The sequence below is a fragment of the Loxodonta africana genome, chromosome 14, assembly GCF_030014295.1.
Source record: "Loxodonta africana isolate mLoxAfr1 chromosome 14, mLoxAfr1.hap2, whole genome shotgun sequence".
Lineage (NCBI taxonomy): Eukaryota > Metazoa > Chordata > Mammalia > Proboscidea > Elephantidae > Loxodonta > Loxodonta africana.
Genome location: NC_087355.1, coordinates 7,089,673 through 7,161,761, shown reverse-complemented (window position 1 = coordinate 7,161,761; position 72,089 = coordinate 7,089,673).

The window sequence follows — 72,089 nt, the reverse complement described above, 5'->3', positions numbered from 1 at the left end:
TTTAAGCCTCGAGTTGCAACAGTGAAGGATTCTATGGGGACAATATTAAATGACACAGGAAGCAGCAAAAGAAGATTGAAGGAATACACCGAGTCATTATACCAAAAAGAATTAGTCGATGTTCAGCCATTTCAAGAGGAAGCATATGATCAGGAACCGATGGTACTGAAGGAAGAAGTCCAAGCTGCTCTGAAGGCATTGGCGAAAAACAAGGCTCCAGGAATTGATGGAATATCAATTGAGATGTTTCAACAAACAGATGCAGCGCTGGAGGTGCTCACTCATCTATGCCAAGAAATATGGAAGACAGCTTCCTGACCAACTGACTGGAAGAGATCTAACCGAATGTGGAAATTATAGAACAATATCATTAATATCACATACAAGCAAAATTTTGCTGAAGATCAAAAATGACTGCAGCAGTATATCAACAGGGAACTGCCAGAAATTCAGGACGGTTTCAGAAGAGGACATGGAACCAGCGATATCATTGCTGATGTCAGATGGATCCTGGCTGAAAGCAGAGAATACCAGAAGGAGGTTTACCTGTGTTTCACTGATTATGCAAATGCATTCAACTGTGTGGATCATAATAAACTATGGATAACACTGCAAAGAGTGGGAATTCCAGAACACTTAATTGTGCTCATGAGGAACCTTTACATAGATCAAGAGGCAGTTGTTCAGACAGAACAAGGGGATACTGACTGGTTTAAAGTCAGGAAAGGTGTGCGCCAGAGTTGTATTCTTTCACCATATCTATTCAATCTGTATGCTGAGCAAATAATTCAAGAAGCTGGACTATACGCAGAAGAACGGGGCATCAGGATTGGAGGAAGACTCATTAACAACCTGCGTTATGCAGATGACACAACCTTGCCTGCTGAAAGTGAAGAGGATTTGAAGCATTTACTTACGAAGATCAAAGACCACAGCCTTCAGTATGGATTGCACCTCAACTTATAAAGAAAACAAAAATCCTCACAAGTGGACCAACGAGTAACATTGTGATAAATGGAGAAAAGATTGAAGTTGTCAAGGATTTCACTTCACTTGGATCCAGAATCAACAGCCATGGAAGCAGCTGTCAAGAAATCAAAAGATGCATTGCATTGGGTAAATCTGCTGCAAAGGACCTCTTTAAAGTGTTGAAGAGCAAAGATGTCACCTTGAAGACTAAGGTGCACCTGACCCAAGCCATGGTATTTCCAATCGCATCATATGCATGTGAAAGCTGGACAATGAATAAGGAAGACCGAAGAAGAACTGATGCCTTTGAACTGTGGTGCTGGTGAAGAGTATTGAATATACCACGGACTGCCAGAAGAACAAACAAACCTGTCTCGGAAGAAGTACAACCAGAATGCTCCTTAGAAGCAAGGTTGGTGAGACTGTGTCTTACATACTTTGGACATGTTGTCATGAGGGATCAGTCCCTGGAGAAGGACATCATGCTTGGCAAAGTACAGGGTCGGTGGAAAAGAGGAAGACCCTCAACGAGGTGTATTGACACAGTGGCTGCAACAATGGGCTCAAGCATAACAACGATTTTGAGGATGGCGCAGGACCGGGCAGTGTTTCATTCTGTTGTGCATACGGTCACTATGAGTTGGAACCGACTTGACGGCACCAAACAACAACAACAACGAAGACAATTCCAAAATTCCTTTTTAGAATGTAATAAATCAGAAGAGACTTCTTCCATTAAAGGTATGTGCTTAACGGGCGAAAATCATCATACCAGTACTGATAGTGCTGAAATTAATAATAGCAATACAAATATAACAGAATTTGTTCCAAATTCTACATCCATTCCTTGCTCTAGTTAAAAAAAAAAAAAAAATTAGTAAAGATCTAGAAAGTGATACTAAGGATATGAAATTATCACATCTGCAGACCCCACAAATAACAGAAGTGCAGATACTGCCTTGTGGAATAACTTTTTTTTCAGTGAAGTAAATTATTGGATCAAAAGATGCCCAAGTGACTGCCAATATCACAATTGTCCATTTGTAAATTTTTGTTGAAAATTTCTGCATGGTAAATAAACAAGGTTCTGTAGCCAGAATATTTTTCTACGCTGCAAAGATAATGGTGAAAATTATAAGAGGGAGTGGCTACTGTAAGCTCCATCAGTCAGCTCTCTATATTGTTTTGTTTGCAAACCAACAACAACAACAAAAAAAAGGCAAACCCATTGCCCTCATTTAATTCTCGAATTGTTAAAGATGAATTTAGCAATTGGTACAAATCAAATAGGATCGATAAACATGAAAATAGTTCAATTCACATAAGTTGTCATATTTAAACCAAAGACATTGTTTTGGGTCAATTCATGAACTGGAATCACAATGTAATGAATATCACCACTGGAAAGCCATTTTGTAACATGTTGTTCTGTCATAAGAATCACTGAATGTAGACTATGTTTTTGAAGAAGAAATGAAGTCTTTGGGTCCCCACAAAATGGAAATTTTTAAAGTTTACTTCTATTTGTTGCTCATTTGATCTATTTTTATCAAGTCACATCTCAAAATATGGTAACACAAGAAAGCTCAATCCATTGTGTAATTATAAAACAATGTGTGAAAAATTTATAATCTTGATAAATGATAAAGTTCAATCAACTACTGTCAGGGAAATGAGCATAGCTTGATATTTCGTTTTGCCTGTGGATTCCACTTCTGATCCTTCTCATACAGGTCAGGTACGTATTGTTTAAAGATCTATACCTCCAACAGTTAGAAAACCTATGTGGTGATTTATCACATTTACTAGCTTAAAAAATCATATTGGGGAAGAAATTGCAAAGCAAGTGTCTCAGTATCTACGTGAAGTTTGCAAAATTTATTTTTCTAAGTGCAGAGACCAATCCTATGACAATGCTGCCAATATGACACTGCATCATAAAGGCATTCAACCGAAAATTCTGGAAGGTAACGAATATGCCATTTTTATACCAAGGTGCTGCACATTCACTTAATTTTCTGGATGTATCACAATAGATTTTTGTCCAAAAGAAGTTGATTTTTTTCTACTACTCTGTTACTTTACAAATTTTTTGCCACCTCTGCTCACTGATGAGCTGTTTTTAAAACATATTTAGACAATGATCGAGCATTAAAATGTCTTTCTAATACACATTGGGAAGCACATGCTTAGCAACAGGTGCAATCCTGGAATCACACACTCAGATTCTAGATCCCATAGAGAATATTGCTGAAGACCAGACACAAAAAGGTGATACTGAAAGAGAAGCTAAAAACATCACCAAAAAAATGCAAACACTAGAACATGTATTTATGTTTAAGTGTGATAATATATTGCACCATTTTAATCAGACTAGGCAAGTTCTCCAAGATTCAGAAGTAAATTTAAAGACATGCACAGATCTCTACCAGTCATTAACAAGGTATTTACATAAGAGAAAATTTTGAAAATTCTGCAAATACTGATTATCAACCAGTTCATTGTTGTGGAAGCATTAAAAGAAACAAGTAAACGACAGAAGTGCTCCAGAAGTACTGAGTGCCAAAGATCAGTTTCACATAACCACATACTACACCATCATTGACATGATGGTGTATGAATCTTGCATGAAATGAAGGGTGAAAGTATATGAAGTTCTCTCCAACATTTTTTCCTTCTTCAAAATGTGAATGTAACCGGTCAAGAATTCACGAAGGTATCCAAGAAATTACTACAGGCTTATCCTTATGACTTAATACAAACCTTTATGGAGAAGTGCTACATCTTCTTTCTTACATGAGAACTAAGTTTAGTGATTCAAGAAAGACAAATTTTACTTATGTAGGTATATAAACCAAAAACCAAACCAATTGCTGTTGAGTTGATTTCAACAAATAGGAACACTACAGGACAGAGTATAATTGCCCCTGTAGGGTTTCCAAGAAGTAGCTAGTGTATTCGAACTGCTGACCTTTCGGTTAGCAGCTAAGCTCTTAACCACTGAACCACCGGTGCTCCATACATACTCTGGCCCAGTAGTTCAAATTCAATAGCTGCTCCTTGAAAGTCTTATGGAGCAGTTCTACTCTGACCTATAGGGTCATTATACGTCAGAAGCGACTCAAAGCCAATGGGTTTGTTCTGCCTACTGCCTCATCCCTATTTCATTTGCTCAGAGATAAGGCTCTGTGATAGTGCCAGATTCAGGAATGAGATGAAAATATATCTTGTGGGGGGTGAACCAAGATGGTAGTGTAGTCAGATGTTTCCTGCAGCCCCTCTTACAACAAAGACCCGAACAAACAAGTAAATCAATTATATATGACAGTCTAGGAACCCTGATCATCAAAGGCAAAGTTGCGGAATTGGACTTTTAGTGGTGGGGGAGGGAGAGATGGTTCAGAAGCAGTGAGACTTTGCCAGATCTGACCCAGCGGGAACCAGCACCCTGCAGGTTGGATTGAATGGCATGTGTGGTGAGGCAAACCTTGGCACTTGGGACATGTTTTCCATATCAGGAGACATCAACTGGTGGAGAGTCTACTCAAGCCTCCAGAACCAGTGAAAAGAAGTGCTATATTGGAAAAGATAAGGACATCCACCTAAAATACCACACGGATCAAAAATCACCCCCTTTGGGAAGAACATCTCTGGCATTTACCTCCCTCCTCCTTCTCTGCTTTGAGTCCTGGACCAGCTTCAGCTATTGCCGAGTCCCCTGGGGCACAAGTAGGACCCACACATGCCCTAAGCCATCTTCCCTGCATTGGAGCAGGAACAAATGAACAAACAGGAAAAAATAATCTGACAGCTCCCCTAAACCAGGAACTCAGAGCAGGCACAGCCCCGTTGCCTAGTCACAGACATAAGGGGTCCATGGACTTGGAATGTCTTTCACCCCTGCATAGACCTGTGTGGGCCCATTTCAACAGCGTAGGCCCTCATTAGCACACTACAACAGGGTATATACCTGAAGCCTATTTTTAACTGTATCAGCTCTAAAGTGGAGTGGCAGATTCGTGATATTTGACACCACTCTGCCAATTAAGCAGGGTCATTACCTACCCACATCGGGGACCCGAGGATTGGTGGCTCCACACATGCCACCTAGCCACCCAATACAGGGGTCCAGTAATAAGTGATGCCTCCCAGTCCTTACAGACAACAGCACTGGGTGCCCATAAACTCAAAAACCATAGTACAGCTGAAAAACCCACCCACCTACACGCTCTAGGGAACAGGGACATGCTTCCCTCACAGACACTCAGGGGCAGCCATCAGCCTCCTGCCTTGCTCAGCGCATGACCCCCTAGTGCAGCCAGTTACCTGTGCCTACACCAATCACCTCTGCCTGTCTAGGACTGTAGCTGAGAGCCTGCAACCCACACTTGGTATCTGATTACCTAGACACATGAGCTGAATCCATACAAGAAAAGTAAATGGACTCCCGGGCTCACACACCTAGTAACAGCCCTAACCACCTGGTTATAGGACATGAGAGTTTCAAAGGTGCCAATAATCAAGATAGCTCACCGAAGCAGACTATTTGGGCATATCAAAACAAAATAAAACAAGGAGCTAGGACACAGTAAGCAAACAATAAATAAGTAAATATAATAACTTATTGATGGCTCAGAGCCAAATGTTAACATCAAATCACATAAAGAGGCAGACCACGATGGCTTCAGCAAGCTCCTGAAACAAAAAATCAAGAAATCTTTCTGATGAAGATAACTTTCTGGAATTACCAGAGGTAGAATTTAAAAGGTTATTATACAGAGCTCTTCAAGAGATCCAGTAGGAAATTAGGCAAAACTCAGAACAAGCCAAGGAACACACATATAAAGCAATAGAGGAATTAAGAAGGTTATACAACAGCATAATGACAAATTTAACAGACTGCAAGAATCCGTAGAAAGACAGCAAATCCAAAAGAGTGACAATAAAATTTCATAATTATACAACGCAATAGAAAGTCAGAGGAGCAGAACTGAGGCAATGTAAGTCAGAATTAGTGAGACTGAAGATAAAGCACTTGACACCAACTTATCTGAGGAAAAATCAGAGAAAAGAATTTTTAAAAAATTGAAGAAGCTTTAAGAATTATGTGGACTCTATTAAGAGTGGTTGGAGTACCAGATGGAGGGGATAACAGAAAGTACAGAGAGAATTGTTGAAGATTTGTTGGCAGAAAACTTCCCTGATATCATGAAAGATGAGAAGATATCTATCCAAAATGCTCCTTGAACCCCACACAAGGCAGATCCAAAAAGAAAATCACCGGGATGTATTATAATCTTACTTGCCAAAACCAAATATAAAGACAGAATTTTAAGAGCAGCTAGGGATAAACAAAAAGTCATCTACAAAGGAGGGTCAATAAGACAAGCTTCATCTACTCTGCAGAAACCATGCAGGCAAGAAGGCAATGGGATGACATATATAAAGCCTTGAAGGAAAAAAAGAATGCCAGCCAAGAATTATATATCCAGCAAAACTGTCTTTCAAATATGATGGTGAAATTAGGACATTTCCAGATAATCAGAATTTTAGGGAGTTTGGAAAAACCTAACCAAAATGACAAGAAATACTAAAGGGAGTCCTCCAGTTAGAAAACCAATGGCATCAGATAACAACCCAAGACTAGAACACAGGGCAGAACAACCAGATATGAACCCAGACAGGGACGTCACAAATAGATCAATGTTATAACACTGAAAATAGGGAAACAGAGATGTCAGTATGTAAAAGATGACAACATTTAAACTAAAAAGAGGGAATAAATAAAGTATTCATAGATCTTTCATATGGAGAGGAAGTCAAGACTATATAAAGAAATAAAAGATTGGTTTAAACTTAGAAAAATAGAGGTAAATTCTAAGGTAAACACAAAGGAAACTAACAATCCTACACATCAAAATAAAAATAAAAAACCTGAAAAAAAGAACCTCGTAAATACAAAGGCAACAAAAATGAAGAGGATGGAAAGAAAATGCATAAAGAAAAACGACTCAGCAGAGAAAATTAAATGGAACAAGGAAACTGTCAACAACACGCACACGCACACACAAAAAGGCATCAAAATGATAGCACTAAACTCATACCTATAGATAATTAGGCTGAATGTAAATGGATTAATTGCACCAATAAAGAGACAGAGAGTAGTAAAATGGATTAAAAAAAACACACCATAGACTCAAAGACATAAACAAACTAAAACTCAAAGAATGGAAAAAATATATATATCAAGCAAACAACAATCAAAAAAGAGCAGGAGTGGCAATACTAATCTTTGATAAAATAGACTTTAAGGTAAAATCCATCACAAAGGATAAGGGAAGACACTACATAATGATTAAAGTGTCAATACACCAGGAGGACATAAGCATAATATTTATGTACCCAATGACAGGGCTCCAAAATACATAAAAGAAACTCTAACAACACTGAAAGGAGAAATAGCTCCACAATAATAATAGGGAACTTCAACACACCACTTCTGTTGATGGACAGAAGAATTTCCAGAAAGATGCTCAATAAAGACACAGAAGATCTAAATACTACAATCAACCAACTTGATATCATAGACTTATACAGAACACTCCACCCAACAATAGCCAACTATACTTTCTTTTCCAACGCACATGGAACATTCTCTAAAGTAGACCACATATTAGGCCATAAAGTAAGCCTTAACAGAATCCAAAACATCAAAATATTACACAGTGTCTTTTCTGACCATAAGGTCATAAATCAAAATCAGTAGCAGAAAAAGCAAGGAAAAAAAATCAAATGCCTGGAAACTGAACAACACCTTGCTCAAAAACTATTGGGTTATAGAAGAAATTAAGGACCGAATAAAGAAATTTACAGAATCAAATGAGAATGAAAACACATCCTGCCAGAACCTTTGGGGCAAAGCAAAAGCAGTGTTTAGAGATCAATTTATAGCAATAAATGCACACATCCAAAAAGAAGGGCCAAAAGCAAAGCATTAACCCTACAACTTGAACAAATAGAAAGAGAACAGCAAAAGCAGACCTCGGGCACCAGAAGAAAGCAAATAATAAAAGTTAGAGCAGAATTAAATGAAATAGAGAATGGAAAAACAATTGAAAGAGTTAACAAGACCAAAGGCTGGTTCTTTGAAAAGATTAACAAAAGCAATAAACCACTGGCCAGACCGACCAAAAAAAAAACAGGAGATGAAGTAAATAACCCAAATAACAAACGAGATGGGCAATATCAATCAGATCTAACTGACATCAAAAGAATCATAACAGAATACTATGAAAAATTGTACTGTAACAAATTTGGAAACCAAGAGGATATGGACAAATTTCTAGAAACATACTACCTACCTAAACTAACACAGAAGTAGTAAAACTAAATAAACCTATGACAAAAGAAGATATTCAAAAGGTGATTTAAAAACTCCCAACAAAAAAAAAAAAGCCGCAGCCCAGACAGCTTTACTGGAGAATTCTACCAAACTTTCAGAGAAGAGTTAACACCACTACTACTAAAGGTATTTCAGAGCATAGAAAAGGATGGTATATTCCCAAACTCATTCTACGAAGCCAGCATAACCCTGATGCCAAACCAGGTGAAGACACCAAAAAAAAAAGAAAATTACAGACCAATATCCCTCATGAACTTAGATGCAAAAATCCTCAACAAATTTCTAGCCAGTAGAATTCAACCATATAACAAAAAAAATTCACCATGACCAAGTGGGATTCATGCCAGTTATGCAAGGGCTGTTCAGCATTAGACAATGAACATAATCCACCACATAAAACAAAAGACAAGAACCACAAGATCTTATCAATTGATGCAGAAGAGGCATTTGACAAAGTCTAATTTCCATTCATGACAAAAACTCTCAGCAAAATAGAAATAGAAGGGAAATTCCTCAAAATAATAAAGGCCATTTATACAAAGCCAACAGCCAACATCATCTTAAATGGGGAGAGTCTGAATGCATTCCTCATGAAAACGGGAACCAGATAAGGATACCCTTTATCACCACTCTTATTCAATATTCTGCTGGAAGTCTTAGCCAGAGCAATTAAGCTAGAAAAATAAATAAAGGGCATCCAAATTGATAAGAAGTAAAAGTATCTCTATTTGCAGATGATATGAGCTTATACACAGAAAACCCTAAAGAATCCAGAAGAAAACTACTGGAACTAATAGAAGAGTTCAGCAAAATATCAGGATACAAGATAAATATTCAAAAATCAGTTGGATTCCTCTGCACCAACAAAGAGAACATCGAAGAGGAAATCACCAAATGAATACTATTAACAATAGCCCCCAAGAAGATAAAATACTTAGGAATAAATCTAACCAGAGACCTAAAAGACTTATACAAGGAAAAGTACAAGATACTACTGCAAGAAATTAAAAGAGACCTACATAAGTGGAAAAACATACCTTGCTCCTAGATAGGAAGTATCAATATTGTGTAAATGTCTTTTCTACCCAAAGCAATCTACAGATACAATGCCATCCTGATCCATATTCCAGTGGCATTTTTTAACGAGATAGAGAAACAAATCCTCAACTTCATATGAAAAGGGAAGAGGCCCAGATAAGTAAAGCATTACTGAAAAAGAAGAACAAAGTGGGAGGCCTCACACTACCAGATTTTAGAGCTTATTATAATGCCACAGTAGTCAAAACAGCCTGGTACTGGTACAACAACAGATACATAGACCAATGGAAGAAAACGGAGAATCCACATGTAGACAAGAATTATTTTAGGGGAAGGGAAGGACAACACACAATACAGGGGAAGTCAAACAAGTGGACTAAACCAAAAGCTAAGAAGCTTCCAGAATACAACCCAACACTTTGAGGGTCAGAGTAGCAGGGGTGGGGGTGTGCGGACCATGGCTTCAGGAGACATCTAGGTCAACTGGCATAACAAAGCTTATTAAGAAAACTTTCTGCATACCACTTTGGTGAGTGGCATCTAGGGTCCTAAAAGCTAGTAAGCGACCATCTAAGATGCATCAATTGGTCCCAACCCACCTGGAGCAAAGGAGAATGAAGAACACCAGAGACATAAGGAAAATATTAGCCCAAGAGGACATGGCCCCCAGAATCTTTGTTAGCCCCGAATTAAAACCATTCCCAAAGTCAACTCTTCAAAGATTAAAAAAAATAATAAAAAAAAAAAAGATTAAACTGGACGATAAAACATAAAGGATAAGGGAGAGGAATGTGTTCTTATCTCAAGTAGATACATGAGACTAAGTGGGCAGCTCCTGTCTGGAGGCGAGATGAGAAGGCAGAGGGGGACAGGAGCTGGTTGAATGGACATGGGAAATACAGGGCGAAGAGGAGGAATGTGCTGTCACATTATAGGCAGAGCAACTAGGATCACATAACAATGTGTGTGTAAGATTTTGTATGAGAAGCTGATGTGAATTGTCAACTTTCCCTTAAAGCACAATAAAAAAGAAAAAAATATAAACAAAATTCGACCGTTCAAATCCACTCCTTGGAAACCCCAAGGGGCAGTTCTATTCTATAGTGTAGGGTAGCTATGAGTTGGAATTGACTCAATGGCAAAAAGTTTTGTTTGTTTTCGCAACATAAAAAAAGAAAAGAAAACTTTATGGAGCACGGTTCTACTCTGATATACATGGAATCACCACAAATCAAAATCAACTCAACAGCTTCTGGTATTGATAAACCACTATGTGCAACTATTTATAAACTATAAATATATATGTGGCTATGTTTGAGGTGATGCAACCAGCACTGAACCCTGTAAGAAAGTAAGAGAAAACTTTTTTCTATTTCGGAGAATCTCTGCTGCACTTGAACTTCTACAAAGTTGAACACAGTGACAAGAAATTTAACGTGCTGAGAGACACAGTTATTTTGGAAAAATACATGGATTTTTATTTTAATGCATGGGCATAAAGTCATATGTATATATTACATTACATAGTGCATCATGGTGAAAACGTAATTTCTGAGTAAAATTACCTGCTGGGAAAAAAAGAGGTTTGAGCATTTTAGCTTTGATTTATTTTTGTGATGTCCCTATCTGGGTTGATATCTGGTTGCTCTGTCCTGTGTTCTAGCCTTGGGTTGTTATCTGATGTTATTAATTTCTAACTGGAGGACTCCCTTTAGTATTTTTTGCCATTTTGGTTTGGTTTTTGAAAATTCCCTAAACTTCCATTTATCTGGAAATGGCCTAATTTTGCCTTTATATTTGAGAGACAGTTTTGCTGGATATGTTATTCTCCGCTGGCAACTTTCTTCCTTCAAGGATCTATATGTGTCATCCCATTGCCTTCTTGCCTGCATGGTTTCTGCTGAGTAGTCCAACTTTAGTCTTACTGACTTTCCTTTGTAGGTGACTTTTTGTTCATCGCTAGCTGCTCTTAAATTTCTCTCTTCATCTTTGGTTTTAGAAACATTGATTATAATATGTCTTGGTGACTTTCTTTTGGGATCTACCTTGTGTGGGGTTTGATGAGCATTTTGGATAGATATCTGCTCATCTTTCACAGTATCAGGGAAGTTTTCTGCCAACAATCTTCAACAATTCTCTCTACAATTCTCTCTACATTTTCTGTTATCCCCCCTGTTCTGGAACTTCAGTCACACATTGATTACTCCTCTTTATAGAGTCCCACATCATTCTTAGGGTTTTTCTATTTTTTTTAATTTTTTTATCTGATTTCTCCTCATATATGTTGGTGTCACATGCTTTACCTTCATTCCAACTAATTCTGACTTCCATTGCCTCAATTCTATTCCTCTGACTTTCTATTGAGTTGTACAATTCTGTAATTTTATTGTTAATCTTCTGGATTTATGTTTACTGTCTCTCTAAGGATTCTTCCAGCATATTAAATTTGTCATTATGCTCTTCTCTAATATTCTTAAATTCCTCTGTTGCTTTGTCTGTGTGCTACTTGGCTTGTTCTGCATTTTGCCTGATCTCTTTCCTGGTGTATTGAAGAGTTCTATATATTAATCTTTTGTATTCTACCTCTGGTAATTCCAGGAAGTTATCTTCATCCAGAAAATTTCTTGATTCTTTATTTTGGGAGCTTGCTGAAGCCATCATGGTCTGCCTCTTTACGTGATTTGATATTGACTGTTGTCTCCAAGCCATCAATAAGTTATTGTATTTATTTATTTTATGTTTGCCTACTATGTCCTAGCTTCTTGTTTTGTTTTGTTTTGATATGCCCAAACTGGCAACTTAGGGGAGATATTTTGATTACTGGCACTTTCAAGTTCTCATTTCCTGTCACCAAGTGGTTACAGCTGTTACTAGGTATGCAAGCGCAGGACTCCATTCACTTTTCTTGTATGGATTCAGCTCAGAGGTGCAGGTAGTTGGTCACCAAGCGTGTGGTACAGGCTCTCACCTACACTCCTAGAGGAGCAAGGGTGATCATTGCAGGCACAGGTATCTGGCTGCAGTAGGGGGCACTGCTGAGTAAGGCAGGGGTTTGACAACCACCTCCGAGTGTCTGTGAGGAAAGCATGACCCTTTTCCTTAGAGCACGCAGGTGGGTGGGTTTCGCAGCTGGACTATGGGGACCCAATGCTGTTGGCTATAAAGACTGGGAGGCACCACTTATTCTTGTACCCCTGTCTTGGGTGGCTAGGTGGCATGGATGGAGCCACCAGACCTCAGGCCCCTGATGTGGGTAGGTGAGGATCCTGCTTAATAGGCAGAGTGGTGTCAAATGTCACGAACTTCCACAGCTGTTGAAATGGGCCCACAAAAGTCTCTAAAGGGGTGAAAGCATTCAAAGTCTGTGGACCCCTTATGCCTGTGCCTAAGCAAAGGAAATGTGCCTTAGGGGAGCCAGCAGATTATTCTTCCCTGTTTGTTAATTTGTTCTCTCTCCAAGGCCAGAAGAATGGTTCAGGGAGCTTTGTAGGTCCTACTTTCAGCCCAGGGGATGAAACAATCTCTGAAGCCAGCGCAGACTCACTGCAGAGAAGGAAACGGGCAGGTAAATGGGAGAGATGTTTTTTCCAAAGGGGTATTTTTTTTATCTGCGTGGTACGTTAGACACATATACTTATCTTTTGCTGATTGTGGGCCACTTCACACTGGTTCTGGAGGGTTGAGCAGACTCTCCTCCCCTCGGTCTCTCCCATTGTGGAAAACATGTCCTGAACACCACTGCTTCCTTCACCATGCTCGCACCAGCTGAACCAGCCTGCAGAGTGTCGGTTCCCACCATGTCAGATCTGGCAACTCCAGACTGCTTCTGAACTGTCTCTCCCTTCCCCTGCTGCTCAGTTCAATTCCTCAACTTCTCCTTTGATATTTCAGGCTACTAGATTGTCATATAATATTGATTCATTTTTGGGGGGGTCTTTTTTAAAAAGGGACCACAAGAAGCATCTGGCTAGTCGGCCATCTTGGCCCTGCTGCCTCTATCACCACTCTTATTCAACATTGTGCTGGAGGTCCTAGCAAGAAGAATTAGTCTGGAAAAAAGAAGTAAAGGGAATCCAAACTGGTAAGGAAGAAGTAAAAGTATCTCTATTTGCAGATGAAGTGATCTTATACACAGAAAACCCCAAAGAATCTACAAGAAAATTATTGGTACTAATAGAAGATTTCAGCAAAGTATCAGATACAAGGAAGACATACAAAAATCAGTTGGATTCCTCTACACCAATAAAGAGAACATTGAAGAAGAAATCACCAAAAAAATACCATTTACAACAGCCCCCAAGAAGATAAAATACACAGTAATAAATCTAACCACAGACCTAAAAGACCTGTACAAAGAAAACTGCAAGAAACTAAAAGAGACCTACATAAGGGGAAAAGCATACCTTGTTCATGGAGAGGAAGACTCAACATTGTGAAAATGCCAGTTTTACCCAAAGCAATCTACAGATACAATGCAATTCAGATCCAAATTCCAATGGTATTTTTTTAAGGAGATGGACAAAAAAATCACCAACTTCATATAGAAAGGGAAGAGGCCCCGGATAAGTAAAGCATTACTGAAAAAGAAGAACAAAGTGGGAGGTCTCACATTACCTGATTTTACAGACTATTTTACCACCATGTAGTCAAAACAGCCTGGTACTGGTACATAGACCATAGGAACAGAATTGAGAATCCAGATGTAAATTCATCCATCTATGAGAAGCTGATATTTGACAAAGGCTCAAAGTGTGTTAAATGAGGAAAAGACAGTCTCTTTAAGCAATAGTGCTAGGATAACTGGATATTCATCCGCAAAAAATTGAAACAAAACATATACCTCACACCATGCACAAAAACTAACTCAAAATGGACCACACACCCAAATATAAAATCTAAAACAATAAAGATGAGGGAAGAAAAACAGGGACAATGCCAGGAGCCCTAATACATGGCATAAACAGAATACAAAACATTATTAATAATGCACAAACACCAGAAAAGAAACTAGATAACTGGAAGCTCCCAAATATCAAACACTTATGCTCATCAAAAGAGTAAAAAGACAACCTATAGACTGGGGGGGGGGGGGGGAATGGTTATGACATATCTGATCAGGGTTTAATCTCTAAAATCTACAAGATACTGTAAAACCTCAACAACAAAAGGGCCAATAACCCAGTGAAAGGTGGGCAGAGGATATGAACAGGCACTTCACCAAAGAAGACATTCAAGAAGCTAACAGATAACATGATGAAATGCTCACGATCATTAGCCATTAGAGAAATGCAAATTGAAACTACAGTGAGATATCATGTCTTTCCAATAAGGCTATAATTAACCCAAAAAACACAAAATAATAAATGATGGAGAGGTTGTGGAGAGATTGGAACACATATACACTGCTGGTGGGAATGCAAAATGGTACAACCATTTGGAAATCCATTTGGCACTTCCTTAAAAAGTTAGAAATAGAACTACTATATGATCCAGCAATCCCAGTCCTTGAAACATATCCTAGAGAAATAAGAGCCATAACATGAATAGATATACACTAACCCACGTTCACAGTAGCAACATTCACAATAGCAAAATGATGGAAACAACCTAGGTGCCCATCAACTGACGAATGAATCAACAAATTATGGTATACATGGAATACCACACAACGATAAAGAACAATGATGAATCCATGAAACATCTCATAACATGGACGAATCTGCAAGGCATTATGCTGAGAGAAATTAGTCAGTCACAAAGGACAAATATTGTATGAGAGAACTATTATAAGAACTTAAGAAACAGTTTAAACACAGAAGAAAACATACTTTGATGGCTATGAGGGTGGAAAAGGAAAGAGAGGGGTATTCACCAACTAGATGGTAGACAAGAATTATCTCAGGTAAAGGAAGAACAACATACAATACAGTAGGTGTCAGCACAACTGGACTAAACCAAAAGCTAAGAAGTTTCCTGAATTCAAACAAACACTTCAAGGGACAGAATAGCAGGGGCAGCGGTCTGGGGACCATGGTCTCAGGGGACATCTAGGTCAATCAGCATAACAAAGTTTATTAAGGAAACGTTCTGCTTCCCACTTTGGTGAGTGGCGTCTGGGGTCTTAAAAGCTAGCGAGCACCCATCTAAGATGCATCAACTGGTTCCAACCCACCTGGAACAAAGGAGAACGAAGAACACCAGAGACACAAGGAAAATATTAGCCCAAGAGCCAGAAAGGGCCACATAAACCAGAGACGCCATTAGCCTGAGGCCAGAAGAACTAAATGGCGTCCAGCTACCACCAACGGCCACCCTGACAGGGAACACATCAGAGAGTCCCTGATAAGTAAAGCATTACTGAAAAATGCGGGCTGCAGAGCTCAAAATCTAGTAAAAAGACCAGGCTTAACGGTCCAACTGAAATGGGAGGAACCCCCGAAGACATGGCCCCCGGACTCTGCTAACCCAGAACTAAAACTGTTCCCGAAGCCAGCTCTTCAGACAAAGATCAGACTGGACTATAGGACATAAAATAATACTTGTGAAGAGTGTGCTTCTTAGTTCAAGTAGATACGTGAGACTAAATGGGCAGCTCCTGTCTGGAGGTGAGATGAGAAGGCAGAAAGGGACAGGAGCTGGTTGAATGAACATAGGAAATGTGGGGTGGAAAGGAAGAGTGTGCTGTCACATTATAGAGAGAGAAGCTAGTGTCACATAAAAATGTGTTTATAAATTTTTATATAAGAAACTAACCTGAGCTGCAAACTTTCACTTAAAGCACAGTAAAAGTCTCTTGTGTGCATCATTTTATTATTTTTAATAGTTTATATGCATGTGTATGTGTCTGTATGTGTGTACATGTGTTACCTGTGAGCACTTGTGCAAATGGGTATGCATGTGTACTGGTATGTGTGTCCGTGTCTGTGAACCTGAGTGTGTGCCCAGCTCTTCCTGCTGAGACAGCCTAGACACAATGACAGGTCAGTAGCAGTGAGCACATCTAGCATGTGTATTTTTTTTTTTTCTAAATACCATTATCACCAAAGGCAACAGGGATCCTTGGAAAACGCCCAATTACAGGTCAGGGACAGAGAAAGTACAAGATGAGCCTGGAACGTCCTATGTCAGAAAGTAAATAAGGGCTCAAATAAGGTTGGAACTTGTGAAGAAGACAAGGAATCAGTTTTAAGTGACTCTGGCCAATAGGAGGCAATTGAACATCAAAATAAACAATGACAGTAATAAAAATAGGAACCTACAAGTAAATACTAATATAAATAAGTTAATAAATCAATAATGAGAGAAATGGAAAATATGTCCTTATAGTGAATGCCAATTAATAAATGTAGAAGGAATGATGGAGTTAGAGCCCTGTTTTGTGTCATAAAAACATGTAAGTCAGGTAACAGTGATCGATGGATTAATCTGATAAGTGATAGGATATGTACTTACTTTTGAGACACCTTCTCACAAAGTTGCTTATTATTTATTTACAAGTAGAAAAAGTAAATATACAGGGGAGACACCTATTGAACACCACCTTAACCAAATGAACAAAATTAATATCCCCACAAATGTGACAAACTAACTAAATCATGTGATCCTGACCAGGTGCACTGAGAAGGATATAACTTTACTTTTATAGTATTTCTCTCAAAACTTATTAATATGAATCTAATCATGTGGAAACATCAGATTAACCAAAATTAAAAATAATTGTTCACTTAAGAAGCCATGGTGGCGCAGTGATTAACACTGGGCTGTTAACAAAAAGGTCAGCTGCTGGAACTCACCAGCTGCTTCACAGGAGAAAGATGCGGAATTCTGTTTCCATAAAGATTATAGCCTTGGAAACCCTACGGGGAAGTTCTGTTCTGTCCTACAGGGTAGCTATGAGTCGGAATAGGCTCGATGGTAATGGGTTTGGTTTTTGTTTTTATTATTCAAAAGGGTTAAGGCTATTACAGACAAAGACAGACTGAGAAGTGTTTCCAGATTCTAGGATATGCCAACTAAATGCAATGAGTGTTCCTAGATCAGATCCTCAAACTAGGAAAACATCATTCTGAAGGACATTATTGGAAAAATTGACAAAATTTGAATATGGACTGTGGTTTGGCTAATTTATCAATGTTAAATTTCCAGGGTTTTATCACTGTAATGTAGTTATGTAGGAGATGTCCTTGTTCTTAAATATTTAAGGATAATGGGGCATAGTGTCTGTAACTTATTTTCAAATTGTTTAGAAAAAGCATATAAATATACATATATAAAGAGAGACAGAAAGACAAAGAAAGTAAATGGGGCAAAGTGTTAAAACTGGTGACTCTGATAAAGGATACATGGAAGATCTTTGCACTGTTCTTACAGATTTTCTGTTAGTTTTTAATTACAACAAAATTGTTGTTAGTTTTCACTGAGTTGGCTGTGACTCATGGCAACCTTATGAAACATTACCCAGTTTTGCACTATCATTGGTACATTTGAACCCAGTGTTATAGCCACTATGTCAATCTATCTCATGGATAGTGCCCCTGATTTTTACTACCTCTCAACTTTACCAAACATGATGTCCTTTTCTAGCAACTGGTCTTTCCTTTCTTTTCACCCTTGCTTCTAAGGAACATTCTGGCTGTATTTCCTCCAAAACTGATAGAAATGTCTCTACAAAACAAACAGAAAAAAAAAAAAAATCTTTTAACAATTCCTCCTTATCCAAAAAATATATATAGCTGAAAGCTCACTATGAAAGTTGATCATTTTAATATTTTGAACAATCAGGTACCAAAATGGCTGTTTTAAATGTTGTCACCAAAATGCTACTTACCAATTCTTCCCATCTTACAATCTAGGGTAGAATTTCCACCTTTCCACAAAGCCCCGTTATTATAGGCTGGTATTCATCAGCCCTGCCCAGTGGAGTCTTTACATTTAACTGTCACTTGGGCCAAACCTAGCCTTGGAACCCTGGAGCAGGAATCTTCCAGTCTCCGCAGAGCAGTTGGCCTAACATCAACAGCTCCTTTTGACTGCTGGAGTACTAGGAAATATACTTGCAGTTCTCTCTCCTCTGCCAAGACTTTTATACACTCCTCCAGGAGGCAAAACCCCTGGAGTGTTCATGTCACCATGAGCAAAAAGAGAGTTTCCTTATTTTGTAGGTTGAACTATTATTAAGCCCTGCAGAATACCTCAGGAAGGTATGTAAAACTCAAGTTCTCAGTTCTTTACCTATTCATTGACCAATAACAGCTCAGGGGCGAGTTTTCTTAAATAAATCAATAATGTCTATAATTACAACTGGTTTTCAGGGCTTCTGTATTCAAATGAATATTTCTTTTTATTAGATAAATTTTTATACTCCTTTAAAAATTATAGAAGGAAACAGAGCTTTGAAATACAGATAGCACTATGTTTAAAACTCATCATAGTTTTTTTTTAAATCATGAAATTAACTGAGTTTATAATTTGTAAACATTCTTCCATTCACATTCCTGATATATCCACTCTAAGGCTTTGACTATGACTTAAAACTATGAAGCTTTCTGTAACTAACTCTTTTTGCTGTGATTTTAATAATACATAACAAAAGGACTCTTTTTCTGTGTCCACAATATATCAGACAACAGATGCATTTTATATATATGTGTGTGTGTGTGTTTATGTGTGTTTGCATATAAAGAAACGTACATACATATATAGGTATATATATATTTTGGCTCCTTCTAACTAATCTGCCAAGAAAATATGTGTGAATAGACTCATGTCATACTTTTAGTTAAGAAATGTTTTTTTTCACATGTCTAGGCTCACATGGAGCCCCTGGGTCACAGTGGTTAAGACCTCAGCTGCTATCCAAAAGGTAGGCAGTTTGAATCCACCACCTGCTGCTTGGAAACCCTATGGGGCAGATCTACTCTGTCCTGTAGGGTGGTCATGAGTCAGAATTCACTCAGCGGCAACGAGTTTGGTTTGGTTTGGTTAGACTCACACTTCTCCTAGGAGTTAAACACGACTCAGTTCCCAAGACTGTTGTTGTTGTTAGATGCCATCAAGTCAGTTCTCATTCAAAGCTACCCTATGTACAACAAAACAAAACACTGACCAGTCCTGCACCATCCTCGTAATCATTGCTATGTGTGAGCCCATCACTGCAGCCACTGCGTCAATCCATCTCTTGAGGATTTTCCTCTTCTTCACTGAATCTGTATTTATCAAGCATGATGTCCTTCTCCAGGGACAGCTCTGTCCTGAAAACATGTCCAAAGAACTTAATATGAAGTCTCACCATCCTCACTTCTAAGGAGCATTCTGGGTGTACCTCTTCCAAGACAAATTTGTTCTTTTTTTTTGTATGTGCAATCTTCTTCACCAACACCTTAAATAAAAGGCATCTACTCTTCTTTGCTCTTAATTATTCATTGTCCAGCTTTTGCATGCATATAAACCCAAAAACCCATTGCCGTCGAGTCGATTCCGACTCTTAGCGGCCCTATAGGACAGAGTAAAGTAGGGTACTGCAAATGCTGTGGCTTGACTCAGGCACACCTTAGTCCTCAAAGTGACATCTTTGCTTTTTAAGACCATAAAAAGGTCTTTTGCAGAACATTTGCCCAATGCAATGCTTCCTTTGATTTCTTGACTACTGTCTCCATGGGCATTGATTGTGGATCCAACTAAAATGAAATCCTTGACAACTTCAATCTTTTATCAGTTGTGAGAATTTTTGTTTTCTTTACATTGAGGTATGATCCTGGAGTTGTCTTTGATTTTCATCAGGAGGTGCTTCACTTTCATCAAGCAAGGCTGTGTCATCCACATGTGGTAGGTTGTTAATGAGTCTTCCTCCAATCCTGATGCAGCATTCCCCTTTACATAGTCCAGCTTCTTGGATTATTTGCTCAGCATACAGATTGAATAAGTATGGTTAAATGATGCAACCTTGATGCACATCTTTCCTGATTTGAAACCATGCAGTATGTCCCTGTTGTGTTTGAGCAACTGCCACTTGGCCTAGGTACAAGTGCCACATGAGCACAACCAAGTGTTGTGGCATTCTTATTCTTTGTAATATTATCCACAATTTGTTATGATCCACACAGTCAAATGCCTTTGCACAGTCAATAAAATACAGGTAAAAATCTTTCTGGTATTCTCTGCTTTCAGCCAAGATCCATCTGACATCAGCAATGATATCCCCCATTCCTTGTCCTCTTCTGAATCCTGACTGAATTTCTGGCAGTTCCCTGTCAGTGTACTACTGCAATCATTTTGGAAGTTATCTTCAGGAAATTTTTACTTGCATGTAATACTTATGCCATTGTTTGATAATTTCCACATTCTTTTGGATCACTTTTCCTTGGAATGGACACAAATACAGATCTCTTTCAGTTGGTTGGCCAGATTGCTATCTTCCAAATTTCTTGGCAGAGATGTGTGTTTCCAGTGTTGCATCCCTTTGTTGAAGCACCTTAATTGGTATTTTGCCAATTCCTGGAGCCTTCTTTTTTGCCAGTGACTTCAGTGCAGCCAGGTCTTCTTCCTTCAGTACCATCGGTTCTTGATCATATGTTATCTTCTGAGATGGCTGAATGTTGACCAGTTCTTCTTGGTACAGTGACTCTGCGTACTCCCTCCATCTTCTTTTGATGCTTCCTGCATTGTTCAGTATTTTCCCTGTAGAATCCTTCAATATTGCAACTTGAGAATTTAATTTTTTCTTCAGTTCTTTTAGCTAGAGAAATGTCAAGCATGTTCTTCCCTTTTGGTTTTCTAATTCAAGGTCTTTGCACATTTCATTATAATACTTTACTTTGTCTTCATGAACTGCCCTTCTGTAACCTTCTGTACAGCCCTTTTACTTCATTTCTTTCCTTTCCTTTAGCTACTCTACATTCAAGGGCAAGTTTCAGAGTATCTTCTGACATCCATTTTGATCTTTTATTTATTTCTTGTCTTTTTAAAGACCCTTTGCTTTTTTCATGTATGATGTCCTTGACGTCATCCCACAACTTCTCTGGTCTTCAGTCATTAGTGTTGAGTGCATCATGTCTATTCTTAAGGGGGTCTTTAAATTCAGGTGGGATATATTCAAGGTCATACTTCGGGTCTCTGGGGACTTGTTTTAATTTTCTTCAGCTTCAACTTGAACTTGCATAGGAGCAATTGATGATCTGTTCCCCAGTCAGCCCCTAGGCTTCTTTTGACTGACGATATTGAGTTTCTCCATCATCCCTTTCCATAGATGTAGTCAGTTTGATTACTGCCTGTTCCATTGGCGAAGTCCATGTGTATATCTGCCATTTATGTTGCTGAGAAAAGGTATTTGCCATGAAAAAGTTGTTTCCAACTTTAGAATTCCAATCACCAGTAATTATCAATGCATCTTGGTTCCATGTTTGATCAATTTCAGACTACAGAAGTTAGTAGAAATCTTCAATTTCTTCAACTTTACCATTAGTGGTTGGTGCATAAATTTGAATACTTTTTTTAACAGGTCTTTCTTATATGAATATTATCCTATCACTGACAGCATGGTACTTCAGCATAGATCTTGAAATGTTCTTTTTGACAATGAATATTACTCCACTCCTCTTCAAGTTGTCATTCCTGGCATAGTAGACCACATGACTGTCCAATTCAAAATGGCCAATGCCAGTCCATTTCAACTAACTAGTGCCTAAGATAGTGACGCTTATGTGTTCCATTTTATTTTTGACAACTTCCAATTTTCCTAGATTCATCCTTCATACATTCAACACTCCGATTATTAATAGATATTTGTGGCTGTTTCTTCTCGTTTGGAGTCATGCTGCATTAGCAAATGAAGGTCCCAAAAGCTTAACTCCATCCACATCATTAAGCGACTCTACTTTGAGGAGGCAGCTTTTCCCCAGTCTTATTTTGAGTGCATTCCAACCCGAGGGGCTCATCTTCCGGCACTATACAAGACAGTATTCTGCTGCTATTCCTAATGTTTTCACTGGCCAATTCTTTTAGAAGTAGATCTCCAGGTCCCTCTTCCTAGTCTTAGTCTGGAAGCTCCACTAAAACTGTCCACTATGGGTGATTCTGCTGATATCTGAAATACTGGAATAGCTTCCAGCATCACAGCAACAAGCAAGCCACAACAGTAGGACAAACTAACAGATAAGTGGTGATCCCAGGACTAAATGATCTCAATGCCTGTACTATTTTTGCTCTGCTGTGGTTATACGTCGGAATTGGCTTGACAGCAATGGGATTGATGGTTCTTTTCCACACATATCTTCGTTTCTATTTGTCTTGTCTAAGCACTTTTGTTATTTGATTGTGGTACAAAGATACATGTATATTGTAATTAATGTTACTGAATGGTACATATATAATAACGATATATATATAACAATATATTTGTACATATATAATAATGATATATATGTACATATATATTTGCAATGTAATATTTTTCACATGAACAATTCAGTAATATTAACTAGGTTCATCATATTTTAAAACCATCAGTTATTTCCTTTTGAATCCCCTAAGGATTTTTTCAAAGCATTGGAACCTGCTTTGCTTCTTTGATCATTAACATACTGAAAATTCCATACTAGAAAGTATTTTTTCTCCTAAAAGCCTGTCATATCATGTATCACATATATTTGGGAATGTAGCCTTAGTTTCAACAAGTTCCACAATAATTATATGTATATAATTTTATGTAATATAAAACCACCATAATTCAGCCCAGAAAAATCTCAATAGATCAAACTCAAAGAAATGTATTTTCCAAGTACATAAAGTTCAGTTATACAACAATCTCTCCGCTCTTTCCTCCTGTGCTAAAGACACAGATGCTATAAGTTTTCATTTTGGCAATAAAAATTTTCTAAATTGTGTATTCAATCTCTATTTAGCAGATCTTTTCTAAGGTGAGGAAGAAGCTTGCTTATTTCCTAGCAGAAGTTGATTTTCATATAGAAGAGTTGCTCAGTATTACTACCATCACAAAGATCACATGGTTGTTGGAGTTGAGTGTTCTCATTGCCTTCTACCTGCATTTAATCAAGAGCTCTGATAGCTCTACCCAAGTCATAATGTCGCTATTATCTGGGATTTTTGTTCAAGATTGTTAGGATTTATTGACAATATTTTACACTTAACCATGTTATTAGTTATGTTGTCACTTTTCCATGTCTCACACATTTCCTTCTTTCTTTAATTCAGTTGTTGCCTTGTCCTAGAAAGCATCCTGAAGGAATTCTTTCAGAAAGGTCTGTGTGCAGTAAATTTTCTATTTCTTTGCATGTTCACAAGTGTCTTTAATTTGCTTTTTCATCTGAATTCTCATTTTTTGGCCTCAGAACTTGCTACGAAGTGATGGGATTAACCATCACAGTGACTACAGGATCCTTCTAGGAGTGGGGGCTTAGTGCTGTTACACTGACAAAGGGTGTACATTCTACATAATGCTTACAAGTGAGTAATTTCAAACATGGGCATATTGTAGAATTTCAATGCCTACTTCAATATTTAAATTAATTTATAATTGAAAATGAAAGTTTTGAACAGTGACTTTTCTTAGTCAAGTCGATAAAACTTCCTTTGTCCTTTAAAGAAGCAATGATTTCTCTAACTATATGTCCCAAATTTAGGAATTTGCCTACTCTGGCCCAACGTGTCTTAAATCTAGCCAGGTGCTTCACATTTTCTAAGACCTTTGTGAAAATCCAGGTCTGTACACTATGATGAGTAACTGGGTGGTACAAATGGTTAACACTCTTGGCTGCTAATCAAAAAGTTAGAGGTTTCAGTCCACTCAGAGGCACCTGGGAAGAAAGACCTGGTGATCTCCTTCTGAAAACTCAGCCATTAAAAACCCTATGGAGCACAGTCCTACTCTGATACAGATAGGGTCTTCGTGAGTAAGAGTTGACCCAATGGCAACTTTTTTCTTTTTAAATACATTTGTAAGTATCTCCAGGTTTTACTCTTCTGTTGGTGGCAAATTACTTACTTTCTATGACTCCTTAAATAGTCTTATGTTAAGATTTACTACAATGAACCATTTGTACATCCTTATTTAGGTTTTTTTTCCTATGTTTGTGTTTTGTATCTGTTTTTTACTTTCTGTATTCTAGCATCAGAGAACAAAACAATGCTGAAAGCTTGATGTCTTAGTTATCTCATGCTGCTATAGCATAAATACCACAAGTGGACAACTTTAGCAAAGAGAAATTTATTTTCTCACAGTAAAGTAGGCTAAAAGTCCAAATTCAGGGCGTCAACTCCAGCGAAGGGCATTCTCTCTCTCTCAGCTCTGGAAGAAGATTCCTTGTCATCAATTTTCCCCAGGTCGAGGACTTTCTCAGGCACAGGGACCCCAGGTCCAAAGGATGCGCTCTGCTCCTAGTGCTGCTGTCTTGGTAGTATGAGGTTCCCAACTCTCTGCTTGCTTCCCTTTTCTTTTTATCTCTTGAGAGATAAAAGGTGGTGCCGGCCACATGCCAGGGAAGCTCCCTTTACATTGGATCAGGAATGTGACCTGGGTAAGGGTGTTATAATCTCATTCTAATCCTCTTCAACATAAAATTACAATCACAAAATGGAGGTCAACCACACAATACTGGAAATCACAGCCCAGCCAAATTGAAACACACATTTTTGGGGGGACATAATTTAATCCATGACACATGACATCAGAAATACCCGAAGAAATGGGATCTTTAAGAAATTCCAACTTGGTTACAGGTGCAAGAGTGAATGTTGTCATTGGATGTAGAATGGAAAAAAGAGCTGAAAACTATAATGAAGTTGCCTTATTATGTCACTTTATGAGCCCTGGTGGCACAGTGGTTAAAAGCTCAGGCTGCCAACCAAAAGCTCAGGCTGCCAACCAAAAGGTTGGCAGTTTGAACCCACTAGCTGGTCTAGGGGGAAAGACGTGGCAGTCTACTTCTGTAAAGATTTACAGCACTGGAAACCCAACAGGGCAGTTCTATTCTGTCCTATACCCAGTAACCGCTATTAAGTCGGAATGGACTTGAGAGCAACCATTGATTTATTTATTTTGATCACAGCCGTAAGTATAAAAATGAGGCTTCTCATATGAAAGAGTCTTTAATATGGTCCTCAGATTTAATGAAAAGCAATATATTTTAACAACTGATTTTTCTACTTAATATTCAAGAAAATTAGCAGTCCTGGGTACCTCTTAATTTTTTTTTTTGTTGTTGTTGTTAATGCTTTTCTAGAAAATGCCAGGGAGATGGATCGATTTGATAAACTAGATATGCTTAAGTTGGAGTCAGCTCTGGCAGAGAGGGAAGACCCAGACAGGTCATTGCTGAGGGGCCTCCATTCATGTTAGACTGGTAAGTCTGAGGATGACGTTCTAGTAGATCATTTTTTCAGCTGGTCACAAAGCGACCATTTCTTCCTATGGTATAAAGTTTAAAAAAAAAAAGTTTTCCTAAAAAAGAGTAGTATTTTTTTTAATCTATGAGATGCACAGTTATGAAAAAGTGATTAGTTGCTTTTGCTGCTTTTAACGATGCACTTCAACAGGCTTTAATTAATGCTATCTTCTCAACAAAATCATATCAACATCAAAAATTAGCACAGCATGCCTATGAAAATACCTCACCAGGGGAGGGCTTGGTTGGCAAACAAACTTAGAAGGAAAGCACTATTTGCATAAAAACAAGGTCTTCAAAATAGCCAAAAGGTGGAAACAACCTGAGGGTTGGTCAACGGATGAATGAATAAACAAAATGTGGTATATCCACACAACGGAATATGAATCAATTATAAAGAGAAATGAAATCCTGATACATGGTACCACATGGGTAAACCTTGAAAACATTATGCTGAGTGAAATAACTCAGACGCAAAAGGACAAATACTGTATGATCCCACTTGCATGAAATATCCAGAACAGGCAAATGCAGAGAGACAAAAGTTTGTTAGTGGTTACCAGGGAATGGGGCAGGTGGGGATGGAAGTTATTGCTGAAGGGGCACTGAGTTTCTGTTTGCGTGAGGTAAAGCTTTTGGAAATGGAGAATGGTGATGGTAGCACAACATGGTGAAAGTAGTAAATGTCACTGAATTGTACACATAAAAATGGTTGAAATGGCAAACTTTTTGTTGTATATGCTTTATGACAATAAAATTTAAATTAAAAAAATCCAAAACAGAAAACATAATATTTAGTTTTGTTTTATTAAATGCTCATGTCATTAATACCCTCATAATGAAAGACAATTTTAAGAAAATCACGTATTAAAAAGTGTGACACATTCTTAGCTTTCAGATTCATGATGAAACAGAGTAAAAGCTTATAGGAAACCAAAAAAGCTTAATAAATAGTTGAAAGTGGCTAAAGCAGGCACTCCAAGAATCAAAAGATCCTGAGAATTCTGGAGCATTTCTTAGTCAATCTCCTCTAATCTCTGGTATTTCCATTAAGGTCTCCTCAGCTTCATGAGCCTGAAAAGTGTGCCACTGTTTTCTTCTTGTTTGGGCACCCCTCCCCACACTGCTTTGGTCAGCGCCAATCACAGAAACATGTGTTCATTCACTCGACCTTAACTACTTGAATATTACCAGGTAGTCACATTGCCAGAGTGGCTCTGTCTCATTTTGATACTCAGGAGAGTATTCAAAAACTGGGATGTGATAACTTGTGTTAAATAAAAAAAATTCATTAATTACAAAATGTTTTATGAAATATTTCATGGCCCTGAAAAAAGGTAGTTTCATTGAAAGCAAAGCACTTTGCTTTTAGTGTGATCGAAAAGGGGAAGTAGTAGCTCAGTTGTAGAATTCCCAACTTCCATGTGGGAGAACAGGTTTGATTCCTGCAATGAACCTCACCTTTAGACACCACCCGTCTGTCATTGGAGGCTTGCATGGTGCCACGATGCTGAACAAGTTTTAGCAGAGCTTCCAGAGTAACAAAGACTAGGAAGAAAGGACTGGTGATTTACTTCCAAAAAATCAGCCACTGAAAACCCTATAGATTACAATAGTTCAATACTGATGTGCGTGGGGTCACCATCACTCAGGACCAACTTGATGGCAGCTAACAAGATATAACCCATCGAGTTGATTCTGACTCATAGCGACAAGATATAAAAATCTCCAAAGTGCACTAAAAAAAAAAAAGGCTCTCCGAACATGTTATCAAACACATGGACACCATGGGCTCTGAGTGGGCTTACAAGACCTATTCTCACACCTTCTTAGAAAGGTTTCTCTCCTGTGTCCATGAGGATCCATGCAAACGTGGTGTGACAGGTCCGCCTTTAGCCCCATACCCTTTTTAGATCTGAGCTCCTCACCCATATTCATGTGTTCAATTCCTAACCACAGGCTGGATTACTAGTACTCTTAGACTTTCACTGAACGGAAAGAGGCACGAAAAAGGAAAGACGTCATTAAGTGCTAAGCGCTGGAGAACCAATCTATAAACTGATCCACATAATCTGAATGTGGAGCCCTGGCGATATAGCGGTTAAGAGCTCAGCTGCTAAGCAAAATGTCGACAGTTCAAATCCACCAGCCTCTCCTGAGAAACCCTCTGGGGCAGCTCTACGCTGTCCTATAGGGTTGCTGTGAGTTGGAATCGACTTTATGGCAATGGGTTTTTTTGTTTTGTTTTGTTTAATTTGAATTTGGGACTAATACAGTTAATATCATCAGACCAGTTGGATTTTGTACTTAAAACAACATTTAGAATGAAAAAGCAGATTCGACAATTGCACTGAGATTTGTTTCATATGGAACCAAAATAATGCAACAAATCAATAAACTGCTACACTATTTTCAGTTCAATGTACGTAGCTGTTTTTGAACAAATGTCTGAGCTCAAATGCCCTGAGCATAAGACGAAATAATATGGTTATTCTGAAGCACTACACAAAAACCCAGTGCCGTCAAGGCGATTCCGACTCATAGTGACCCTACAGGACAGAGTAGAACTGCCCCATAGAGCTTCCGAGCAGAGCCTGGCGGATTCTAACTGCCGACCCTTTGGTTAGCAGTTGTGGCACTTAACCACTACGCCACCAGGGTTTCCAAACTACACAGAAGATGTTATTTGATAACTCTTCACACTGTATCACCCATATAGTGAAAAATATCTTTTCCTTTTCAAGGCCACCCAGCACATTTAAGTGAAGAATACTTGTCGTGTGACCGGAGCATTTGTAAAATGTAAAGCTTTTGGCATTTAGTAATTCAAATTCTTCCATTTAATTTTATCCAAATGTTAAAGGCTAGTTAAGTGAATAAGACTTCAGCCACAAAATCTGGCTGTTACAGGCTTATATTTCTTCTCATATCACTAGACGACTATTTTTAAGTAGCTTTATGTGGGGGAATAAAAAAAAAGGTAAGACCAAACCCATTGCCATAGAGTCAATTCTGACTCATGGTAAATGGAAACAGGTGTTTGCATTTTCACTCAGGCTTGAATTCTTTTTTTCCCTTAACTCTCCAACATTCTACGATCTCACGTACACTGATGTTTATTGTCTATCTGCATGATTATCATATTATCATCCACATTTTTAGAGTTTAATTTACCCTACTTTTGTAGTAAGAATGGAAGACAGATGGTAAGAGGCAGCTTTTTAAAAAATACACATAATATGTAAGATATAAGCTATAATTAAAAACAAAAAAACAAACTCAGTGCCCTTGAGTCGATTTCGACTCATAGCGACCTTATAGGACAGAGTAGAACTGCCCCATAGAGTTACCAAGCAGCGCCTGGCAGATTCAAACTGCCGACCCTTTGGTTAGCAGCCATAGCACTTAACCACTATGCCACCAGGATTTCCATAATTAAAAATATGCCATATTAAAACCAACATCAATAGGCTCTTCAGAATTTAAAGTTCTATGAGAACTAGCCCACAATTTTTGGTTCTATTTTCATTTTAAATTGTATTTTATACATACAAAAAGTTATTTCTTATGAGAAAATTGTGGATGCTTGTGAATCAAAGGAATTTTGCTGATAATAAGGAAACAAGAATAGAAACTTCGTTCACAGATGTATTGGCTTTCATTATTTTTCAGTATTATCTAGTATTACTGATACTATTTTGTGGAAAAGACAGAATTAATTAAAGCCTATTGAAGTGCACAGTTAAAAGCAGGTTAAAACCAACTAATCACCTTTTCGTAACTTTCCATTTCATAGATTAAAAAAACAAAAACAAAAACTATTCTTTTTCAGGAAAACTAAACTTTATGCCATAGGAAGAAATGGTCAGTTTGTGACCAGCTAAAAAAATTTTCTACTAGAACGGCATCCTCAGACTTAGCAGTCTAACATGAACGGAGGCCCCTCAGCAATGACCTGTCTGGGTCTTCCCCCTCTGCCAGAGCTGACTCCAGCTTAAGCATATATAGTTTATCAGATCAATCCACCTCCCCTGGCATTTTCTAGACAAGCAGGCAACTAGGTTTTAAATTTCATGTTGTATTTACAGCATTGAAATTATGCCCAGAAAAAAAAAATCAAGAGGTACTCAGGACTATTCATCTTCTTGAATATTAAGTAGAAAAATCAGTTGTTAAAATATACTGCTTTTCATTAACTCTGAGGACAATACTAAAGACTCTTTAATATGAGAAGCCTCATTTCTATACTTATGACCATGATAAAAAAAAAAAACCTAAACCGTTGCCGTGGAGTCCATTCCAACTCACAGTGACCACATAAGGACAGAGTAGAACTGCCCCACAGGGCTTCCGATGCTGCAAATCTTTACAGAAGCAGTCTGCCACTTCTTTCCTCCCAGGCCGCCTGGTGGGTTCAAACCGCCAACCTTTCAGAAGGCAGCCTGAGCTCTTAACCACTGTGCCACCAGGGCTCATAAATTGATACAACGAGGCAACTTCATTACAGATTTCAACCTTTTTCCATTCTACGTCATATGACAACACTCACTCTTGCTTCTGTAAACAAGTTGGAATTTCTTAAAGATCCCATTTCTTTGGTTATTTCTGACATCAAGCCTTTGGCATTGTTTTCTTTTCTGATGCCAGAATACAGAAAGTAAAAAACAGTTACAAAACACAAATATAGAACAAAAAATCTAAATACAGATATATGAATGGTTCATTGCAGTAAATCTTAACATAAGACTATTTAAGGAGTCATAAAAAGTAATTTACTACCAACAGAAATGAGTAAAACCTGGAGATACAAAATGTATTAAAAAAAAAAAAGTCGACTGTTACTAACGGAGACCCTGCATGTATCAGAGTAGAACTGTGCTCACAGGGTTTCTAACGCTAGATTTTCAGAAGTCGATCACCAGGCCTTTCTTTCTAGGTGCCTCTGAGTGGACTGAAACCTCTAACCTTTTGATTAGCAGGCAAGCGCATTAACGATTTGCACCATCCAGTTACTCGTCAAAGCGTACAGGCATGGATTTTCACAAAGGTCTTAGAAAACGTGAAGTGTCTGGCTAGATTTAAAACACTTAGGGCCAGAGTAGGCAAATTCCTAGATTTGGGACATATACTTAGAGAAATAATTAATTCTTTAAAGGGCAAAGGAAGTTTTATTGACTTGACTAAGAAAGTCACTATTCCAAACTTTTATTTTTAATTATAAACTAATTTAAATATTAAAGTAGGAATTGAAATTCTACAATATGCCCATTTTTGAAATTATTTACTCATAAGCATTATGTACAAGGCACACCGTCTGTCAAAGTAACAGCACTAAGCCCCCATTCCTAGAAGGATTATCTAGTCATGCAATCTTTGTGATGGTAGTAATTCTCAGAATAGTGATTCTTCTACTAGGACTTAAGCAAGTTTCTTGAGCACCTTAGAAGACACCTGCTAAATAGAGATTGAATACAAAATTCAGAAAATCTTTATTGCCAAAATGAAAACCTACAGTTATCAGTGTCTTTAACATAGGAGGAAATCAGAGATTGTCATACAACTGAACTTGGTGTACTTGGAAAATACACGTCTTTGAATTTGAACTACAGAGATTTTTTTTTGTCCTTTTTTATTTATTGTGCTTTAAGTGAAAGTTTACAAATAAGTCATTCTCTCATACAAAAACTTATACACGCCGTGCTATATTTCTCCTAGCTGCTCTCCCCCTAATAAGACAGCATACTCCTCCCTCTCCACCCTGTATTCCCCGTGTCCATTCAACCAGCTTCTGTCCCCCTCTGCCTTCTCAGCTCGCCTCTAGACAAGAACTGCCCACATAGTCTCGTGTGTCTACTTGAGCCAAGAAGCTCACTCCTCAGCAGTATCATTTTCTGTCTTATGGTACAGTCCAAACCCTGTTTGGTGGCTTCAGGAATGGTTCCAGTCTCGGCTAACAGAGGGTCCGGGGACCATGACCTCTGAAGTCCCTCCAGTCTCATTCAGACCATTAGGCCTGGTCTTTTCACGAGAACTTGGGATCTGCATCCCACTGTTTTCCTGTTCCATCAGGGATTCACCATTGTGTTCCCTTTCAGGGCACTCATCGGTGGTAGCCAGGCTCCATCTAGTTCTTCTGGTCTGAGTCTGATGTAGTCTCTGGTTTATGTGGCCCTTTCTGTCTCTTGGGGTCATCTTTACCCTATGTCTTTGGTATTCTTCATTCTCCTTTGCTCCAGGTGAGTTGAGGTCAATTGAGGCATCTTAGGTGGCCACCTCCTAGCATTTAAGACCCCAGGTGCCACACACCAAACTGGGATGCAGAACATTTTCTTCATACATTTTCTTATGCCAATTGACCTAGGTGTCCCCTGAAACCATGGTCCCCAGACTCCCGTCCCTGCTGCTCTGACCTTCAAAGTGTTCAGTTGTATTCAGGAAACTTCTTTGCTTTTGGTTTAGTACAGTTGTGCTGACCTCCCCCGTATTGCGCGTTGTCTTTCCCTTCACTGAAAATAGTTCTTGCCTACTATCTAATTACTGAATACCCCTCTCCCTCCCTCCCTCCCCACCCTCATAATCATCAAAGAATTGTTCTTCTGTGCTTAAACTTTCTCTTGAGTTCTTATGATAGCAGTCTCATACAATATTTGTACTTTTGCAACTAATTTCACTCAGCATAATGCCTTCCAGATTCCTCCATGTTATGAGATGTTTCACGGATTCACTGTTGTTCTTCAACGTTGTGTAGTATTCCATTATGTGAATATACCACAATTTATTTATTTATACATCTGTTGGTGGGCACCTTGGTTGCTTCCATCTCTTTGCTATTATAAACAGTGTTGCAATGAACAAGGGTGTGCACATATCTGTTGGTGTTAAGGCTCTTATGTCTCTAGGATATATTCCAAGAAGTGGGATTGCTGGATCATATGGTACTTCTATTTCTAGGTTTTTAAGGAAGCGCTAAATAGATTTCCAAAGTGGTTGTACCATTTTACACTCCCACGACAGCATATAAGGGTTTCAGTCTCTCCACAGCCTCTCCAACATTTATTATTTTTTGTGTTTTGGATTAATGTCAGCTTATTGGGGTATGATGGAATCTCACTGTACTTTTGATTTACATTTCTCTAATAGCTAATGATCATGAGCATTTTCTCATGTATCTGTTAGCCACCTTAATGTCTTTCTTGATGAAATGCCTGTTCATATCCGTTGCCCATTTTTTATTTGGGTTATTTGTCTTTTTGTTGTTGAGGTTTTGTAGCATCACGTAGATTTTCGAGATCAGAGGCTGATTGGAATTGTCATAGCCAAAACCTTTTTTCCAGTCTGTACATAATCTTTTTACTTTTTTTGGTGATGTCTTTGGATGAGCATAAATATTTGATTTTTAGGACCTCCCAGTTATCTGGTTTCTCTTCTCGTGTTTGTGCATTGTTAATAATGTTTTGTATACTGTTTATGCCATGCATTAGGGCTCCAAGTGTTGTCCCTATTTTTTCTTCCATGATCTTTATTGTTTTAGATTTATATTTAGGTCTTTGATCCATTTTGAGTTCGTTTTTGTGTATAGTGTAAGGTATGAGTATTGTTTCATTTTTTGCAGATGGATATCCAGTTATGCCAGCACCATTTGTTAAAGAGACTGTCTTTTCCCCATTTAACAGCCTTTCGGCTTTTGTCAAATATCAGCTGCTCATATGTGCATGGAATTACGTCTACATTCTCCATTCTGTTCTATTCGTCTATATCTGTTGTTGTTTTGACTGCTCTGGCGGTATAATATAAAATCAGGTAGTGTGAAGCCTCCCACTTTGTTCTTTTTTCAGTAAGTGAGGCCTCCCACCTTGTTCTTCTTTTTCAGTAACGCTTTAATATCCAGGGCCTCTGTCCATTCCATGTGAAGTTGGTGATTTGTTCTTCCATCTCATTAAAAAATGTCATTGGTATCTGGGTTGAGATTGCATTGTATCTACAGACTGCTTTGGGTAGAACAGGCATTTTTACAATGTTGAGTCTTCCTATCCGTTAGCAAGGTATGCTTTTCCACTTACGTAGGTCTCTTTTGGTTTCTTACTGTAGTCTCTTGTACTTTTCTTTGTTTAGGTCTTTTATGTCTCTAGTAAGATTTATTCCTAAGTATTTGATCTTCTTGGGGGCTATTGTAAATAGTATTGATTTGGTGATTTCCTCTTCAATCTTCTCTTTGTCAATGTAGAGGAATGCAACTGATTTTTGTATGATTATCTTGTATCCTGATCCTTTGCTGAACTCTTTCCTTGGTTTCAGTAGTTTTCATGAGGATTCTTTAGCATTTTCTGTGTATAAGACCATGTCTTCTGCAAACAGGGATACCTTTACTTCTTCTTTGACGATTTGGATGCGCTTTATTTCTTTACCTAGCCTAACTTCTCTGGCTAGGACCTCCAGCACAATGTTGAATAAGAGTTGCGATAAAGGGCATTCTTGTCTGATTCCCGTTCTCAAGGGGAACGCTTTCAGACTGTCTCCATTTAGGATGATGTTGGCTATAGGTGTTGTATAAATGCCCTTTATTATGTTGAGGAATTTCCCTTCTATTCCTGCTTTGCTGAGAGGTTTTATTATGAACGGGTGTTGGGATTTGTCAAAAGCCTTTTCTGCATCAATTGATAAGACCATGTGGTTGTCTTTTGTTTTATTTATATGATGGATAACATTAATTGTTTTTCTAATGTTGAACCATCCCTGCATACCTGGTATGCATTGCACTTGGCCATGGTGATTTATTTTTTTGATACCTTGTTGAATTTTATCACCTAGAATTTTGTTCAGGATTTTTGTGTCTAAGCTCATGAGAAATATAGGTCTGTAATTTTCTTTGTGGTGTCTTTACCTGGTTTTGATATCAGGATATGCTGGCTTCATAAAATGAGTATGGAGTATTCCACCCTTTTCCATGCTCTAAAATGCCTTTAATAGTAGTGGTGTTAAGCAACAATGATTGCTTCAAAAAGCTCCATAAACAAAGAATCAAGGAATTTCCAGATGAAGATATCTTACTGGAATTACCAGAGGCAGAATACAAAATATTAATATTCACAGTTCTTCAAAGGATTAGGAGGGAGATAAGGCAAAACACAGAGCAAGCCAAAGAACACACAGATGAAATTGTGGAGAAAATAAAGAAGGTTATTCATGAGAATAATGAAAAATTTAATAGCCGAAAAGTATCCATAGAGGGACAGTGAAGAGAAATTCATAAAATTAAAAATATAATTTCAGAATTAGAATTCAGTAGAAAGACAGAGGAGGAGAATTGAGGAAATGGAAGTCAGAATCAGTAAGGGTGAAGATAAAACAGTTGGCACCGATATATTCAAATAAAAATCACATAGAACAATTAAAAAAAAATTAAGAAACCCTAAGAATCATGGGGTAATCTATCAAGAGACATAAAGTACAAGTGACTGGAGTATCAGAACAGGGAGGGAGAACAGTAAATAAAGAGAGAACTGTTGAAGATTTGTTGACAGAAAATTTCCCTCATATCATGAAAAATGAGAAGATATCAATCCAAGATGCTCATCAAACCCCACACAAAGTAGATCCCAAAGAAAATCACCAACACATATTATAATCAAAATTGCCAAAACCAAAGATAAAGAATTTTAACAGCAGCTAGGGATAAATGAAAAGTCACCTACAAGGGAGAGTCAATAAGAATAAGCTTGGACTACTAGGCAGAAACCATGCAGGCAAGAAGCAATGGGATGACATATACAAAGCTTTTAAAAGAAAGAAATTGCCAGCCAAGAATCATATATCCAGGAAAACAGACTCTCAAATATGAAGGCAAAATTAGGAAATTTCCAGGTAAACAGAAGTTTAAGGAATTTGTAGAAACCAAACTAAAACTACAAGATATAAAAAAGGAAGTCCTCTGGCTAGAGAATCACTAACATCAAATAACAACCCACGACCAGAACACAGTACAGAAGACCCAGGTATCAACCCACACAGGGGAATCACAAAAATAAATCAAGATAGAAAAAACTCAAAACAGGTACACAGCGATGTCATTATATAAAAGAAGAAAACATTAAATCAATAAAGTGCGACTGAAAAACGTAGTCACTCATCATTCATATGGAGAAGAGGACATTTTGTTTAAACCTAGAAAAACAGGGGTAAATAACAAGGTAATATTTTCTTTAAAAATAGAAAAATAGGGGTAAATAACAAGGTAACCACAAACGGGGGTAAAAATCCTACATATCAAAATAAAATGCAATAAAAACATAAAGACTCAGCAAGAACAAAATTAACAAGAATGAAAAAAGATAGAAAGAAAAACTCTACACAAAATAGGTGGAAAAAAGAAACTGTCAAAAACACACAAAAAAGATATCAAAATGACAGCACTAAACCCATAATTATGCTGAATGTAAATGTACTAAATCCACCAATAAAGAGACAGAGAGTGACGGAAGGGATTAAAAACACAATCCGTCTATATGCGGTCTACAAGATACACACCACAGAATTAATGACACAAATAACCTAAAATTCAAAGGATGGAAAAACTATACCAAGCAAACAACAGCCAGAAAAGAGCAGTAGTGGCAATATTAATTTCTGACAAAATAGACTTTAAAGTTAAATCCACCCACCACAAAGGATAAGGAAGGACACTATAATGATAAAACAGAAAATATACCAGGAAAATATAACCATATTAAATATTTGCACACCCAACTACAGGGCTTCAATATACATAAAACAAACTCTAAAAACATTGAAAAGTAAGATAGACAGCTCCACAGTAATAGCAGGAGACTTCAACACACCACTTTTGGTGAAGGTCAGAACATCCAGAGAAAAGCTCAATAAAGACTTGGAAGAGCTAAATGCCACAATTAACCAACTTGACCTCACAGACATATACAAAACAAGACACCAAACATCAGACAGGTATACTTTCTATTCCAACGCACATGGAACACTCTGTAGAATAGACCACATATTAGGTTATAAAGCAAGCCTTAATAGAATCCAAAACATCGAAATATTACAAGCATATCTCTATCTATAAAGCCATAAAAGTAGAAATCAATTAACAGAAAAACCAGGGGAAAAAAATCAAACACATGGAAGCTGAACAAAACTTGGCTCAAAAACGATTGGGTTATAAAAGAAATTAGGGATGGAATAAAGAAATTCATAGAATCAAATGAGCAGGAAAACGCTTCCTTTCAGAATCTGTGGGACAGAGCTAAATCAGCCTTCAGAGGTCAATTTATAGCAATAAATGCACACATCTAAAAAGAAGAAAGGGCCAAAATCAAAGAATTATCCCAACAATTTGAACAAATAAAAAAAGAGCAACAAAAGAAACCCTCAGGCACCAGAAGAAAGCAAATAATAAAAATCAGACCAGAATTAAATGAAAGAGAGAATTAAAAACAATTGAAAGAGTTAACAAGACCAAAAGCTGGTTCTTTGAAAAGATTAACAAAATTGATGAGCCACTGGCAAGACTGACAAAAGACAGAAAGCAGAGGAAGCAAATAACCCGAATAAGAAATGAGATGGGCAATATCACAACACCACCAACTAAAATTAAAAGAATCAGAATACTACGAAAAATTGTACTCTAACAAATTTGAAAACCTAGAAGAAATGGACAAATTTCTAGAAACATACTACCTACCTAAACTAACACAGAGGTAGAACAACTAAATAAACACATAAAAAAGAAATTGAAAAGGTAATTTTAAAACTAAAAAAAAAAAAGCCCTGGCCCTGATGGCTTCACTGGAGAACTCTACCAAACTTTCAGAGAAGAGTTAACATCACTATGCTAAAAGTATTTCAGAGCATAGAAAAGGATGGAATACCCCCGAACTCATTCTATGAAGCCAGGATTTCCCCGATACCAAAACCAGGTAAAGACACCACAAAAAAGAAAATTACAGACCTATATCCCTCATGAATGTAGATGCAAAAATCCTCAACAAAATTTGAGACAATAGAATTCAACAAGATACAAAAAAAATAATTCATCGTGACCAAGTGAAATTCATACCATGCATGCAGGTTCAGCATTAGAAAAACAATCAATATAATCTGGCATATAAATATAACAAAAGACAAGAACATGATCTTTTCAATTCATGCAGAAAAAGCATTTGACAAAGTAAAACACACATTCATGACAAAAACTCTCAGCAAAATAGGAATAGAAGGGAAATTCCTCAACATAATAAATGGCATTTACATAAAGCCAACTGTCAACGTCATCCTAAATGGAGAGAATCTGAAAGCATTCCTCTTGAGAATGGGAACCTGACAAGGATGCCCTTCATCACCACTCTAATTCAACATTCTGCTAGATGTCCTAGTCAGAGCAATAATGCCAGGACAAGAAAAAGAAATAAAGGATGTCAAATTGGCAAAGAAGAAGTAGAGGAATCTCTATTTACAGATAACATGATCTTATATACAGAAAACCACAAAGAATCTTCAAGAAAACTAATGAAACTAATAAAAGAGTTCAGCACAGTATCAGGATACAAGATAAACATACAAAAAACAGTTGGATTCCTCTACACAACAAAGAGAACGTTGAAGAGGAAATCCCCAAATCAATATCATTTACAATACCCCCAAGAAGATAAAATACTGAGGAATAAATCTAACCAGAGATGTAAAAACCTATACAAAGAAAACTATAGGACACTAATGCAAGAAACAAAAAGAGACCTACGTAAGTAGAACAACATACCTTGCTCACGGGTAGGAAGACTCAACATTGTAAAAATGTCTATTCTGCCCAAAGCGATCTATAGATACAATGCAATCCCGATCCAAATACCAATGACAGTTTTTAATGAGATGGAGAAACAAATCACCAACTTCATACGGAAGGGAAACAGGCCTGGGAGAAGTAGAGTATTACTGAAAAATAACAGCAAACATGAATATAGAATATATTATACCACCACAAGAGTCTAAACTGCCTGGTAGTGGTACAACAGATACACAGACCAGTAGAACACAAGTGAGAATCCAGACAAAAAAGCCGTCCACATATGAGCAGTTAATATTTGACCAAGGCCCAAAGACAGTTAAATGGGGAAAAGAGAGTCTCTTTAACAAATGGTGCTGCATAACTGGATATCCATTTGCAAAAAAATGAAACAAGACCCGTACCTCACACCATGCACAAAAACTAACTCAAGATGGATCACACACCTAAATATAAAATGTAAAACATTAAAAATCATGGAAGAAAAAATAGGGACAACAGTAGGAGACCTAATACATGGCATAAACACTATACAAAACGTTACAAACAAAGCACAAACACCAGAAGAGAAACCAGATAACTGGGAGGTCCTAAAAATCAAACCCTTATGCTCATCCAAAGACTTCACCAAAAGCGTAAAAAGTTTTTGCCTATGACAATTCGAATCAGTGTCTGATCTCTAAAATCTACATGATATTCCAAAAACTCAACAACAAAAAGACAAACAACCCAATTAAAAAATGGACAAAGAATATGAACAGGCACTACACCAAAGAAGACATTCAGGTGGCTAACAGATACATGAGAAAATGCTCATGATCATTAGCCATTAGAGAAATGCAAATCAGAACTACAATGACATACTATCTCAGCCCAACAGGGCTGACATTAACCCAAAACACACAAAAAATAATAAACATTGGAGAGGTTGTGGAGAGACTGGAATGTTCATACACTGTTGGTGGGAAAGTAAACTGGAAATCGATTTGATTCTTTCTTAAAAAGCTAGAAATAGAACTACATTATGATCCAGCAATTGCACTCCTTGAATTATATCATAGAGAAATAAGAGTCCTCACACAAACAGATATATGCACACCCATGTTCATTGCAGTACTGGTTACAATAGCAAAAAGACAAAAGCAAGCAACCAAGGTGCCCCATCAATGGATGAACGGATAAATAAATTATGGTATATTCACATAATGGAATACTATGCAACAATTAAGAACGACGAAGAATCCATGAAACATCTCATAACATAGAGGAATCTGGAAGGCATTATGCCGAGTGAAATCAGTCGGATGCAAAAGGACAAATACTGAGTGAGATCACTATTTTAAGAACTCATGAAAAAGTTTAAACACAGAAGAAAATATTCTTTGATGGTTACGAGGGTGGGGAAAGCGTGAGAGGGCTATTCACTAATTAGATAGTAGACAAAAACTATTTTAGGTGATGGGAAAGACAACACACAACACAGGTGAGGTCAGCACAACTGGACTAAACCAAAAGCAAAAAAAGTTTCCTGAATACAATGGAATGCGTCAAAGGCCAGAGTAGCAGGGACAGGAGTCTGGGGACCATGGTTTTAGGGGACTTCTAGGTCAACTGGCATTAGAAAAGGTATTGAGAAAATGTTCTGCATCTCACTTTGGTGAGTGGTGTCTGAGGTCTTCATCGCTAGCAAGAAACTATCTAAGATGGAACAATTGGTCTCTAGTCACCTGAAGAAAAGGAGGATGAAGAACACCAAAGACAAAAGGTAAAGATGACCCAAGGGACAGAAAGGGCTACATAAACCAGAGACAACATCAGACTGAGACCAGAAGACCTAGATGGTGCTCGGCTACCAGCAATGACTGCCCTTAAAGGGAACACAACAGTGAATCCCTGATGGAGCAGGAGAGCAGTGGGATGCAGGTCTCAGATTCTCATAAAAAGACCAGACTTAATGGTTTAAATGAGACTGGAAGGACCATGGGTGTCATGGTCACCAGACCCTCTGTTAGCCCAAACTCAAACCATTCCTGAAGCCAAATCTTCAGATAGAGATTGGACAGTACTATAAAACAGAAAATGATACTGGTGAGGAGTGAGCTTCTTGGCTGAAGTAGACACATGAGTCTATGTGGGCAGCTCCTCTCTGCAGGCGAAATGAGAAGCCAGAGTGAGACAGGAGCTGGTTGAATGGGCACATGGAAAACAGGGTGGAGAGGAGGATTATGCTGTCTTATGAGGGGGAGAGCAGCTAGGAGAATACAGCAAGGTATATATGTTTTTGTATGACAGGCTGACTTGATCTGTAAATTTTCACTTAAAGCACAACTGAAAAAAAAACAAAACACAGAACAAGCCAAGAAACACACCGGTAAAGCAGCTAAAGAAATGAAGAAGGTTATTCAAGAGCATAATGACAAATCTATTAGGCTGCAAGAATCCATAGAGAGTCAGCAATCAGAAATTCAGAAGATTAACAATAAAATTTCAGAATTAGATAACTCAATAGTAAGTCATAGAAGGAGAATTGAGGAAATGAAATTAGAAATTAGTGAGACAGAAGATAAATAAACTTGGCACCAATATATTCGAAGAAAAATCAAATAAAAGAATTTAAAAAAAATGAAGAAACCCTAAGAATCATGTGGGGCTCTATCCAGAGAAACAACCTACAAGTGACTGGAATACCAGAACAGGGAGGGAAAACAGAAAATACAGAGAGAATTGTTGAAGATTTGCTGCCAGTAAACTTCCCTGATATCGTGATAGATGAGAAGATACCTATCCAAGGTGCTCATTTAATCCCACACATGGTAGATCCCAAAAGAAAGTCACCAAGACAAATTATAATCAAACTTGCCAAAATCAAAGGTAAAGAGAGAATTTTAACAGTGACTAGATAAAAGAAAAGTCACCTACAAAGGAGAGTCAGTAAGAATAAGGTCGGACTACTCAGAAGAAACCATGCAGGCAAGAAAGCAATGGGATGACATGCATAAAGCCTTGAAGGAAAAAAATAGCCAGCCAAGAATCATATCACCAGCAAAACCATATCACAAATACAAAGGTGAAATTAGGACATTTCCAGATAAACAGAAGTTTAGGGAATTTGCAAAACCCAAACCAAACCTATAAGAAATACTAAAGGGAGTCCTCTGGTTAGAAAATCAGTAACATCAGATAACAATCCAAGACTATAAAACAGGACAGAGCAACCAGATATCAACCCACACAGAGAAATCGCAAAAATAAATTAAGATAATTAATATAAAAAAATGCTCAGGGAAACAGCAAAGTCATTATGTAAAAGATGACAACAATAAATCAATAAAGAGGGAATAAAATATGTAGTCAAAGATCTACCACATGCAGAGGATGTCAAGGCAATATAAAGGGACAAAAGTTTGGTTTAAACTTAGAAAAATAGGGGTAAATATTAAGGAAACAACAAAGGAGAATAACAATCCTACACATCAAAATGAAAAACATAAAGACTCAGCAAAAACAAAATCAACAACAATGAAAAAGAGGAAAAGAAAATATATAAAGAAAAACAACTCAGCACAGAAAATTAAATGGAAAAAAAGAAACTGTCAAGAACACACAAAAAAAGACATCAAAATGGCAACACTAAAATCATACCTGTCCATAATTACGCAGAAAGAAAATAGACTAAATGCACCAACAAATAGACAGTGGCAGAATGGATTTTAAAAAACCATGATCCGTCTATATGCTGCCTACAAGAGACATACCTTAGACTTAAAGACACAAACGAACTAAAACTCAAAGGATGGAAAAAAAATATATCAAGCAAACAACAATCAAAGAAGAGCAGGAGTAGCAATGTTAAATTCTGAGAAAACAGACTTTAAAGTTCAATCCACCAAAAGGATAAGGAAGGACACCATACAACGACTAAAGGCGACAATATACCAGGAAGATATAACCATATTAAATATTCATGCACCTAATGACAGTGCTTCAAGGTACATAAAGCAAACTCTAACAGCATTGAAAAGCAAGATGGACAGCTCCACAATAATGGTAGGAGACTTAAACACACCACCTTCAGAGAAGGAAAGAACATCCAGGAAGAAGCTCAATAAAGACACAGAAGAGCTAAATGCCATAGTCAACCAACTAGACCTCGCGGACATATACAGAACGCTCCACCCAACAACAACAAAGTATACTTTCTTTTCCAATGCACATGGAACATTCTCTAGAATAGACTACATATTAGGTCATGAAGCAAGCCTTAACAGGATCCAAACCATTGAAATGTTACAGAGTATCTTCTCTGGACATAAAGCCATAAAAGTAGAAATCAATAACAGAAAAACCAGGGAAATCAAACACATGGAAACTGAATAACACCTTGTTTAAAAACTACTGGGTTATAGAAGAAATTAAGGATGGAATAAAGAAATTGATAGAATCAAATGAGAAGGAAAACACTTCCTATCAGAACCTTTGGGACACAGCTAAAACAGTGCTCAGAACTGAATTTATAGCAATAAATGCACACATCCAAAAAGAAGGGTCAAAATCAAAGAATTATCCCTACAACTTGAATGAATACTAACAAAAGAAACCCTCAGACACCAGAAGAAAGAAAATAATAAAAAATTAGAGAAGAACAAATGAAATAGAGAAGAGAAAAACAATTGAAAGAATTAACAAGACCAAAATCTGGTTCATTGAAAAGATTAACAAAGTCAACAAACCACTGGCCAAACTGACAAAAGAAAAACAGGAGAGGAAGGAAATAACCCGAGTAAATAATGAGATGGGTGATATCACAACAGAACCAACAGAAATTAAGAGAATCATGAAAAATTGTACCCTAACAAATTTGAAAACCTAGACGAAATGGACAAATTTCTAGAAACACACTACCTACCTAAACTAACACAAACAGAGGTAGAACAACTAAATAAACACATAATAAGAGATTGAAAAGGTAATTTAAAAATTCCCAACAACAACAACAAAAAAGCCCTGGCCCTGATGCCTTCACCGGAGAATTCTATCAAACTTCCAGAGAAGAGTTAACACCACTACTTCTAAAGGTATTTCAGAGCATAGAAAAGAATGGAACACTTCCAAACTCATTCTATGAAGCCAGCATTTCCCTAATACCAAAACCTGGTGAAGATATCACAAAAAAAGAATATTACAGACCAATATCCCTCATGAACTTAGATGCAAAAATCCTCAACAAAATTCTAGACAACAGAATTCAACAACATATCAAAAATATAACTCACCATGACCAAGCAGGTTTCATTACCAAGTATGCAGGGATAGTTCAACATTAGAAAAACAATCAATGTAATCCATCATATTAATTTAAAAAAGGACAAAAACCACATGATCTTATCAATTGATGCAGAAAAGGCATCTGACAAAGTCCAGCACCATTCATGTTAAAAACTCTCAGCAAAATAGGAACAGAAGGGAAATTGCTCAACATAATAAAGGGCATTTATACAAAGCCAACAGACATCATCCTAAATGGTGAGAGTCTGAAAGCATTCCCCTTGAGAACAGGATAAAATTTACTTAAGAATAAATCTAACTAGAGATGTGAAAGACTTATACAAAGAAAACTACAAGACACTACTGCAAGAAACAAAGAGAGACCTACATAAGTGGAAAAACATACCTTGCTCATGGAAAGGAAGACTCAACATTGTCAAAATGTCTATTCTACCAAAAGCCATCTATAGATACAATGCAATCCCAATGCAAACGCCAATGACATTTTTTAATGAGATGGAATACAAATTGCCAACTTCATATGGAAGGGAAAGAGTCCTCGGATAAGTAAAGCATTACTGAAAAAGAACAACAAAGTGGGAGGCTTCACACTACCTGATTTTAGAACCTATTATACCGCCACAGTAGTAAAAACAGCCTGGTACTGGTACAACAACAGATACACAGGCCAAGGGAATACAACTGAGAATCCAGACATAAATCCATCCACACATGAGCAGCTGATATTTGACAAAGGCCCAAAGACAGTTAAAAGAGAAAAGTGAGTCTCTTTAACAAATGGTGCTGCATAACTGGATATCCATCTGTAAAAAAATGAAACAAGACCCATACGTCACACCACGGACAAAAACTAACTCAAAATGGATCACACACCAAAATATGAAATCTAAAATGATAAAGATCATGGAAAAAAAATAGGGACAATGCTAGGAGCCCTAAGACATGGCATAGACAGTACATAAAACATTACTAAAAATGCAGAAGATAAACTAGATAACTAAAAAAAAAATAACTAGGAGCTCCTAAATATCAAACACTTACACTCATCAAAGACATCACCAAAAGAGTACAAAGATTACCTACAGACTGGGAAAAAGTTCTTGGCTACGACAAATCTGATCAGTGTCTGATCTCTAAAATCTACATGGTACTAAAAATACTCAACAACAAAAAGACAAATAACCCAATTAAAAAATGGGCAACGGAGAGGAACAAGCATTTCATGAAAGACATTCAAGCAGCTAGTAGATACATGAGGAAATGCTCATGATCATTAGCCATTAGATTGATGCAAATCAAAACTACAATCTCACCCCAACGAGGTTGGCATTAATCCAAAGTACAAAAAATAATAAATGTTGGAGAGGTTGTAGAGAGACTGGAATGCTTATACACTGCTGGTGGGAATGTAAAATGGTATGACCACTTTGGAAATCAATCGGTTCTTCCTTAAAAAGCTAAAAATAGAACTATAATATGATCCAGCAATCTCACTCCTTGGCATATATCCTAGAGAAATAAGAGCCCTCACACGAACAGATGAATGCACACCCATGTTCACTGCAGCACTGTTTACAACAGAAAAAGATGGAAGCAACCAAGGTGCCCATCAATGGATGAATGGATAAATAAATTACGGTATATTCACATAATGGAATACTACGCAACAATTAAGAACAACAACGAATCTGTGAAACATCTCATAACATGGAGGAATCTGGAAGGCTTTATGCTGAGTGATATCAGTCAGTTGTAAAAGGACAAATATTGTATGAGACCACTAAATAAGAACTCAAGAAAAAGTTTAAACACAGAAGAAAATACTATTTGATGGTTACAAGGGTGGGGGGGAGTGAGAGGGCTATTCACTAATTAGATAGCAGGCAAGAACTATTTTCAGTGAAGGCAAAGACAACATACAATACAGGGGAGGTCAGCACAACTGGACTAAAGCAAAAGCAAAGAAGTTTCCTGAATACAATGGAATGCTTCAAAGGCCAGAATAGCAGGGATGGGGGTCTGGCGACACGGTTTCGGGGGACATCTAGGTCAACTGGCATAAGAAAATGTATTAAGAAAACATTCTGCATCGCAGTTTGGTGAGTGGCATCTCGGGTCTTAAATGCTAGGAAGCAGCCATCTAAGATGCATCAATTGGTCTCAACTCTCCTGGAGCCAAGGGGAATGAAGAACAAGAAAAACATAAGGTAAAAATGAGCCCAAAAGACAGAAAGGGCCACATAAACCAGAGACTTCATCAGCCTGAGACTGGAAGAACTAGATGGTGCCTGGCTACCTCAGATAACTGCCCTGACAGTGGAAACACAACAGATAATCCCTGATGGAGCAGGAGAACAGTGGGATGCAGACCTCAAATTCTTGTAAAAAGATCAGACTTAATGGTCTGACTGAGACTGGAGGGACCCCAGAGGTCATGTTCCCAGACCATCTGTTAGCCCAAACTTGGACCACTGCCAAATCCAACTCTTCAAACAGGGTTTGGACTGGACTATAAGACAGAAATTGATACTGGTGAGGAATGAGCTTCTTGGCTCAAGTAGACATATGAGACTATGTGGGCAGCCCATCTCTGGAGGCGAGATTAGAAGGCAGAGGGGGAAAGGAGCTGGTTGAACAGACACGTGGAATACAGGGTGGAGTGCAGGAATGTGCTGTCTCATTAGGGGGAGAGCTCTAGGAGTATATAGTAAGGTGTGTATAACTTTTTGTATGAGAGACTGACCTGATTTGTAAGCTTTCACTTAAAGCACAATAAATATAAAAGAAATAAAACAACAAAAAATGTTTTACACACACCACATGGGAAGGCTCAGTGCCCTAGGTTTCCCTGAATTGGGTCACGTGGTATATCCAAGGCCCTGATCCAGGAGTTGGTGCTGCCTTCTTCTGCAGCGGTGACCCATACAGAGCAGCCTGTGGTGACCCATACAGAGCAGCCTGCTTCCCTTCTCTCTGCCCCATTGTCTTGGGACACTGTCAGAGCCCCTCCACATCACGTTGGTTTGTGTTTGCTGCCCTTCTCCCCCACTGGGCAGGAGAGCAGCCACCATGTCTAGTGCACCCTGGCTTCCTGCATTGCACTGGAGGGTCTTGCAAAGACAATTAGGTAAGAAAATGAAATAAAAGGCATCTAAGTGAGAGAAAGAGAAGAAAACCATTTCTGTTTATATATAACATGATCTTGCATCTAGAAAATCATCAGTAATCCACAAGAAACTACTAGAATTGATAAATTTAGCAAGGTTGCAGGATACAAGTGCAATACACAATTATCAATTGTATTTCTATACATTAGCAATGAACAACCCAAAAACGAAATTAAGACAATTCCATTACAGTAGTATAAAACAAAATGTCCAATTATCTACTGTAATCTCATCACCATCAAGTCAATTTTGACTCAAAGCAACCCTATAGGACAGAATAGAACTGCCCAGTAGGGTTTCCAAGGCTGTAATCTTTATGGAAGCAGACTGCTACATCTTTCTCCTGCAGAGTAGCTGGTGGGTTCAAGCCACCAACCTTTCAGTTAGTAGCCAAGCATTTAATCACTGCACCACCTGAAATACATAGGAATAAACCTACCAAAAGAAGAGCAAAACTTATATGCTGAAAACCACAAAACATTGTTGAAAGAAATTAAAGATGACCCAAATAAATAGAAAGACATCCCATATTCACGGAGGAAAAGTATTGTTAAGATGGCAATACTCCCCAAATTGATCTACAGGCTCAGCACAACTCCTATAAAAACCCAAGGTGCCTTTGTTGATATTAAAAGTCATATGAAGTCTAAGGGTCCCAGAAGAGCCAAAACAAGTTGGAGGACTCACACTTTTCAATTTCAAAACTTACTACAAAGTTACATTAATCAAGACAATGTGGTACTGCCATAAGGATAGAATGGAGTTGACAGTCCAGAGCTAAACCCTCACATTTATAGTTAATTGATTTTCAACAGTGATGCCAAAACACTTCAATGTGGAAAGAATAATCTTTTCAATAAATGGTGCTGTGACAACTGGATACCAACATGCAAAGAAATAAAGTTGGACCCCACCTCACGTCACATGCAAAAATTAACTCAAAGTAGACCAAAGACCCAAATATCAAATCTAAAGCCATAACTTTTAGAAGAAAACATAGTTGTACATCTTCAAGACCTTGGATTAGGCAATGGTTTATTAGTTATGCCACCAAAAGCACAAGTGATGAAAGAAAAAATAGAGCCAGGGCCAAGATGGCTGACTAGGCAGAAGCTTCTGCTGAATCCTCTTGCAACAAAGACCTGAAAAAACAGGTGAATCAATTACATATATGACAGTCTCTGAACCCTGACCATCAAACACAGAACTAAGGAATCGACCTGAGTGATAGGCAAGTGAGAGACCATGCAGAAGCAGCGACTAGTTGCCAAGCCCATGCAACACCCCAGCTCCGATTCCTTGGTGCTGTTCTTTGGCACAAATGCAGTGGGGCCGATGGTGGTTTCCCAAAACACAGTAAGCAGGGGATGCAGCCCTAACCCCCTGGGGGATTCTCGGCAGGGACCCAGCCAGTGCACACAGGCTACACACCGACTTGAGTGACGGGAGCAAGAGAATGCGCAGAAGCAGTGACTAGTTGCAGAGCCCTTGCAGTGCCCCAGCTCCAATTCCTTGGTGCTGTTGTTTGGCGTGAATGTGGTAGGGCTGATGGTGGTTTCCTCAAGCACAGCAAGCACGGGACACAGCCCTAAACACCCTGGGGAAATCTCGAGGAAACCTAGCCGGTGCACACAGGGTACACACACCTCTGGAATCTGAGATAAAACAGCACTCTTGACACAAGATAAGTGATTTTGTCTACTTTAGCGAGCTACTCTCTCCTATCTATCCGACCCCTCCCCTCACTACCCCAGCCGGCTTCATTAACACTTGAATTCCGTGGGTCTGAGATAGAAGTGCGCTGCTTTTTTCCGACCCATTCTCCTGGCCTGGGAAAAGCAGCAAATTAACAATCAGGGGAAAAATACTTTCCCAACTCCCCTAAACTGGAAAATCAAAGCAGAAGCAGCTCCAGTCTAGGTGTACAAGATCCACAGACTTTGGCTTTCACCCCTACATGGAGCCAGGTGGCTATTATTATGCAAAGGCAAATCTGTTAGATGTCTGACTATAATTGTTTCAGCTGAGCAGTGGAGAGGCAGGTTTTGGAGGACTGATGCAGCTCTACCTATTAAAAAGAGCCCTCACCTATCCACAGCAGGGACCTAAGTGCTGAGGCTCCATCCACACCACCTAGCCACCCGCAAAAGGGGTCTGAGGATAGTGGTGCCTACCAGTCTTTACAGGTATAAGCAATGGGTGCCTAAGGTACAGCTGCAGAGCCCACCCACCAGAGCGCTCTAGAGAATAGAGACGCTCCTTCCTCACTGGCACTTGGGGGAAGATTCTCAGCACCCTGCCTTCCTCAGAGTGTGACCCCATGCCACTACCAGAAACTAGTGCATATAACCATCACTACTACTCCTCTAAGATAGTAGGTGAGAGCCTATACCACACACTAGGTGACCGATTATCAGGACACCTGAGCTGATTCTATTCAAGAATAGTGAATGGACTCCTAGGCTCATATGCCTGGTAAAAGCTCTAACCATCTGGTAACAGGACATTAGTGCTTCAAAGCCTCCAATAATCAAGTTAGTGCACTCTAGTAGCCTATCTGGGTATACTGAAACAAAATAAAACAAGAAAATAGGACTCAGTGAGCAAACATAAAATAAATTATTACAATAACTTACAGATGGTTCGGAGACAGCAGTCAGTATCTAATCACACAAAGAAGCAGACCATGATTGCTTTCTACAAACTCCCAAAACAGAGAATCAAGATCTCTCCCAGATGAAGATATATTCCTGGAATTGCCAGATGTAGAATACAAAAGATTAATACACAGAATGCTTCAAGACATCAGGGGCGACACCAGAAATGAAATCAGGTAATATACAGAAAAAGCCAAGGAACACACAGATAAAGCAGCTGAAGAAATTAAAAAGATTATTCAAGAACATAATGAAAAAATTAATAAGCTGCAAGAATCCACAGAAAGACAGCATTCAGAAATTCAAAAGATTAACAATAAAAAATTACAGAACTAGACAACTCAATAGGAAGAGGAGCAGAATTGAGGAACTCGAACGGAGAATTGGGGAGATGGAGGATAAGGCAATTGGCACCAACATATTTGAAGAAAACCAGATTTAAAAAATTAAAACAATGAAGAAACCCTAAGAAGCATGTGGGACTCTATCAAGTAGAATAACTTGCATGTGATTGGAATTCCAGAACAAAGAGGGATAACACAAAATACAGAGAGAATTATTGAAGATTTGTTGGCAGAAAACTTCCCAGACATCATGAAAGATGAAAAGGTATCTATCCAAAAAACTCATCAAACCCCATACAAGATAGATCCCAAAAGAAAATCACAAAGACATTATCATCAAACTTGCCAAAACCAAAGATGAAGAGAAAATTTTAAAAGCAGCCAGGGATAAACAAAAAGTCACCTACAAAGGAGAATCAATAAGAATAAGATCGGACTACTCGGCAGAAACCATGCAGGCAAGAAGGCAATGGGATGACATACAGACAGCACTGAAGGAGAAAAATTGCCAGCCAAGAAGCATATATCCAGAAAAATGCTCTCTCAAATATGAAGGTGAAATTAAGTCATTTACAGATAAACACAAGCTCAGAGAATTTGCAAAAAACCAAACCAAAGGTACAAGAATTACTAAAGAAATTCTTTGGTGAGGAAATCCATAATATCAGATATCAACACAACACCAGAACACAAAACAGAGCATTTTGATATCAACTCATATAGGGAAATCACAAAAATAAGATTAATTAAAAAAAAAAAAACCCCACAAAACTGGGAATCACTGATAACATTGTGTAAAAGATGACAATAATCAATAAAGAGTAACTAAATACAGGAGGCACAGATCTTGATTCCAAATCAAGGCAATACAGGGAGGTACAAGTTAGGTTTACACTTAGAAAAATAGGAGTAAATATTAAGGTAACCACAAAGACTAACAATCCCATACTTCAAAATAAAAACCAAGATAAACGTAAGGACTCAGCAAAAATAAATTCAACTACAATGAAAAAGAAGAAAACACAACTTACAAAGAAAAACTTCTCAGCACAAAAAAGTAAGTGGAAAAATGAAATCGTCAACACCACACAAAAAAAGGAATCAAAATGACAGTACAAAACTCATACCTATCTATAATTACGCTGAATGTAAATGGACTAAATGCACCAATAAAGAGACAAAGAGTTGCAGATTAGATATAAAAACATAATCCATCTATATCCTGTCTACAAGAGACACACCTTAGACTCAGAGACACAAACAAACTAAAACTCAAAGGATGGAAAAAAAACATATCAAGCAAACAACAATCAAAAACAAGCAGGAGTGCCAATATTAATTTCTGACAAGATAGACTATGGTTAAATCCACCACAAAGGATAAAGAAGGACACTATATAATGATTGAAGGGACAATTTACCAGGAAGATATAACCACATTAAATATTTATGCACCCAATGACAGGGCTGCAAGATACATTAAAAAAAAAAAAACTCTAACAACATTGAAAAGTGAGATAGACAGCTCCACAATAATAGTAGGAGACTTCAACACACCACTTTAGGTGAAGGACGGGACATCCAGAAAGAAGCTCAATAAAGACACGGAAGATCTAAATGCCACAATCAACCAACTTGATCTCACAGACATACACAGAACACTGCACCCAACAGCTGCAAAGTATACTTTCTTTTCTAGTGCACATGGAATATTCTCTAGAATAGACCATATTAGGTCACAAAGCAAGCCTTTGCGGAACCCAAAACATCAAAATATTACAAAGCATCTTCTCTGACCATAAGGCCATAAAAGTAGAAATTAATAACAGAAAGAGCAGGGAAAAGAAATCAAATACTTGGAAACTGAACAATACCCTGCTCAAAAAAGACTGGGTTATAGAAGACATTAAGGAGGGAATAAAGAAATTCATACAATCCAAAGAGAATGAAAACACTTCCTATCAGAACCTTTGGGACACAGCGAAAGCATTGCTCAGAGGCCAATTTATCAATAAATGCACACATACAAAAAGGAGAAAGGGCCAAAATAAAAAAACTGTCCCTACAACTTGAACAAACAGAAAGAGAGCAACAAAAGAAACCCACAGGCACCAGAAGGAAACAAATAATAAAAATTAGAGCAGAATTAAATGTATTAGAGAACAGAAAAACAACTGAAAGAGTTAACGAGGCCAAAAGCTGGTTCTTCGAAAAAATTAACGAAACTGATAAACCATCGGCCAGACGCCTGAAAAAAGAAATAAAGGAAAGGAAACAAATAACCCAAATAAGAAATGAGATGGGCGATATCACAACAGGCCCAAATGAAATTAAAAGAATCATATCAGATTACTAAGAAAAATTGTACTCTAAAAAATTTGAAAACCTAGAAGAAATGGATGAATTCCTAGAAACATACTACCTACCTAAACTAACACAAACAGAGGTAGAACAACTAAATAGACACAAAACAAATGTAGAGATTGAAAAGGTAATCAAAAAACTCCCAACAAAATAAAAAAGCCCTGGCCCTGACGGCTTCAATGCAGAGTTCTACCACACTTTCAGACAAGAGGTAACATCACCACTACTAAAGGCATTTCAGAGCATAGAAAAGGACAGAATACTCCCTAACTCATTCTATGAAGCCAGCATATCCCTGATAACAAAACCAGGTAAAGACACCACAAAAAAAAAAGAAAATTACAGACCTATATGCCTCATGAACTTAGATAAAAATATCTGGAACAAAATTCTAGCCAACAGAATTCAACAACATATGAAAAAAATAATCCATCAGGACCAAGTGAGATTTATACCAGGTCTGCAAGGATGGCTCAACATTAGAAAAACAATTAATGTAATCCACCATACATATAAAACAAAAGACAAGAACCACATGATTTTATCAATTGATGTAGAAAAGGCATTTGACAAAGTTCAACACTCATTCGTGATAAAAAAAAAAAAAAAACCTCAGCAAAACAGAAGGAAAAATCCTCAACATAATAAAGGGCATTTCTGCAAAGCCAATAGCCAACATCATCCTAAATGGAGAGATTCTGAAAGCATTCCCCTTGAGAACAAGAACCAGACAAGGATTCCCCTTATTACCACTCTTAGTCAACATTGTGCTGGAGGTCCTAGCCAGAGCAATTAGGCTAGATGAAGAAATAAAGGGCATCCAGATTGATAAGGAAGAAGTAAAAGTATGTCTATTTGCAGATGACATGATCTTATATACAGAAAACCCTAAAGAATCCTCAAAACCTACTGAAACTAATAGAAGAGTTCAGCAGAGTATACAGGATACAAGATAAACATACAAAAATCAGGAAATCACCAAATCAATGCCACTTACAGTAGCCCCCAAGAAGATAAAATACTTAGGAATAAATCTTATCAGAGACGTAAAAGTATACAAAGAAAACTACAAGACACTACTGCAAGAAGCCAAGAGAGACCTACATAAGTGGAAAAACATACCGTGCTCATGGATAGGAAGACTTAACATAGTAAAAATGTCTATTCTACCAAAAGCCATCTATAGATACAATGCAATTCCAAACCAAATTCCAAAGACATTTTTTAATGAGATGGAGAAACGAATCACCAACTTCATATGGAAGGGCAAGAGACCCCAGCTAAGTAAAGCGTTACTGAAAAAGAAGAACAAAATGGGGGCCCTCACTCTACCTGATTTTAGAACCTATTATACCACGACAGTAGTCGAAACAGCCTGATACTGGTACAACAACAGATACAGAGACCAATGGAACAGAATTTAGAATCCAGACATAAATCCATCCACATATGAGCAGCTGATATTTGACAAAGGCCCAAAGTCCATTAATTGGGGAAAAGACAGTATTTTTAACAAATGGTGCTGGCATAACTGGATATCCATCCGCAAAGAAATGAAACAAGACCCTTACTTCATTCCATGCACAAAAACTCAAAATGGATCAAAGACCTAAACATAAAATCTAAAACAATAAAGACCACGGAACGAAAAACAGGGACAATGTCAGGAACCCTGATACATGGCATAAACAGTATACAAAATATTACTAACAATACAGAGGAGAAACCAGACAACTGGGATCTCCTAAAATCAAACACCTATGCTCATCCAAAGACTCCACCAAAAGAGTAAAAAGACTACCTACAGACTGGGAAAAAGTTTTTAGCTATGACATTTCCAATCAGTGCCTGATCTCTAAAATTTATATGACTCTGCTAAAACTCAACCACAAAAAGACAAATAACACAATTAAAAAATGGGCAAAGGATATGAACAGGCACTTCACTAAAGAAGACATTCAGGTGGCTAACAAGATACATGAGGAAATGCTCATGATCATTATCCATTCGAGAAATGCAAATCAAAACTACAATGAGATTCCATCTCATTCCAACAAGGCTGGCATTAATCCAAAAAATGCATAATAATAAATGGTGGAGAGACTGTGGAGAGACTGAAACACTTATACACTGCTGGTGGGAATGTAAAATGGTACATCCATTATGGAAATCAATTTAGCTCTTTTTTTTTTTTAATCTAGGAATAGAACTACCATATGATCCAGCAATCCCACTTCTTGGAATTTATCCTAGAGAAACAAGAGCCTTTACACGAACAGATATACGCACACCCATGTCCACTGCAGCACTGTTTACAACAGCAAAAAGTTGGAAGCAACCAAGGTGCCCATCAACAGATAAATGGATAAATAAATTATGGTATATTCACACAATGGAATACTAAAAACAAACAAACAAACAAACCCAGTGCCGTCGAGTCAATTCCAACTCATAGCGACCCTACAGGACAGAGTAGAACTGCCCCAAAGAGTTGCCAAGGAGCACCTTGCGGATTCGAACTGCCGACCTCTTGGTTAGCAACCGTAGCACTTAACCACTACGCCACCAGTGCTTCCAATGGAATACTACGTATCGATAAAGAACAATGATGAATCCGTGAAACATTTCATAACATGGAGAAATCTGGAAGACATTATGCTCAGTGAAATTAGTCAGTTGCAAAAGGACAAATATTGTATAATACCACTATTATAATAACTCAAGAACTAGTTTAAACAGTGAAGAAAATATTCTTTGATGGTTAAGAAAGGGGAAGGGGAGGGAGGGCGAGAGAAGGGTATTCACTAGATAGTAGATAAGTTTTATTTTAGGTGAAGGGAAAGACAATACACAACACAGGAGAGGTCAACACAACTGGACTAAACCAAAATCAAAAAAGTTTCCTGAATAAACTGAATGCTTCAAGGGCCAGAGTAGCACGGGCGGGGGTTTCAGGACCATGGTTTCAGGGGACATCTATGTCAATCAGCATAATAAAATCTATTAAGAAAACATTCTGCATCCCACTTTGGACAGTCGTATCTGGGGTCTTAAACACTAGCAAGCAGCCATCGAAGATGTATCAATTGATCTCAACCCACCTGGAGCAAGGAAGAATGAAGGACACCGAAGACACAAGGTAATTATGAGCCTAAGAGACAGAAAGGACCTCATAAACCAGAGACTACATCAGCCTGAGACCAGAAGAACTAGATAGTTCCCGGCCACAACTGATGACTGCCCTAATAGGGAACAAAACAGAGAACCCCTGAGGGAGCAGGAGAGCAGTGGGATGCAGACCCCAAATTCTCTTAAAAAGACCAGACTTAATGGTCAGACTGGGACTAGAAGGACCCTGGAGGCCATGGTCCCCAGACCTTCTGTTACCCCAAGACAGGAATCATTCCCAAATCCAACTCTTCAGACAGGGATTGGACTGGAGTATGGGATGGAAAATGATACTGGTAAAGAACGGGCTTCTTGGATCAAGTAGACACATGAGACTATGTTGGCATCTCCTGTCTGGAGGGAAGATGAGAGGGCAGAGGGGGCCAGAAGCTACCTGAATGGAGGGAAGAACTGTGCTATCTCATTAGAGGAAGAGCAATTAGGAGTGTATAGCAAGGTGTATGTAAATTTTTGTATGAGAGACTGACTTGATTTGTAAACTTTCACTTAACGCACAATAGAAATTTTTTGAAGAAAGAAAAAATAAACTAGACTTCATAAAAATTAAATACTTTCAGCTTCAAAGGACATCAAGAAAGCGAAGAAACAACCTAAAGAATGGGAGAACATTTTTTGCAAGTATATATCTGATTAAAACAAACAAACTTGTGTCTAGAATACATAAAGAGCTCCTACAACTCAATAACAAAAGACTAGTAACCCAATTTCAAAACAGGGAAAGTATCTGAATAAACATTTCTTCAAAGAACACATACAAATGGACAATAATAAGTGCATGAAAAGGTGTATTCAATATCATTAGCCATCAGGGCAATGCAAATCAAAACCACAATGAGACACTACTTCACATCCAGGAGGATGGCTAGAACCAAAGAGAGAGATAAGTGATGGAGTGGACACGGAGGAATTAGAACCCTCATACACTGTTGGTGGAAATGTAAAATGGTGCAGCTTTGGAAAACAGTCTGGCAGCTCCTAAAAAAGTTTAAATATAGAGTTATCATACGAGCCAACATTTCCAGTCCCACTTGTATGTATACCCAGAAGAATTGCAAACACATGTTTATACAAAAACCTGTACAGAAATGGTCACAGCAGCATTATGTATAATGGCCAAAGAGTGGAAACAACCCAAATGTCCACCAACTGATGAACGGATAAACAGGATGTGGTATATCCATAAAATGGAATATTATTCAGTAATGAAAAGAAATGAAGTACTGATACATGCTACAGATGAATGAACCTTGAAAATTGTATGCTAAGTAAAACAAGCCAGTCACAAAAGCCCACATATTGTATGATTCCATCTGTATACAATGTCCAGAGAAAGCAAATTCATTGAGACAAAAAGTAGATTAATGGTTGCTTAGGGGAAAAATGGAGCCCTGGTGGCGCTGTGGTTAAGAGCTTGGCTGCTAACCAAAAGGCTGGCAGTTCAGATCCACCAGCCGCCCTTGGAAACCCTATGGGGCAGCTCTACTCTATCCTATAGGGTTGCTACGAGTCAGAATCAACTTGACGGCAGCGGATTTTGTTTTTTGTTTTAGGGGAAAAATAGGGAGTGGCTGATAATGCAGACAAGGTTTCTTTTCGGGGTGAGGAAGATGTTCTACAATGAAATAATGGTGATGGTTGTACAACGGTGAATACACTAAAAAACCTGAACTGCACACCTTAAAATGGGTGAATTATATATGAATTACATCTCAATAAATCTGTTATTAAAAAAAAAAGGGCACTGCTAGAGGAAAAAGAAGGTCCTTATAATGATAAAAGAGCGATTTCATCAGTAAAATTAGAGAGTTTAAACATACTAATCGACAACCTTACAATATCAAAAGCATTTTTGTTTTTTTTTTAATATTAGGAGACTACTAGGAGAAATAGAAAAACCCACAATCTTTACGGAAAATTTTAACCACATCCCTCTGCAGTCGTTGGCAAAAAAGAAAAATGTCAGAAAGGAGACAAGATTTAAGCAACACAATCAACACACTTGAGACAAGGACATGTGACAAAGGGACATCTGCAGGACAGACGCACATTCACTTAGGCACACAGAGAACATCTGTAAAACTGACCAACTACTGGGCTACAAAGCAAATCTAAAAATATTTCAAGAGACTAAAGTCATACAAAGCATGTTTTTGTACCACAACACAAACAAGCTAAAATCGCTTTTTTAAATTTATCAAACACTTATATAGTATTAAGTATGGGCCAGATTTTGTTCAAATTGCTTTATAAATATTCACTAATCCTTATAACAACTCTATGATGTAGGTGCTATTATCATCCCCATCTAAGGTTAGCTAAGGTTTAGTCTCATTAACTAGAACAAGATCACACAGCTGGGATAGAAAACCAAACAGTTTGGTGCCCTGGTTAGCAATTGTAACCACTGTGTTACACTGCCTTACAATAACAAAATAGTACCAGGAAAATCCCCTTGTGCATGAAATTATGAAATATGGCCATGTGTTCAAAAAAGAAACCATACTGGAAATAAAGCATATTTTTAATCAAGTGACAAAACTTGTGGAGAAACTAAAAGCAATATCTAAGGGAAATTCATAGCTACAAATGCACATATTACAATAGAAGAATGGCTGAAAATCTCAAAATCTAGGAGTAGAACACAGGAAGTAATAAAGACAGGGCAGGAATCACTCAAATGGAAATACAGGCATATTATGGTGAAAATGAACAAAGTCAAAAGTTCCTTCCTTGGAAAGAATAATAAAATTGATAAACTGTCAGCAAGCCTGATCAAAACAAAAATTACCAATATCAAGAATGAAAGGGGACATCACTACAGATTCCACGGGCACTGAAAAGATGAGAGGTTATTATATGACATATAATACTGAACAGACAGAATACTCCTTAGAAGCAAAGATGGTAAGACTTCACCTCACATACTTTGGACATGTTATCAGGAGGGACCAGTCACCGAAGAAGGACATCACGCCTGGTAAAGTACAGGATCAGCAAAAAAGACCCTCAGTGACATGGATGACGCACGTGGCTGCAACAATGAGGATGATACAGGACTGGGCAGTGTTTCATTCTGTTGTACGCAGGGTTGCTCTTAGTCAGAATTGACTCAATGACACCTAACAACATGTTACATATCCCAGTACATCCAACACCTTAGAGGAAATGGACAAATTTCTTAAAAAGCAAAACTGACACAAAATGAACAAGGATATCTGAATATTCCTATATTTATTAAATAAATTAATTATTCAAAATCTTCCTACAAGAATTCCAGGCACAGATGGCCCCACTACCAAACATTTTAAAAAGGAGCCATCATAGTCCTGATACTAACACCTGACAAGAATATTAGAATAAAAATTATAGGCCAATATATATCATGAACATAGATTCACTAATTCTAAACCTGTTTCTGTCATTCCAGGCTCAGTTCTGGGTCTTCTCACTCTAAAAGCTTTCCTTAGGATTCCATCCATGCCCACAGTTTCAAAGACCATCCTTACACAGACTCACATTTTTCTCTTCAGCCCAGACCCATTCCATTCACCTCTCTCCGCCTCTTTGCCACCATCTCTCACCTGGAACAGTATTCCATATGGTGTCTCTACATCCAATCTTGCCCCGATGCCATCCACTCTCCCTACACTGCAATCAGGGTGATAGTCTCCAAATGTAGATCTGATCAGTCGCTCTCATATCTGAAACCATTCAATGGCCTCCTTTCCTTTCTGGGATAAAGACAAAGCTTGGTCTATGAGGCCTCAAATCATTGCTCCTCAGTCAATTTCTCTAACATCATCTCCAGCCACTTCCACCTTGCACTCTTGGCTCCACCACTCTCCTATTATCACGTCCCAGTTTCCTTGCCACCCAAAAGGTTCTTTGAACATGCTATTCTTCACAGCGAAGACACTCTTTTTCTCCCTCTGCCTAGGAAATGCTTACTCATCTTTCAGACTCTCCCCCACCAGGTGTTTTCAGAGCACCTTCTATCATTTAATCCTATCACCTATCAAAGTTGCAATTTCAGGTTTCACTCATATTATTATTTGCATAAGGACCCTCTCCCCATTGGATTTTAAGTGCACTGATAGCAAGGACCTGTTTCCCCTCACCATTTTATCCTCAACAGCAAGGACTACTCAATAAATACCTGTTAAATTAACGAATCTTTTCCTATAATCATAACCAAAACAGTTCATTTGTGTTCAGTTAACGTAAGGATTTTTCAGCTTCAAAAGTATTTAAAAGTACAGTAGTATGAGATGCATGTCTAACTAATCAAAGGTAAACTACATGTTTTTCACTTGACTTTTGTTTCATTGACTTTTTTTTAAGACATTTCTCTCCAATTCTATCTTTTCAGATGCCTGCAATGTGTCACACTTTGGGTGAACATTTCTTCTTCCTCCTCCCATCACTGTAGCCCTTTACCCCTAAATTCACACAACTAACTAAATGTGGGAAGTGGTGGTATTTAAGCGTGCATTTAGTTAAGAAAAGAATCTTTTCATAATATACTTATAAGTTAAAGTTGGAGCTCAGCAAAAGCAGTTTTTTAAAAGGAAGTGTAACTATAATCCTCTACTAGGAAAGGAAGAAAGGAGGCACTTCTCACGAAGAAGAAAACATGTGCTTTGCTGCTGTTACCTTCTTTCTGTCCAATAATACTTCCGCCTTCAAATCTCTATGACTCACATCAACTCAAATAAGCACAAATTATTCTGCTTAAGCAGTTACAATGGGGTGAAATTTGAAAACCTTCATTGAACAGATATTTCTTTAAAAGGAATGAAAATTGCCTCAGCTAACCTAACCCACTGCCATCGAGTCAATACCAGCTCATAGCGACCCTATAGGACAGAGTAGAACTGCCCCATAGAGTTTCCAAGGAGCGCCTGATAGATTTGAACTGCCGACCTTTTGGCTAGCAACCATGGTAGCACTTAACCACTACACCACCAGGGTTTCCATTGGCTCAACAGTACATGTAATTCAAAAGTTAATATAGCTCCTATTTATTCTACTTGCCTTCTTTAAAATTATCTTAATTGTCATAACCCAGTGTCAATTAAGCAAAAAATACTACCATAAAGAATTTACAGTGGACTGACTGCTGATAGGTATGTGTGTGTGTGTGTGTGTTTTTTTTCCCTCTCCCAGAATGTTCTGAAATTAGATAGTGGTGATGGCTACACAACACAGTGAATGTAACAGGAACAAAAGACTTGGACGCTCCGAAATGGTGAATTTTATGTGAATCATATCTCAACTTAAAAATAAAGAATTAACAGCAGTTTTTACCAGAAACAGGACATTCGTCCTCGATCAGAAGCAAAGAGCCCTTCAAGTGGTATTAAGGACAAACAGCACTAAAAAATCTAATATCTGGAGTTCTTTTTTCTCCTAGTTTTGCCGCTCTATCTGATGCCCTGTTACCACTTTTCCCTTTGCACGTGCTAGTCCCTCTACCCACGGCACTCTCTCCTCCCCTTTGCCTAGTTTATTCCCATTCATCTTTCAGATCTTCCTGAACCAAGTCAAAATATCCAAGGGAGTCCTCCAAACACTGGGCTTGCCATCTGGAGACACATTTATTAGACGTTGAGAAATGACGTACGGTGGAAAATTAAATCTCTGCAGAATAGGTCCGAGGGCATCCTGGACGTGATATCATTTTAAAGAATTCTCACGGAGATCTTGGGAAAGCTAGCGGTGGGGCTGAAAGGCTAACACACGGGCTCCCTCCGGCTGCGCCCGGCATGAAGGGAGGGTTCAGGAGCACAGGGGGTGTGCCGGCGCACAGGCACAAGGAGATTTGGGGGGTCCGGATAGAGATGCTGGGTCGCAGAAGGGCCCTTGGCCTCGTTCCCTCCCAGGCTCTCTGCTTGCCAAGTCCTTCCGAAGGAGCAGCCTCAGCCAGCTTTGCTTTCCCCACCGGGACCCCACACGCCACCCCAAGCCACTCACCATCCGCCCACTCGGAGGGGCTCGGCAGACGAAGCAGAAGCAGCACAGTTGCCCAGACTGCTGGGAGGCGGCTTCGCGCCGGGCCACCGGGCGGCTCCCTCGCAGCCGTGGCCAGGACGTCCGCGGGCCGGCACACTCCAGCGCCTGCCCCGGCTGTCCCGGGAAATGCCCAGCTGCGCCGTTCGGCGTTGCGCTGCGCCGCGCTGCGCTGGGCCGCGCTCTGCTCGCAAGTCGCAGGCTTCGCGCCTGGCGCGCCCAGTGGGAGGAGCACGAAGACCGGGTAGGCCTGGAACACCGGGGCCCCAGACCTGGGCCGACGGACGGGGCGGGAGGGGGGCTTGTAAGGGGGAGAGAAGCGTCTTCTCCTTGGTGCCAGGGAGGTGGCTGCAGCCGGGCTCCGCCTTCGCTCTAGGCAAACCGCCCCCCGCCCCCCAGGCCTCGGTACCAAAAGGCGCTGCGCGCTCCTTGGGCGCCGCTGGGCAGAAGGGCGAGGGCGTGGAGAGGCGGGGAGAACAGGCTTCAGAAAACCGCCGCCCTTCTGGGAGACCTTCCGCGAGAGTGTGACGCCAGCTGAGTGGTCAACCCGCTCCCGGAGGACTGTTAAATGGGGGCCTAACTCTGCCCTCTACTTCTCGACTTTCCGCAGGAGGAAAGTTTTTTTGAAAACGAAGAATCCTACTTGCTAGCCTCATTTTAAGGAGCCAAACCCAGGAAATAGAGATTCCACTTCCCTAAAAGCATAGCTTGAAAGTCGCTCAGAAAGGGCTATGCCCGTGGTCGCTTCCATTACTATTCCTGGTACTCCTAGCATTCCTCAAAGGGGGATATTGGGATTGTCACCATCATCAGCCACCTCCCAAATCTGGGTTCCATGGCCTCAAGAAGGGCTGAGTTGGGATTTTTTTTGATCTGGCTCTAGGAATCTACACTCTTAAGGATCCCAATGAAACCTGCTGCAGAGGTCCCTGCCCCGTGGAACTCACCCCCCTAGCCTGTATCCCCGGCATCAGCGAAGATTAGTGGAGGATTTGTATTCTTCACAGGTGGAGTAATAATGATCAGTATTGCTACAACTGAGGGCACGGGCGGCACTTTACAGCTTGCAAATCCCTTCCATGTTCATGGACTTCCCATCAAGTATCTATTGAGTGCCTGCAGCTTGTGCTCCCCTGTGCCGGACCCTGAATGAGGCTTAAAATCTCCTAAAAATGCTCACACTCGAGTGTGGAAGACAGATACCTAGGTAAGTTTGAGCTGGCGGTTGATGCTTTATGAACAGATTACTATCCCCATTTGATGAACTGAGAAACAGACATTGGCAGACTTTAATTTGCCTACTTTTTTCACAGTAAACACTGGAATTAGAACCCAGATCTGATTTACTACAGGTGGTCCTTTTTCAACAGTTAATTTTTGAGGGGCAATGAAGAGATATTATCTCTTCTTCTGTCCTCACTGCAGTCTACTGCGAGTCTCCTCCTATTAGTGATTAATTCCTTTGAGTAATAAAACTTTGCTTTTAAATATAAATAACTGTAGGTTGTTAAATGCAGTGAGTCTTGACAGTCGTTCACACAGAAGTGTAAGTTAATTTACTTAGCTACTTCCTGCCTAACAGCTAGCTGGTACTACAAGGAGTGAGCCTTCAAATGTCTGGGCAGAAGGAGACATTTTAAAGTCAGTGCTGAGAGTGGAGAGGCGGTATCAGCTGGCACCTGTAGGAGTTACCGACTGACCCACTCAGGATCTGTGCTGAATACTGCTTTTAGAACAGTCAGTTGGATATTATTACCTATATTAGGTTCCTGGGGTGCTGTAACAAAGTACCATGAATTGGGTGGCTTATGTTGTTGTTGTTGTTTCTAGATACCAGCAAGTCTGTTCTCATAGCCACCATATGTACAGCAGAACAAAACACTGCCCTGTCCTGCACCATCCTCACAATTGTTGCTATGTTTGAGCCCATTGTTTCAGCCACTGTGTCAGTCCATCTTGTTGAGGGCCTTCCTCTCTTTTGCTGACCCTCTACCTTACCAGGCATGATGTCCTCCTCCGGGAATGGTCCTTCCTGATAACACGTCCAAAGTATGTGAGACAAAGTCTCGCCATCCTTGCTTCTGAGGAGTATTCTGGCTGTATTTCTTCCAAGACAGATGTGTTCGTTTATAGAACAGAAATTTTTTATCTCACATTTCTGGAGACTGAGAGCTGTGGCGGTGACACAGGCTGCCTCACCACAGCAGTGGCCGTAGGTAGAAGAACACAGTCACTGCCACTGGTAAGGCAGGGAGGGAGTGAGGAAGAAATACCTCAGCATCTCTCCAAGGCTTTGAACTGGTTCTTCCTGGCTCAAACCTCTGCTGAAAATTTGCATTTCTGTCCCTGATAGATTGAATCAGAATCTACATTTTTAAAAAGATCCCCAAGTGATTCTTATGTATGATAAACTTTAGAACCACTGCTCTACTAGCAAAGGAGCCCTGGTGACACAATGATTAAGCGCTCAACTGCTAACCAAAAGGTCAGCAGTTTGAACCCACCAGCTGCTCCTTGAAAGAAAGATGTGGCAGTCTGCTTCCATAAAGATTTACTGCCTTGGAAACCCTGTGGGGCAGTTCTACTCTGTCCTGTAGGATCACTATTAGTTGGAATTGACTCAGTGGCAGTGGGTTTGATTTGGGTTTGGCTATACTAGTGGTTCTCAGACTTGGTCCCTAACCAGCAGTATTAGAATCTCCTGGGAACTTCTTAGAATGCAAATTTTCAGCAGGGGTTAGAACCAGAATGAAACAGTTAGAAGCTCTGCCTTTCTCTCCTTCTACCATTCAAGTTCCCATAGGCTCGTCCTATCGGCTCAGTCATTTGAAAGTTTGGGGGCAAAGGAGCACAGGTGCTACAGCCATGAGTGACCACCTCCCTGGTACAGAGAAAGGTGGAGAGTGGATCTGGAGAGGGAAATGGAAAGCAACCAGCACAGCGCATCAGGTCTTTTCTTTCATTTGGATAAAATAATTTAATAAAAAACAAACAAATAGGGAAAATTCAAAGCCCTATCAGCTCCTGTATTACCTGAGAATGAAGTCAAGTCAGTCATATCGGACTTGGAAGCTAAATTTTAATACTAACCACCACCTGTAATCTTCATACAAGGTAAATAGAAAAAGAGAAACATAAACCGTTATTGTAAAATGTAGATGCTACAGTACGTGCTTCTGTAACTGATCATGAGGCCTTATTTGGTAATCATTGCTTCCTTTACAGATTCCTCATTTTTTAAAAGAAAAAAACAAAACCTGGTCAAACCAAAAAAAAAAAAAAACCTAATCCTGTTGCCGTTGAGTCGATTCTGAATGATATGAGGAAAAAAATCGAACCCATTGTCTTCAAGTTGATTCCAACTTATAACAACCCTATAAAAAATTTAAATAAATAAACAAATAATAGGGCAGAATAAAACTGCCCTATAGGGTTTCCAAGGAGTGGACAGGGGATTCAAACTGCCGGCCTTTTGGTTAGCAGCCATATCATTAACCACTCTGCCACCAGGGCTCCTTCTGACTCATACCAGCCCTATAAGACAGAGTAGCACTGCCCCATAGGGTTTCCAAAACTATAATCTTTACAGGAGCAGACGGCCACATCTTACCTCTGTGGAGCGGCTGGTGTGTTCAAACCTCTAACCTTTTGGTTAGCAGCTGAAGGCTTAACCACTGCACCAGGGCTCCTTTTAAACCTGTTCGGGGGGACCCAAACTTCTGTTCCTACTGAGGACCTGTCTTTATTAGGTTGCCAGTCCACCTCCCACTGACCATTACTATTGAACACAAGAGTCACCTAGTTATCCATGCTCCTATTATGTGGCAGCATTCCAATTTCCCTTTGGCAATCAGAATCAATCACCCCAGCTAGGAGCATGATCTCCTCTTCCTGTTGGTTCTGTAACATGGGGAAGTCAAAACTGCCAGGGAGCAATCTCAGCTCCCAATTCACAGGGCTGTGACTGTGTGTTTATGGATGGAAATATTTCTCTCTTGGGTACCTGGACCTATAAACCAACCAAGGTTGTGAGATGAGATGCAAAACTTTGTTAGGTGTCTTAGTTATCTAGTGTTGCTATAACAGAAATACCACAAGTGGATGGCTTTAGCAAAGAGAAATTTATTCTCTTAGAGTCTAAGAGGATAGAAGTCTGAATTCAAGGTGCCAGCTACAGGGGAAGGCTTCCTCTCTCTGCTGGCTCTGGAGGAAAGTCCTTGTCATCAATTTTCACCCAGTCTAGAAACCCTGGTGGCATAGTGGTTAAGTGCTACGGCTGCAAACCAAAGGGTCGGCAGTTCAAATCCGCCAGGCACTCCTTGGAAACTCTATGGGGCAGTTCTACTCTGTCCTATAGGGTCGCTAAGAGTCGGAATCGACTAAGGGCTCTGGATTCGGTTTTGGTTTTAGGAGCTTCTCAGCACAGGGGCCCTGGGTCCAAACAATACACTCTGCTCCTGGCACTACTTTCTTGGTGGTGTAAGGTTCCCATGTCTCTCTGATCACTTCTGTCTTTTGTATCTCAAAAGAGATCGACTTAAGATACAATTTAATCTTGTAGCCTGAGCCCTGCCTCATTAACATAACTGCCCGGTAATCCCACCTCATTAACATCATAGAGGTAGGAGTTACAACATACAGGAAAATCACATCAGATCACAAAATGGTGGACAATCACACAATCCTGGGGATCATGGCTTACCCAAGTTGACACACTTTTTTGGGGAACACAGTTCAATACATGACAGTAGGTAATAGTAATACCTTGGAAGAAGTATAGCCAGAATGCTCATTAGAAGCAAGGAAGGCAAGACTTCCTCTCACATCTCTGGACATGTTGTCAGGAGGGACCAGTCTCTGGAAAAGGACATCTTGCTTGGTAAAGTAGAGGGTCAGCGAAAAAGAGGAAGACCCTCAACTAGATTAACACAGTGGCTGCAACAATGGGCTCAAACATAGCAATGACTATGAAGATGGCCCAGGACTAGGCAGTGTTTCATTCTGTTGTACAAAGAGATACTAACAACAACAGTAATGGTAATGGGTAATAATAGGGAGACAGTCCATTTTCTACCCTTTGGTTCTTAGACCAGTATATTCTGTCTGTAAAGGAGATGACACCATACATTGGCTGCTGGTTTAAGGCATATACTATATGCTGAGGGAGTGCCCCAATCTCCCAGGGTATTGTTCCCCAGATGGTGTCCTAACTGTGACTTCACATTTCAATCAAGCCACCTGCTTCTGGGTGATGCGGCATATAGTAAAACTCATGGCATGAGCCCATTGCCCTACTGCCTTTACTGTAAGATCATTTTCTTGTTTACGGATGGTGTTATGTGTGCTTCTATGCCATAGATGAGGCATTCTATGAGTCCTCATATAGTGGTGCTAGTAGAAGCAAAACTCAAATGATGCATTGCATTGGACAAATCTGCTGCAAAAGATCTCTTTAAAGTGTTGAAAAGCAAAGATGTCACTTTAAGGAATAAGGTGCACCTGACCCAAGCCATGGTGTTTTCATTTGCCCCGTATGCATGTGAAAGCTGGACAACGAATAAGGAAGATGGAAGAAGAATCGACACCTTTGAGTTATGGTGTCGGTGAAGTATGTTGAGTGTACCATGGACTGCCAGAAAGAATGAACGAATCTCTCTTGGAAGAAGTACAGTCAGAATGTTCCTTAGAAACAAGGATGGTGAGACTTCATCTCACATACTTTGGGCATGTTATCAGGAGGGACCAGTCACTGCAGAAGGATATCATGCTAGGTAGAGGGTCAACAAAACAAAAGAGGAAGACCCTTAACAAGATGAATTGACACAGTGGCTGCAACAATGGACTCAAGCATAACAATGATCATGAAGATGGCGCAGGACCAGGCAGTATTTCGTTCTGTTGTACATAGTGTCACTATGAGTTGGAGCTGACTTGATGGCACCTAACAATAACAACAAGTAGAAGCAAGGCTGGCAAGGAAGGAAAAATAATATATAGAATAAGGATCTATTCCAGTGATGATAAATAACTGTGGCCTCCATGATAAAAGTGCTCCAGTGTACACAACCCGTCCCCACATAGCCAACATCAGGGGCCAACTGGGGAATGATGCATGTGGAAACTCAGGGTTCACATTCTGCTGTTGTGAAGTTGAACACTCAGCAGTGGTGATAACTAGATCAATAGCCCCTGGTAACCATTAATCTGTCTCTATGCATTTACCACTATGAGTCGGAATCGACTCGACAGCAACTTGGTTTGGTTTTTATACATTTGCCAAATCTAGGTATTTCATATAAATGAGATCATACAATATTTGTCCTTTAGTGTCTGACTTATTTCACCTAGCATAATGTTTTCAAGGTTCATTATAGTGTTCGTACGTGTGGTAGAATGTATCAGAACTTCGTTTCTCTTTATGGCTGAATAATATTCCATTGTATGGATATACCACATTTTGTTTATCCAATTGTCTGTTGATAGACATTGGGTTGTTTCCACCTCTTGGCTATTATTCATAATTCTCCTATGACTTTTATGTACAGGTTTCTGTGTGGACATATGTTTTCATTTCAAATTGCTGGGTCATATGGTAACACTGTGTTTAATTGTTTGAGAACTGCCAGAATTTTTCACTGTTAGTCTTTTGGTTATAGCCTTTGATGACTAGAACGACTGTTATTCTCCTGTTATAGGATGCATAGTGATTGGATGATTCACTGAAGTCAGACTACCAGCCTTTCCTTTTTGCTTTGCCTCATATTTGTCAGTCAGACAAATTTTCACCTTATGTTAGACATTATTATGTCTAACATGACACTTGTAGCCTCAATTAAGCTGTTTTCGAAAGTCTGTAATTACTTATCATTTCATGAAGTAGCTTCATGGTTTTAGAAACCTTTCCAGTGCCATAAATTGCTTCTCATTTTATTGTACTGCCTGATTGTTACTAATGTTAATGATTTTTTATTTTGTTTTACTTTGTTTTGTTTCTGATACAAGATCAGTTGCAACAGTCCTATTTATGGTCAGGAGTATATAAACAATATTTGAGACTGAGTCCTTTCACTCCCTCTTTCACCATTCTGTCTAGCCATGTGTATGTAAATATCAAAATGCTATCATGAATGTTATATAATGCACTGACCTGCTTCCAAACTTATAGAGTTCTGTTCTTTTATCCTGTAATAGAACTGTGACCATCTTGTCCAGAGCCAAGCGTTACTGGAGAATATGCCCTACTGTCAATGCAGCATCTAGGGGAAAATCTCAAAAGATGAAGTTTGGTGTAAACCTTCCTATTTCCGTGAAAGCAGTAGGAGCAGTGTCTAACTCATGAACAAAGTACCTGTCCACTCAACTGTGATGGAAGTTGGGAGAAGATATGAAATAGTGGTAATTGATGGAGCTCCAAATGAAATAAAACACATCAATTTAATGAAACTACTATTAGGACCCTTATCTACAATAGTTGTAGATCAAGAAGGATATGTATATGAGAATTGTAGCAAAAATGAGTGGTGTTTGCTTTGTTTTGTTTTGAGTTGTTAGGAAGCACATCATGGAGGCACCACACCAACCATGTGCTGCCCACCTTTGGCTTTTTATGGGACAGAAAAAATAATTCCATAATTTGTTAGGGAATTTTGTGTGTGTGTGTGTGTGTGTGTGTTATATACATATGGCACTTTAGGTGAAAGTTTACAGCTCAGGTTAATTTCTCATACAAAAATTTATACACATATAGTTATGTGACATTAATTTCAATCCCTACAATGTGACAGCACACTTCCCCTTTCCACGCCGAGTTCCTTGTGTCCATTCAGCCAGTTCCTGTCACTTCCTGCCTTCTCATCCTGCCTCTGGACTGCAGCCCCCCATTTGGTCTTGCGTATCTGGTTGAAGAAGCAGCACGCTCTTCATGAGTATTGTTTTATAGTCCAGTCTAATCTTTGTCTGAAGAGTGGGCTTTGGGGATGGTTTTACTTCTGGGTTAACAGAGAGTCTGGGGGTCATAGTTTCGGGGGTTCCTCCAGTCTCAGACAGACTATTAAGTCTGGTCTTTTTACATGAATTTGAGTTCTGTTCCCCTCTTTTCTCTGGTTCCACCCAGAACTCTCTGTTGTGTTCCCTGTCGGGGTGGCCAGGCACCATCTAGTTCTTCTGGTCTCAGGCTGATGGAGTTTCTGGTTTATGTGGACTTTTTGTCTCTTCGGCTAATATTTTCCTTGTGTCTTTGGTGTTCTTCATTCTCCCTTGCTCCAAGTGGGTTGGGACCATTTGATGTATCTTAGATGGCCACTCGCAGACTTCTAAGACTCCAGATGCCACTCATCAAAGTGAGATGTAGAACATTTTCTAAATAAACTTTGTTATGCCAGTTGACCTAGAGGTCCCCCAAAACCATGGTTCCCAAGGGAAGTTTTTTTATTAAATGCATCATGATTCATGATTCATGCATCAAACATGAAATCTGCTTGAATAGTTAGATGAGAACGCTGTACTAAAGTTTAAGTTTTGAACTTAAACGCTCGATCTGTAAGAAGGATGGATACAATAGACATTTACGAAAACTAAAAAGCTGCTTGTCCTGGAGTCAGTTCTGACTCATGATGACTCCATGTGTGTCAGAGTAGAACTGTGCTCCATAGTGTTTTCAGTGGCTGAATTTTCAGAAGTAAATTGCTAGGCCTTTCTTCTGAGTTGTCTCTGGGTGGACTCAAACATCCAAGCTTTTGGTTATAACCCAACAATCGTGTTAACTGTTTGCACCACCCAGGGACTCCTTACTACAACTAAAAGCTTGGTATGCGAGATAGCAGTAATGGCAGTAATCTTTTCACAATGCGTTACAGAAACTCAACTGGAATTTTCTAAAACAAACAAACAATATTTTCTCTTTTCTATGCTTCCCTTTGCAAGTGTGCTTGGTGGGTAAGCTGACTTTCTTGCTCTTTCAATACATATGGCCATCTTACTTTACATTTCCTGTTCAGATGAGTCCTGTGGAAGCAGGGAAGTGGAACATTTTAGACCCATCCCAAATTCCTAGGGAAGGATTCCATCATCCCACCTTGGATCAGATGCTCATCATTGGATGAATCATCTGTGACCAGAGGATATTGTCGGGTAAGAACATAGCATTTTCTGTAGAAATCATACAGGTAGAGGGGGTGGGGGCAGGTGCAGAGTGAACAGGAAATCTGCAGATGAATGGAGTGGAAAGGTCTCTCCAGCCCTGGTGGCACAGTGGTTAAGCATTTGGCTGTTAACCAAAAGGTCAGCAGTTCAAATCTACCAGTCGCTCCTTGGAAACCCTATTGGAGCAGCTCTACTCTGTCCCATAGGGGCACTAGGAATCAGAATTGACTCAACGGCAATTGATTTGGGTTTGAGTTTATACTATCAGGAATTGCCTAACTTCATGAGGGTTAAGAATCAGGATTAGGATCAGCACAAAGCTGGTTCCTATGAGGTCCAAGTCAGACATACCTCTACTCTCTAATTTCTTCACCATTCCTAACACCAACCACCACTCTCCCTGTGTCATGGCACTCTTGACTTCTCTGCAGGGTTCAATAATTCATGTTGCATTGGCCACACAGAATTCACAGGTATACTCACAGTGGCTTATTAGGGAAGTAACAGACTACAACTGGGATCAGGATCAACTTGGAAGTAACAGGAACAACTCAGGATCAGCATCAGGAAGCACACAGGCAGGGTCTGGAAGGCTCCCCCTCACTTCTTCAGTGCAGGAAAGCTTCCAGCCAGGACAGCTTTTTCTGCCATCAGGCCTTATAGTCCGTGTAGAAGCTCCCTCCGCTGTCTCAGCGCTGGCCGTCTAGCAACAGCTCTCCTCTGTCAGTCTCTTTGCCTTTGGCCTCTTCACCACTAATCAGCCCAGCACACAGCCAGTGTAGCAGTTGGTTCGGCTCTTTTAGCTGCCCTCTGCTGTCAGTCCTCTCTGCTGGCAGCTTCTCTGCTATTAGGCATCTCTGTCATCTGCCTCTCCACTGCTAACTGGCCCAGCTCATAGCCAGTGTAACAGCTTCAGGACCCCCTCAGCTCACATGTGCATCTGCTTCTCTGCCAGCACAGCTCTTAACCAGCATCTCTCTCTCAACCAAGAAGTCTTGTCCAAAACCTCTGCCTTTCAGTCGTTCATATATCCTCGTCCTCATCAGTTACAAGGCAGGGCTTCCTTCACCAGACCAGAGTTCAACCAATCCTCAGTCACCTATGAGGTGTCAATCAATGCAGGACATGTTAATTACTAGACAAAAGTATCAAACCATCAAGTGGTTTACAGGTTACCCACATTTTTTTTCCTATACAGCAACTGGTGTGTTCGAACTGCCGAACTTTCAGTTAGCAGCTGAGTGCCTAGCCACTGCATCACCAGGGCTCCTAGAAAATGTCAATTAAGCCCCTGGGCAAAAGTAACAAACCGTCTGGGGTATAAAGCAACC